At 36.3% G+C, this 60,948-nt stretch overlaps 4 protein-coding genes across 4 annotated transcripts; all 4 read left to right on the top strand.

Annotated features, from left to right (window-relative positions):
- Positions 1–4,055: 4,055 nt before the first annotated feature.
- Positions 4,056–10,702, top strand: LOC110691918 (probable receptor-like protein kinase At2g42960). The gene is made up of 8 exons (XM_021868898.1): positions 4,056–4,708; positions 5,317–6,090; positions 6,184–6,288; positions 6,464–6,586; positions 6,784–6,954; positions 7,056–7,185; positions 7,366–7,575; positions 10,117–10,702. The coding sequence occupies exons 2-8, from the start codon at positions 5,399–5,401 to the stop codon at positions 10,255–10,257; spliced, it is 1,572 nt and encodes a 523-aa protein (XP_021724590.1). The 5' UTR covers positions 4,056–4,708; positions 5,317–5,398; the 3' UTR covers positions 10,258–10,702.
- A 21,486-nt stretch (positions 10,703–32,188) lies between these two features.
- Positions 32,189–38,602, top strand: LOC110691917 (conserved oligomeric Golgi complex subunit 5-like). The gene is made up of 3 exons (XM_021868897.1): positions 32,189–33,570; positions 36,277–36,750; positions 37,274–38,602. The coding sequence occupies exons 1-3, from the start codon at positions 32,443–32,445 to the stop codon at positions 38,210–38,212; spliced, it is 2,541 nt and encodes an 846-aa protein (XP_021724589.1). The 5' UTR covers positions 32,189–32,442; the 3' UTR covers positions 38,213–38,602.
- Positions 38,603–47,679: 9,077 nt separating this feature from the next.
- LOC110691916 (GDSL esterase/lipase At4g10955-like) lies at positions 47,680–51,399 on the top strand. The gene is made up of 2 exons (XM_021868896.1): positions 47,680–48,198; positions 50,162–51,399. The coding sequence occupies exons 1-2, from the start codon at positions 48,032–48,034 to the stop codon at positions 51,159–51,161; spliced, it is 1,167 nt and encodes a 388-aa protein (XP_021724588.1). The 5' UTR covers positions 47,680–48,031; the 3' UTR covers positions 51,162–51,399.
- An 820-nt stretch (positions 51,400–52,219) lies between these two features.
- On the top strand, positions 52,220–55,477 carry LOC110691914 (pentatricopeptide repeat-containing protein At3g16610-like). Its single transcript, XM_021868895.1, has one exon. The coding sequence runs from the start codon at positions 52,331–52,333 to the stop codon at positions 54,755–54,757; it is 2,427 nt and encodes an 808-aa protein (XP_021724587.1). The 5' UTR covers positions 52,220–52,330; the 3' UTR covers positions 54,758–55,477.
- Positions 55,478–60,948: the final 5,471 nt, after the last annotated feature.

Raw genomic sequence — 60,948 nt, 5'->3', positions numbered from 1 at the left:
TAAAGGCTGCCATATTAATACACTGCAAATCTAAAAGCTGAACATTAAACCCTGACTATTCACCAGTAAATAGCTGCGATGGCTTTGAATTTTTCAGTAATTTTAATTTGTTCAACCAAAAATGTTTTGGGAACAAATGATTATGACCGATTATGTGCAATTTCTAGTGCGGACTAAACTTTTACGAGTATTTGGTGATGATAACACCATACTTCTTTTTTTTTTTGACAAAGATAACCCCATACTTATATATCTCGTTTACACATTACAAAGTAAATTGCTATTTTACTTATTTGGGAATTAACAATAGAATATTGGAAATTATTGGTTTTCATATATTTGTCATAAAAATTGAGAGAGAGGCGAAAGGTAGTGATTCCCCCTTCCCAAAATCAATGATCAATCTAAAAATCATTGATCAAACTGTTACACCTTGCTTCAGAGTCAATCCAGACCCAGAATCATCTTTCTTTGAAATGACCTAAACCCAAATCAAGCCGATCGACCCATTTCAGAGGTCGATGTCTCGACGACTATTCATACGCTCGACCCCATCAATATCACTAATAAATAAAGTCAGTCTCACAACCAGACCACGAGACAACGACACTTGACATTCCAGTTTTTTCGCCAAGTGTTGGAACACGTAGGCAACAAATAGGGTTTATTATGATACATATAATGCTAATTAAGCGAATTTTAGATAAGTTTTTTATGATAGAATTGTTGTGTAGAGTTTTATTATCGATATACTTCTAATATTTCATATATACAAAATTAATCACAAACTTTAATAAATATCCTATAACTCAGTTCTATTTCCATCATAAAATTCGTTTTAAAAAATTCTTTAAAATAAGATCCATTTATAATATATTTATTTTATAAAATTAATAGAGAATTAGTAAAAATCAGTTTTAAAATTTTAGTTTGGTAAAAATACTTTCGGTTCAGTAAAATAATTTAATTCAATAAAAATAATTTCAATTCGATAATGACATAGATATCTTATTTTATACTATTTGAATAATCCTTTTTGATAAATTAAATATCATATCATATCACTAATAAATAAAACCGGTCTCGCAGCTAGGCCATGAGGCAGCGACACTTAATTGGCATTACATTTTTTCGCCAAGTGTCGAGCCACGTAGGCGATAAATAGGTTTTTTTGTAACACATATGATGCTAAGTAAACGAATTTTGTATAACTTTTTTAAGATAAAATTGTTGTATAGAGTTTTATTATCGATATACTTCTATTATTTATTATATACAAAATTAATAATAACTTTTAATAAATATCCTATAACTAAGTTTTATTTCCACCAGAAAATGCCTTTTACAAAAATTCTTTTTTAAAATAAGATCCATTTATAATATATTTAATTTATTAAAAATTTATAGAGAATTAGTAAAAATAATTTTAGTTTGATAAAAATATTTTTTGTTCCGTAAAATAATTTAAGTTCAATAAAAATAATTTCAAGTCAATTATAACATAAATATCTTATTTTTATATTATTTGAATAATCCTCTTTGATAAATTAAATATATTTTAAAAAAGTACACTATTATATGGATAAGCAATTTTTAGATAGATTTTTTAAGATAAAATTATTTTATAGAGTTTTATTATAGATAAAATTCTAATATTTCACATATACAAAATTAATCCTAACCTTTTAATAAATATCCTATAACTCAATTCTATTCCTATCATTAAATTCGTTTTAAAAAGTTCTTTAAAATAAGATCCATTTATAATATATTTAATCACAAACTTTTATAAACCGTGTTACCAACTATTACAAGAGTTACTTCGTTAGTGCTTTAGGGGTTACTTGGTCAGTGTTATAGTGGTTACTCAATCAGTGTTATAGATAGGGGTTACTTAGTCAGTGTTAGAGGTTACTCAGTTAGTATTACAGGGGTTACTCAGTCAACTTTATAGGGGTTGCTTTGGTGTGGGCGTGTGGCTAGCCGCATACAAAATGCATTGTTATTTAATTTATTTTAAAAACAATATAGAGAATCAGTAAAAATAATTTTAATCAGTAAAAATAATTTTAATCTGGTAAAAATACTTTCAGTTCATTGAAAATATTTTAAGTTCAATAAAAGTAATTTCAAGTCAATAATAACATATATTTCTATTTACAAACAAAATTACAAAAAGTACACTCCATATGATATTACATGTTTAAATATCCTGTATTAATAGAACAAATTATTTGACTATATTTAACATTCAAGTAAAAATGTTATCATAGCATTTTATCAACCATCTGGGTATCCCCAGGGCACAAAATTGGTAACTAATATATAAAGCTAAACTTTTAGCTAGGCCACAAGACAACGACACTTGGCATTTTAACTTTTCGCCAAATGCCACGCCACGTAGACAATAACTAATTATTAATAGGATGAAAATGTTGGATAGATATAGATATATTTTGTAAGATAAAAAAGTTAGTTTAGAGTTTTATTTTCAATAAAATTTTGATAGATTTAGGATTAAATTATTGGTTTAGAGTTTTATTTTCGATAAAATACCAATATTTATATGAATAAATAAAATTATAATCGATCCTATTAAAAAAAAATTATAATTTTAATAATTATTATCTTAATAATTTATTATTTTTATATCATAATATTTGTGTTAAAGAGTATTTCAAAAAAAAAAAAAAATCCATTTATGATATAATTTAAAAATTATAACCCATAACTTTATGATCGGTAGTAATATATATTTACTTAACAAACTAAGGGTTTCGAATAAAGTTTAGGAGTACTCAAATTATTAAATGTCAATGGAAATGTAAAATTAAATTACTCATCCGATTATGAACATTTAAAGCAACTAATGTTTCAAACGTGGATAGATATAGACATTAGTAATAATGCCTATGAGATAATAATTATTCCTTATAATTATTTTATAAGTAGCCAATTAATGTAAGGATTTTTAAAACATATATATATTATGGAGGGAACCCGGGGCATTGCCTGAGGGTACGTACTAGTACAAGTATAATATTGGGAGAAAATACAAGTTAATATCCTATATTAACAACTTTTGTTTATATAAGGGCGCGTTGGTCTTTTTACGCTATTTAATAGGGGTAGTGGAGTAAACTCAGTTACAAGAAAATTAACTATTGAATGAAACCCGCAGATCAAATTAGTTTCTTCGTTAGCTCCGTAAACCTAACATCCCTATATCAGTTTATCACTCCTTCATCACTTAAAATTGAAACCTTCAATGGTCAGCTACAATGGAGATATCGAAGATGAGAACAAAACCCTACCCTTTGGGATTAACCATACCCTTTGTTTCACCCTTTATTCTTAGGGATTTCGTTAATTTTGGCGGCTTTGCCGCCGGAAATATGGTGGCGGTGGATATGGTTGAGCATCTTCAATGGAGGACGAAAGATTGAGCATCTTTAATGGAGGATGAAAGCTTGAGAAGATGAAAGCTCATATATTCAGTTACCGTTTGCAAAAGAAAGTAAACGGCGTGAATGAATACATTAGTATTTTTTTGGCATTTTTTGTTCTTCCACGTCATATTCTAGATGATATAAACATTAGTTTGTTTATATGCGATATTAACCGGGTCTAGCTCATAATATTGGTCAGCAATACTCAACGGTAACGAGACTTATAATTGCGAAAACAAAACAAAAAAATAAGGGCTTATTTGACATTATTTTTTGTTTTTAGTTTTCTATTTTTTTTTAAAATAAAAAACCAAAACAGGAAATAAGAAAAAACTATTTCCAATAAAATTATCAGAAGTTTAATAAATTTGACAAATTTTTAATTCATTATATAACTTATATCATATGATTTTGCAAAATAAAAACCAAAAAACAGAAAATCACGCTAATCGAACCCTACGCTCCTCCACTTAGAAACATAACATAAGAATATAACACATCTATCCAAATAAGTACGTAACATAAACAGGTGGAATGTATTGTTATTTGTCTTCCAGCTAGGCATCTCTGCTTTTGACTCTCTTTCTTTCTTCTTCTTCTCCTTCTCTTTCCCACCTCTCTCTCACTATCTTCATTCTGACCCTTTTTCCTCCTTTTCTTCTTTTTTCTACTTCTACTTGTACTAATTATACTTCTTTTTACCAGTATTATCATTATTCACATAAATATAAAAAAAATAAAAAAAAATAAAAATTCTCTCTTCTTTTCACAAATTCACCCTCAATTTTGCTTCTTCTTCACTGATTCTGGGTTTTCTTTCCTCCATTGTAAACAAAGCTTCAATCTTTCTTAGATCCCTACATTTTTTTATTTTTTCAATTTTTTTTCACCCTTTAATATTCTTTGGATTTGCCGGCCATTGGAAAAAAATTAAAACTTGGGAATTTTCCCAAAAAAAGAAAAAAAAAACCCTTTTGTCTTCCTTTTCACATTTTGGTTAATCAATTTTTTTGATTATTTAAAAAATTAATTTAGTGGGGTTTTATTTGAATCCTTCAAAATTACTCTACATTTTCAAAGGTGTGACCTTTCTTCTTTATTGTTGTTGGGTACTGCTAGCTTGCTTTAGGTCTACATTGGCCTATCTATGCTTATTGAGTTTGTTTTGGGTGTAAAGCAACCCCTTTTTTTGCTTCTCTGGGTTCTTAAGGAAGAAGATCAAGGTGGTTAGGTTAAGATTTCATCTCCCTGCTAAAAAGGTATAATGCTTTCCTTCACTCTTTCAATTACCGTCTTGTCAATGTCACAATTAGCTTAGTTGGTTAAAGTATAAGAACTCGGGTCGATCCCGTCTAGGCTCGACTCTTTATACACATCTAAAAAATAAAACTACTGTTCAATTATTTTTAAATTTACTGTATATTTTTTTCTGTAGTTGTATTATCCCTCTTTTCCTTCCATCCCCATTGACCTTTTTTTTCATTTGACTTCAAGCACAAGTGATGCTACTTTCTGAATTTGATCTCTGTTAGATTTGGAAAATTTGAATAATTTCAATGATTTCTTTACTATGATTTTAGGGCATTTTATGCTGCAATTTCATCTTAATTTGGAGTTTTCCTACAAGTAATGGGTGAAATTGTTAATTAAAATGTCACTTATTTACAATTCTGTAATTAAAGAATGTGATATTCATTAGGTTTCTTGCAATATTATTAACTTTAATTTCACAACAACTGTACTGATTCCTAGTATATGCTGCCTATTCAGTGAAGTTTGTTGGGGATCATATTGTTATTTTTAGCTGACGAACAATTACACATTATAGAAATGTGAAATTTGAAGCAACATTGTTGTGGTGTAACAGGTGAAGATGTTTAGGTTGTGCAACCTGTAGACTCAAATAAGGGTGAGCTAATTTGGCAATTCGTATTGGCGGAAGATTAACAATGTCATCTGGTAGCTCATTGAGTGCTAAACTTTCACAGACGACAATTCTGGGTCTTAAGCTGTGGGTTTTGATAGGTTTATGTGTTGGTTTGTTTATAATTGTGATTCTTTGTATCTTATCTATATGGTTCACATTCCGGAAGAAATCAAGAAGGGTAGACAGGTTTTCCGTTTCTCAGATTCCAAATGTTACAAAGGATATAAGGGTTGATAGAATTGGGGCTCCGGGTCCTCATGAATATAATAATAACCATACTACTACTACTAATAATAATAATAGTAATCATCATCTATCCATCAATGTACATGATAAATCAAGTGACAGAAATTCAGGAAAGATGTTTGCTTATTTGGGTAGGAGCAAGTCCAGTGATGTTGAAACTATCAGCCAGTGCAGTTCGGTTCATCACCACGATAAGGCATACAGCTCACATTCTGGGGATGATGGAAGTTTTGGGACCATTCCAAAGCATGCTTCATCTTATGGCCTTCCAACAGCTTCTCCTTTGGTTGGTTTGCCAGAGATATCACATCTTGGCTGGGGACACTGGTTTACTCTTAGGGATCTTGAAATGGCGACTCATCATTTCTCTGCAACTAATATTATAGGCGAGGGTGGTTATGGTGTTGTCTTCAAAGGGCTGTTAGTCAATGGAACTGAAGTAGCTGTTAAGAGACTAGTGAATAATATGTAAGTAAATTTCTGATTCAAAAGAATTTGAAGGCCTGCATATTCTGATGCTATTATTTTGATCACAGTCTGCCATTGAATGTTTATTGACAGGGGGCAAGCCGAGAAAGAATTTAGGGTAGAAGTTGAAGCTATAGGTCATGTTCGACACAAGAACTTAGTGCGTCTTTTGGGCTACTGCATTGAAGGAGTTCATAGGTGACTCACCATCAATCTTGATGTAGATAAAATTTTTCTTCCATGATTATGATTATGATTATTTACTGCCTTTTCGTGTGCAATGCTGAAAATTTCTTACAAGCTATCTGCTATTAGTTACTTTCTTTTGGTCCAACTGCCCAATTATTAATTAGATATGAATTTGGTTTTCCAGGATGCTTGTTTATGAATATGTGAACAATGGCAACTTGGAGCAATGGATTCATGGAGCTATGCGTCATCATGGTACCCTTACATGGGAGGCTCGCATAAAGGTTCTTCTTGGGACTGCTAAGGCGTAAGTTTACCTTACCATTCCTTGCAAACATGTATCATGAAGATATAAATCATTAGTTGCTATATTCTGGAGGTAGAATGGAAAATTAAAAAATTAGGAAGAAAGAAGTATTGCGTTAATGAACAAGATTCATATTTGACAAACTGCTTGTGTAAACCAGATTTATACAAGATTCATATTGTGTCTGTTGGTTGCAGGCTTGCATATCTGCACGAATCAATAGAACCAAAAGTTGTTCATCGAGACATAAAATCAAGCAATATTCTGATTGATACTGATTTCAATGCCAAAGTTTCTGATTTTGGATTGGCAAAGCTGTTGGATTCTGGAGAAAGTCACATAACCACCAGAGTAATGGGGACTTTCGGGTTAGTTTTGTCATCATATTTTATCTTTCTGAGTGCAGCACTTCAAATTTTGGCAAAAGTGGAAATATAAACATTGCCACTGACATTATCACTAATTACAGGTATGTGGCACCAGAATATGCAAACAGTGGGTTGCTGAATGAGAAAAGTGACATTTATAGCTTTGGTGTTTTGCTTTTAGAAGCCATAACCGCAAGAGACCCTGTAGATTATAGCCGGCCTGCCAATGAGGTATCAGAAACTATGCTTTCATGAATGCTCATTATTGTAGTTGCAAAATCACCTGTTAGTGAATATTTGTTATTCTCTGCTGATAACCTTATTATTTGTAAATGATAAGAATTAAAGATAATAAATACACAATCGTATTGTGCACAATTGTTCATGTAAATAATCGTCTTCTTGTGATAGGTCAATCTCGTTGAGTGGCTGAAAGTCATGGTGGGGACTAGAAGGGCTGAGGAAGTTGTAGATCCTAACCTTGAAGTTAAACCTACAACTCGTGCTCTGAAACGTGCTCTTCTGGTAGCACTTAGGTGTATTGATCCTGACCCTGAAAAAAGACCGAGAATGAGTCAAGTTGTTAGAATGCTGGACGCTGACGAGGTTCCAAATCGTGAGGTATGCTTCTCTAGCTGTCATTGACTGCATCTTTTGGATTATTATTTACTTATGATCAATGCTCTTTTTTTCATTTATCTTGAGCTGTCTCCTTAGACTGCAATTATAAAAACCAAAAAAATCTAACTAGTTGTCAACTTGTCATGCAAAAGTAATTTTTTTCTCCACATTATATGTTGGAATTTTTTTGTGGATGACTATATGGAATAATCACTTTTGGTTCATTCATGTAGCTGACCCGACTTATGGGATTAAGGCTTTGATTAATTATATGTCGGAATTACTGCCTCATTCCTATAGATATTGTCAAAATCTCCTTTTTTTCCCCCTTTCTCCCATGACATTCTCAAATTACAATGATCAACGCGTACTAATGCTATAATTGACCAATCTCGCCAATGGGCTGATTATTACCTACTAATTACCTTACTTTGCATCTCTAGGACAAGAGGCATTAATTACAGCATTTATAAATGTTCCTACTTCGTTTGGAAGATTGTTCCAGAAATTGTTCATGACCATTTGATGTTAAGACTGCTGGTATATGTTGATTTTAGTGTAATTATTATGCTGGACTATGAAATCCTACAGCCCTATAGACTATTAATTTTTAAACCCTAAGAAAACCAATTTCTTCAATCAACTATGTTATAAATGGAGAGGAGCAAGGTTTTTAATCTTTGGGTGGTTGGGGATTTCCAGCTTTACAGGTCAACATTGTAGAATCAGCTTGATAAAATTAAGATTCTGTTGAGGTTAAAACCATGATGATCTGTAATAAACAGCTTATAATACATATTTACCAAGCTTCATAACCAAAGTACATAGGAGCTAGGACACAACTGAGACTATTTCATGGGTATTCTTGGATGACTTTGGATCAGTTTATGGCATGGGGCTGCTCTGTGTAAAAGATTCTCTACAGCCACTCGATTGTTTTTTTCTTGAGAGCCATTACCAATTCATTGAGAACCGCTAAGCTCATTTTTCTCCTCTTCAACTCCATCCTGTATGGTTTTCGATCCAGCCTATTTTTTTTTTTTATTGTGCTGTTGTGCCTTAACAATTATATGACCCCCATCTTTACACCTTGTGACTCAGCTTATTGAGCCCAACTAGTCAACTACTACTTTCCCTTGTTAGGTGTTTTTTCATCAGTGCGTAAGCTTCATTGAATCTTTCCTTTTAACTTTTTGTACCTGAAATTTTGCATCTACTCAGTCTAGATAGAATATGGGAGGGAATGAATCTACTGATTATTTTGTGAGAAAATAGCACAAAATGCCCCACTTTGGAGTCCAAGATGCCCTTAATTTCAGTGAACTACAAGGAATAAGCTCCAATTGAGGTGGTTGTGTCTTTATCATTGTAACATGCATATGACTATATTAGTAATTTGGTGCTTATAAGAGTCGTCCAAATGCACTATCCAACTTCTCGAGAGGTAGAATTGTTCTCATAACCTTAAAAGCTAGAAGTTGAGTCAAGTACTAGTTTATGAAACAGCAATATGGTTTGGGAGCTTTCAACTTATCAAGTAGAGAAAATGCTGACTTTTGAACCTCCTTATATTGCTTATTGGAGTAAACAGGAATTGAATTGCTTCTGCTAATAGTTAATTTCAATTTGCGAGTTAGAAGCTGCTAGGGTGTGGTTTTATAGCGTGTACATTTATTTTGACACCAATAAACAAACCAACCCGAGCTAAATAGACAATAAAATCTCATAGGCATTGCTTAAAATTTTCAATGAGTAAAGCAGTTGGCTGGGACGGAGTAGAACATGAAGGCTTTTTTACATATAGCGAAACGAATGAGCTATACATTGCATGGGAAAATAAACTGCTTTATGATACTTTGGTTTGTATTCTTTTAGTAGCAAAATGAATTCTGTTTTCCTGGTCTAAAATTCTGAAGACCCCCTATTTACGAAAAAGGAAAAGGGAGTGTGAATGTGTGGAAACCAGGAACCAAGGATCATACACATAGGATGATAACCTTGTAGATAGAATGTATTAAATTTTGTGCAGAAATTAATGCTGTGAGCTACTAAGCTTCTTTCCAAGATTAGTTTTGAAACTTATACCTTTTTTGACAATTGAAAGCAATTTTTGTAACTTTTCCCCCTTGCATATAAACATGTGAACCATTTGATACGATGACCAATGTCTCTAGAAAAGCTCCTACCTTGAGCCGAGTGGATTATGGAGCTTTGCCCGAAAAGTTGATCCGGAAGGAAACCAATTAGCTTACTATTGTCATAGCTAACAAAGTACAGTGTCACTCGGCATTACTTGATTGTTTCCAAAATAGAATGATGCTCATTAGAGACCTGATTATGTTGAAATATGAATCCTAAACTTGTAGCTAATGTTCATGGTTTTAGAGCCAGCAGATTAGGAGCTTGAACACATTACTCTCCTTTTGAAGTCATATATAACCGTGATCAATTTTTCCCCATTTGCACAATCTCTACTATATGAGCAGGTCTCCTAATTGCATCTATTGAGATCATCTGACTTTAAAGCTGTGCTCTTTGCAGGATCGTAGAAGTAGAAAGAGTCGTACAACGAGCATGGAATTTGAGAGTGTGAAGGATACTGGTAGTTCAGTCGGTGATGAAATTAGTATTAGTAGAGTGGAAGACACTGATAGCATTGCACCTAGTTCAAGTCAAGTATAGGCATTGACTGTAACATGGTTTAGCAAATATTGGCCATTTCTTGCAGAATGTATGGTGCAGCCACTCATCTTGACGCTTAACGAATACTTGTGACTGGTTTACCAGCCGCCCTGTTCGATTGCTGATGCCTCCCTAGTAACACCTGTTGGGAATTCCTGTAAGCGTGAAAGTTTTCCTTATTTGCCTGCCTTCCGGGAATCGGGACAGGGGGGACAGGAAGCTGGGGAATGATTGGAAATGCTAAGAAGAGGAGAGCAACCTATGTACAGAAAATCATCAGATATATAAGTTAATTTTCATTCATGGTGGAACCTAGGTGATTCTACCCGTTTTAGCTTTTGCATTTATTTACTTAATTTTTTTTGTTGCTTTTCTTTTTTAAAGTTTAACATCTGTATTTATTCATCTTTATGTATGAAGTATTTTGAAGATTTTTATTTTATAATTTATATTTGAAGATATGTTAAGATGAACCCTCCTCATAATTTGTCTTGCATCGAGGACTGAGAGGAAGGATGAGAGTGGTTAACAAGTATTGTGCGCTAACCTTGTGTTTTTTGAAATAGTTTTAGGAGAAATTTTACTCGGCTTATAAGTGATTAGAATCTATGGCTTGTTTGATTCATTATATGTAAAAGAAAAGAAGAGAAAGGAGGGAGGGGAAAAGAAAGGAAGAGAAGGAAAAAGGAGATTTTATTTTTCACTGTTTTGTTAATGAAAGAAAAAAAAAGGGAAGACAAAGAAAATATGGTTTAATTTTTTTCTTTCTAGTCGAATTCTTTCAATTTGAGAGGAAAGAAAAGCTTAAAATTTGTAAAGAGGCTTTCCTCAATTCCTCCCACTCCTCATTTCCTTTGTATTCTTATGTCATTTATCAAACCAAATATGGAAAGATACTAAAACCTTTTTTTTTTCTTTTCCAGCTAAATTTTTTTAATCAAATTTTTTAATCAAAAAGAGCCTATGAAGACATCAATGATACTTGGGTGTTGGTACTTTGGATGAGCATCCTAAGGGGATCAAGTAAAAATAAAAATATCATGTTTCTCCTTTCTCTAACTCATGTTGCTCAATTTCCAATAACTTGAGTTACTTGACACAACTCATTTTTTATTTCTTTTCTACTCCCATAATTTTGATTCAAGGTTTTTACTCTCTCCTTTTTATCTATAGTTAATCTCGAGAATATACAAGTTTATCACATTGAAAAACATTTGATGTTTATTAAATGACAATTTGATAAATATCTTGCATTGATATTTCTGCATTTACAATAAAAAAACTCTGGTGAAGTACATTATCTTTGGCTGCTTAGCTGGCAAAAAAAATCAGTACTTTCACTTTAATTAGACGCCGCTTATTTCGTTAAAGCAAGACTCCATTGAAGGATAGATTTGAAGTAGGCTCGAAGAAAAGAACTCAGCAATCAAGACTTTGAAGCAGACTCCAAGAAGTAAAAAGCTCAACAAGACTTACCAAATATCTGGTAATGGGGATATCCGAATACCAATGGGTATTTGATTCCGATCAATGGTAAAGATATAGAGCCCATATGCCCGAATTTCAAAAATGTCTATCGCCTCTAGACATACTTGAAAAATTTAATTAGCTTTACTCTGTACAACGATTGAAAGATGTTTCGGAACACTAAAATCTCATTGGAAAATTTTGTCAACGATGTCAAGTGTGTACACCAAACATCAATTGGCTAATATGTTTGTTGCATTCATACTTCATAATTTCATTCAATTACATGAGTTAGATGAGATATGCTAATTGAAATTGGTATAGATATCGAACCAAGAGCGGATTATGATTTGTTTAATGAGAATCGTAAGACTTTAATGAATGAAGTATAACTTAATAAAGCGAAGGAGATTTGAAACTTAATGTAATGAAAATTTACTAGTTATCATTTATTATTTTTAGTGCTATTTTGCATCATGTGGTAGGGATAATTTACGCGCTCAACACCTTATAGATTGCTTGAGTGATTTTGCTGTGTGTGTCTCAGATGAGTTGGTTGACTCTATTATTAGGGTGGTTAATCTCTTTCTAGCTGGAAGATGTCCTTTGAAACTAGGAGAGCATATTGCTAGTGCTCCTCTCACATCACTTGTTAAGCCTGGTGGTAGTATTCGTCCTATAGCTGTGGGTACTATTTGGCGGTGTTTGGTTTCGAAGGTCGGTGATGTTATAGTTGGCCAGTCTTTGGGAAGTTACTTTGATGGTCTTCAATTAGATGTTGGGGTTTCTTCAGGTGGTGAGACAATTCTTTGGGTTGTGAATCGGTTGATTGAGGATTAGGGTTCTGATGTTGGTCTTTCAATGTTGTTGGTAGATTTTCAAAATCCCTTCAATTTAGTTGATCGTGCGGTCATGTTACGTGAAGTTCGTCGTCATTGTCCGGGCATTTCGCGATGGGTGGAATTCTGATACTCTAATCCAGTCAGATTGTATTATGGGGACCACACCTTATGGACGTCTCAAGGGGTGCAGCACGACGATCCCCTTGGTCCAATGCTTTTTGCTTTGGTTTTACAACCCCTAGTTTGTAAAATCAGAAATGCTTTTGAGGAATGTCTTCAAGCATGGTATTTGGATGACCTCACTATTATTTGTGACACTTTGGTGGTGGGGAAGATTGTAACACATTAGGAATTTCCCCTTTTTGAAATACCTGTTTTACCCTTTTAAAATACAAAATAGGAAATAATCAAGGCATTACCACCATTGTGATAACAATTAAGGTATTTATCAAAGATACACAGCGGAAGGCATTTTCAAAACCTTTCAAAACAAAGTCAAAGTCCAACAGTCCACCAAGCAAAAGTAAAGTCAAACCAAAATCAAACGAAGTCAAACCTACAACTTGGAACCATTGTAAGCCCTTTCAAACCAAACGAATATTTAAAAGTAATGTGTTAGTTTCATTAAACAACAATAATAAACCAATAATCAATAGCAAACACATATTCTAGATAAAACTAGAGTAAGATTCGCTCTTCGCTCAAACCCGCAACATGAATATGCTGCAACACTTGAAAAGTTTCTCTTTAACCGTCCCTACTACTCACCATAAGAAATGGGTCATCGTAGGGCCAAGATAAAGACAAGGCCAAATACACACAAAACACAACAATCAACAATGCTGAGTACATAAGCGTAATCGAAACACACTAACATGCAAACAACCTAGCATCAATTAACTTATTTTTAGCCCTGAGTTCAACATTCAACCAATAACACAAATCATAAGTCAAATTTGATTATTTATTTAGTTTTATTACGCATCGAACGTGTTTCCCCCCTAACCTGCCCCAATAAAGGGGTAATAACACGGGAGCTAACCGTGCCAGTATAAAAGAACCACTTGTAAGCGGCGGAATTCCTGCGCATAATAAAAAGGAAAGTTACAGCGTCCTGTACCTCCAGTAGAAGCTATGGTTAAAAATAAAACCCCATAACTCCCCCTATATGTTCATACTTGTGGTATATAAGTTCTAAGAGTTTTGGTGCGTAATCTCTTTCACTTTACGTTGTTTACATATTTTAGACTTGGTGATGACTCTCAATCCACAACACAATCAATCATCATAATCATTCAAGCAATCAAATATACCAATTTAATTCTTGAATAATTAGTGACCACATTTAATTTAATGTTAAACCCTTTTTGAACTACCTCGGCGTTAAATAACACCTTAAGCGCATAATGCACCACAAATCATATCCCCCGGTGTTTAGAACACCTTAAGTGCACGTGGGCACCACAAATTCTATCCCTCGGTGTATAAACACCTCAAGTGCACGTAGGCACCGAAATATAATTTAATCCTCTTGTACTAAGACACTTAAATAGCTTATTTCCCATGCATATAACATCAATAAAAATTATATGAACCATAATAAAATTCCCTTTCATAATCCAAATCAAATCCAACATTTAGTTTAATCAAACATGCTCTTGATCATGCCGATAATAAAACTGTGGTCCATATTCAACATGCCATCATAATTAATTCCAATCACTAATTCACCTCAAATAATTCATGCTTTATAAATCAATCACCAAAATCAATTAAACTAATAATTCTAACCAATACCTATCATGATACTAACTTGAAATTAATTAACAAGTCCTAGCATTCTTCTACACACTTAAATAATTACCGAGTACGCGAACATACCTCGAACTAGCTTTTAAAGTAGCCGATTGCACTATAACACTTCCCAAATCAAGTCTCCTACATAAAGGGACAACAACACTATATTAATTACCCTTGTATACACAATTTCCAGTAACTTAAACTCACTTTAAACAACTATTAATAATCTGAAAATTATTTTAAAACCCCTAATTAAACTCCTCTTTAATGGGTAATTACACGCTTTTTATAAAATCATCAAAACCAACACTTAGGGCCAATTTTCAGCATTATAAACTAATAAAAAACCATTAAAACATACATCTATGCCCAATTATAGTTAGAAACATTAGGCATACTAAAGTTAAAAATTAATTCATACAAAAACCTTAAAAATCACATCTTTGATAGATTAAAACCCTAACTTTGTAATCTTTGAAAATCTGAAAATTAACCCGTACTAAAATTTGAAATTATACTTTTAATTCATTGAATCATGACTTTGATACTAATTAAATATATTTTGAACAATTAAAAATTAAAATCCCATAAATAAATCATTAAACTAATCAAATAAAAAAGAGAGAGAGAAGAGGAAGGTTGCCAGCTAGGGGTGGGTCGGCCGCCGGTGGGAGTCCGGCAGGTGGCAGCAGGGGCATGGTAGCTAGCAGGGGTCGTTTCCCCCATGAAATCCTACGTAAGAAAAAGGAAAATAGGAAGAAGGAAAAGAAAAAGAAAGAAAAGAAAAAGAAAGAAAAGGAAAAAGAAAACGAAGATACTTACTTTGACCTTTTGGGTGGCCAAATTTTGGGAATTGAGAGAGTATTTATAGTGTGAAGTGGATTAGGGTAAATTTTGGGCTTATAAGAATGATGGGCATGAGTAATAAAGTATGAGGCCCAAGTATATAAGTGTGATTATTGGGTAATTAAATGGACATGGGCTATCTTTTTGTGGAATATATAAACGTATTTAACATATGATACTTCGATCAAGTCAAATCGTTTTGTAACCTTTGACCAAAAATAGAACTTAACTTATTTAAATTCCATAATTAAATGATTTGGCGCAAAATATATATTTTTATAAATAACTAAATAAATAAATATTTTATAAAATACATCAAAAATACGGGGTATTACAAAGGTTCTGTAGTTGATTATGGAGGAAGGGCCTCGTTTTGGGTTACATCTCGACGTGGAAAAAACTAAAGTATTTGGGCCTACAGAAGACCCCCGTAGCAGGCTTGTGGGTGCCTTTCCCCCTAAAATTTCTCGACCTTTGCATGGTGTTAAGTTGCTCGGTGGTCTCGCTAGTTCCGCTTTCGGTTTTAGTGGTGAGCTTGTGATGCAGAAGGTGACCAAGACCATTACGGTTATGGATAAGGTTGCTAAGCTTGATGATCCTCAGTGTGAGTTGTTGTTGTTGCTTAGGGCATGTATCGGAATTTCTAAACTTTACTTTGCTTTGCGTACTTGTCCTTCTAGTCCTTTTAAGGCGGATCAACGCACATTCGATGGGGCTTTTCGATCTTCCTTAGAGCGTATTGTTATTGCTTCGGGGTCTAGGTTTGGCGATTGGCAGTGGCGCCTTGCCACCTTAACATTTGCGTTTGGAGGGCTTGGTGTTTATTCCGCAGGTGATGTTCGTCATTATGCTTTTCTTGCTTCTCGATTACAGTATGCTGGGTTGTAGTCAAAACTTCTACGGCATGCTGGCATTGTTGGTCTTGATCGAGCCTTTGAAGATGCATTGGGTCTGTTTAATCGAACGGTGGAGTCTGGCATTTTGAGTAATCCTAGTGAGGTCGCTGCCCCAAAAACTCATGAAGAAATTGGCAATTATATATTTCATAAAGGTTACCGTTTCTGCGGAATCCACCTTTTCTTTATCTCCTCGACAATCAACATTGTAGAAATCGTAGCAGGGAGATCACACCTCTGCTTGGCTTCGGGAGGTCCCTATTTTGGGGTTGGGTTAGAAGATGAATGCAAAGACTTACCGATGTGTGTTGTGCTACCGGTTGGGTGTTCCGTTGTTCTCTGTCTCAACGCTGTGCTCTGCTTGTTCAAGGGTTTTTAGTGGGGATATTTTTTCGGTGATCACGTGGTGTCGAGTCCTGGTATTGTGGGTATTAAATATAGACATAATATTTTTCGGGATACCCTTGTTGATGTTTGCTATCTATCTGGGATTTCAGCTAGAAAAAAGATTGACATTGAGTTGTCTAGAGGGAGCGAGTTGTCTGGAGGGAGCGACGGGGCCCTCAGACTTGCAGATGTGTTACTTTATTCCTGGTGATTAGGGGATTTTTACCTCGCCACGTGGACCAATCAAGACCCTCCACGTGTCATCCATGTGGACCAACCAGAGTCCGCCACGTGTCACTCAGTGAAGAGTCCAAAGTGGATCAATCAGGGCGCGACACGCGGCAGACAGATGGCAAACTAGGAATGGCTGCCTTCAAGGCCCAAATTCCTAGGCAGCAGTCCTAGGGTTCCGTAACCTAGGACTTGGCACGTATTTCGAGACCCTATGTAAGGGAGATGTTCCCACCTAGGGAACGACATTCATTCATTCACAAATATTCAGAGAGCATTAATTGCATAATTGAATACACTTGAGAGTTTACACTTAGATATTGAGGCTGTTCGCTATAGCCGGATGATCACTTCTCTTCCAGGAGGATCCTGATCCTTTTTACATTCCGCACTTTATACATCCGAACACATTCTAACTTGATCGTCGGAGGCGGAGTTCCCACCCACCGGAGTCTCCATTTTTTTGCAGGTATAGGCGCCCGGAATCCAGCCTTGGAATTGTAACGCTCCCGAAGGACACAGAGAAAACCCCAAAACGTTTGGCACCATCTGTGGGGTGAGAAATTCTAAGATGGCTTCACATGAACCTGTACCGCCTCTTAATGAGAAGCGCCCCTCGGCCGAAGTCCAAGTCTACTCAGACCAGGACAATGGTGACGACCTTGACGTCGACACCTACGTAGCTGCTGATGGTTCGCTCAGAACCAGGCGTACCCATCCCTTGGAAATAAAGGAACGGGACATTGATAAAGCCGGTCCAAGTGACCCAACAAAACAGCCGGCTGGACAAAACTAGGCGGCCAAAGGCGCAACCCCATTTATCAAAAGTGAGCTCATGGAATTCATGACCACCTTCAAAGGGGAAATAAATGACTTGATCAACAAGCAGACGACTGTCTCCACCAGGGGACAGTCGGCCAAGAACCCTTCTTCCTCAAAGAAGAAGAAGCCAATCAAGAACAAAGTTCCTACTCCCCATCCTAAATCAAAAGAGGGGAATCAGCCTTTGATTGACTTTTCCAAAATCCACTTCCCTGAAACGGAGAAGAGGAAACCCATCCGGCATACTCAGCCGGATGGTTCAAAAAAGATGTATTCTGATGCCTGGTTGCTAATCGAGCATAAGAAGAATCAACAACTGTCTGAGTCGGCTTCAAAGTCTGCTTACCCAAACAGCTTTCAGAATACCTCAATGAGGTATTCACAATCCAACCGAGAGGGTCAATCAGGCGGCCTATCCGTCCACTCTGGCCCTTAGATAATCCATTCGGCTCCGTATGTGCCTCACCATCCATACATGCCGTATGGACAACCATACATGCAGCCGACCCTCTTCGAAGGATAGGCGACACAACATGTCCAACCTTTTGACTGGCAGATCCATTTGCTAAAACTTGGGGAACAACCTTCAGCGTTCTCCAAGGAAATAACCGAGGCGGCACAACCGACCAAGGTTAAAAATGTTCTGGTAGGTACTTATGATGGTACCACCAACCCAGAAGATCACCTCATGGCCTACACCAACCTCATGTATCTACAAGGGTTGGATGACACCGCCTGGTGCCGACGCTTCTCGGCCACTGACAGGCTTTAGTCGTATCACCTAATCAAAAGTAATTTCTAAGTCCTCTAACTAAAGTAGATAGGGAAGTAGGGTCGAATCCACAAGAAAATAATGTTCTTTTATTCCTAATTAAATATTAAAATCTAAATTATCGAGTAACCAATTTGTATTGTGTGAATTATACTAATAATTAAACTAAACAAATTAAATAAGGGAATAATCAATATTAAAAGGTCTAGGGTATAGGTTCACCAATAAATAATACTCCAGGGTATAAAACATAATAATCAATCATCAATGCATAAATTAATCAGATTATAAAGGGCTTTCGCTACGTATTATAATCACAAAATTAATCTACCGGTATTAAATCGCATCTCTCGAATCTCGACTTAACCATTTATAAATTAACCTGCCTATTGAAACTAAGCCTAAACATCAATTCTCATATCTCGAATCTCGAATCAATATTGCATAACTCATACAATTAAACCAGCGCTAATCTAATTGCATAACAGTAAATCAATCAATAGGAAATTAACTAAAACATTTACAATCAACAATAATAAATTACCCCTTCATATTATTTATGGATCCCCACAAACCCTAGAATTAAACTACTCACACATAATTCAATCTCCACTAATCAAAGCATATAAAGCAAGACATAATTAAAACAAAGCAATTAAATTACTGAAAGTAAAGAGGGAAGAAATCGTTACCAAAATTAAAGGAAATAATGAATTACATAAATCAAGGAGTGTAGAGAGAATAAAAGTATCAAGAACAAGCTTAAACAAAATCTGAAATTAAATCTAGGGAGAAAAGACGTAATCGTCAATGTGTAAAAACGTAAAACAATCTTTGGCAACAAAAAGTATTTATACTAAACTAATAATCCTAATTAAAGAAAAAGATAAAATAATTAAAAATCCTAATAAAAACACGCGCCCAGTCGGGCGAGGGCTCGCCCGCTGGGCGCGCCTTCGGGCAAGCTCCCGGGCAGACTTAGACTTCTTCAATTGGGTCGTTTCTTAGCTTAATTCGCATTTCCTCTTTGGGTTCTAAATACATGGTCCATTGCTCCAGACTCTTCTTTTCGCTGAGCCCTTAATCACCGCTTTGATGACTCCTACCGGTCCTGGGCCTCGGAATGTGGTCATATAAATGCGGCCTTACTCCAATGCTTGTAGTGGCTCTAATAAATCCAGGAAAATGCTTTAAATCTGCAATTTCCTATAAAACAATACCAAATCTACGAAAACACTAGAAACGCATATTAGTAACAAAAGTAGCTTCGTAAAGCTCAAATAAACACAATTATGACCATTGGGACGGGGAATAAATATATATATAAAATAGACTTATCAGCCACATTGAAGGGCGCCGCCCAACGATGGTTCGACAACTTGCCAGCCGGATGCATCAACAGCTTCAAGATGCTTGCGTACTTGTTTGCATCCAACTTCTCTATGAACATCCCTGCTAAGAAAACATGTATTGACTTGGGAGCCATTCAGCAGGGAGATAAAGAAGGGCTTCGGTCATATATCAGGCGGTTCAATCTGATGAGAATTCAGATTCAAGGGCTGTCTGATGAAGTGGCCTATACAGACTTTTTGAAAGGTCTGAAAGACGAGTCAGCCTTTAAGTTCGACCTCGTCAGAAAAAGCGTTGCTACCCTCCAAGAGGCACAGATAGAGGCGGACGCCTATATACAGGCGACCGAACTCTGCAACATCAATAGCAGTCAGACCCAAAGCGGTCAGACAAAAAAGAGAGTCGGCCATCTCAGCCGGCCAAGAAAGAAGAGAATAAAAAGAGAAAGGAAGTCTGGGCGGCCGACAACTCTGAGCAGCCGTCCCATAAGAAAAAGAAAGAATTTAAACCATACACCCCCAAGTATGAGTTTAACAAAGATTGTTACTCCATCCTCATGAAGATCAAAGACCGGGTGACCATTGAGCAGCTGGCTGCAATGAAAGGTTCCGCTAAAAATCGGAACAAAAACAAGTATTGTCATTTCCACGAGGACATTGGTCATGACACCAACGACTGCTATAGTCTCAAGCGGCTGTTGGACCGTCTGGCTGACAAAGGAATGCTCAAGTTTTATATTCTGAGGTCCAAGGTTACTCTGCAAACTAACCATGGGTAGTCGTCCAAAAAGAAGCCTCAATCTGCTAATAGTTCGGACACAGATGAAGAATTGATCTATACAATAGCATGCGACTTTGCTGGAGGCGGCCGAACCATCCGGGGTACCAAGGACTACATCAGGCTGCTGGATGTCAGCGCAGTTGATGAGGGGCAGGCGTCCGAGGGCACTTTCTCTGAAGTTATCATCACTGAGAAAGATAGGGGAAAGGTCAGGAGGCCTCATGATGACCCCATTGTCATCGAATGCAAAGTGGCCAACCAAAAGGTGGGCCGAATCCTCATAAACACTGGTATTTCCTCTGATCTTATCAACCACAAGTGCTTGGAAATGCTCAAGAACAAGCCTGAGAGCATGCACAAGGTATCTCACCCCCTTAGTTGGTTTTGGGGTGGAGTTGTGCATTCGGTAGGCCGGACAGATTTACCCATCCGGCTAGGAGAAAAGGGAGAAGGATGCCACATGGTGGTTTGTTTCTTGGTTGTGGAAGAGCTGACGACATATAACTTGATATTGGGTCGTCCTAGTCTAAATGAATCCAAGGCTTTTATAATCCCTTCTCTTATGCTCCTTAAGTTTGAGAAGGATGACGGTTCAGTCGGCTCCCTAAATGGGGACCATAAGACGGCTAAAGAGTGTTATCTCTCGGACGTCAAACCCACAGTAGCCGCATCCGGCCAGGGTGACGAACCAATAGACCTTGAAGATGTCAAAGAAGCTGCGCCTGCCCCCACAGTAGGCGGCAAGAAGCAGAAGGCAGACCAGTTGGTGGCCGCCAAAAAAGAAAAGCAATAGCAATCATTGACCAGGGAACGGTCGGATGAGCTCCGTCCCCAGCCGGCTGGTGAACATATTGATATCGTACTAGACGACTCTCGGCCAGAACGAACTGTTAAGGTCGGGACAGTTTCTTTTACAAGCTTGGGTGCAGACTTGCACAATTTGTTAAAAGAGTTCAAAGACATTTTTGCCTTTGAAGTGGAAGAGATGCCAGACATAATTTCGGATCTCGCTGTTCATAAACTTGATGTGGATCCCAAAAAGAAGCTGGTTGAGCAAAAGAAGAGGAACCATGGTGAAGACAGAAGTCAGGCGACAGCCGCCGAAGTAAAAAAGCTGCTTGATGCTGGGTTCATTCGGCAATGTTAATTTCCAGATTGGGTTGCTAATGTTGTGCTTGTCAAGAAGCTGAATGGTACCTGGCACATGTGTCTTAATTACATAGATTTAAACAAGGCATGTCCCAAGGACAGTTATCCTCTACCAAAGATTGAAAGTTTGGTCAATTCTACAGCCGGTCATGCCTTATGAGCTTCATGGACGCCTATTCAAGTTTCCATCAGATACCCTTGTGGAAGAAAGATCAAGAGAAGACAACATTTGTCACTGATCAGGGGTTATTTTGCTATACTGTGATGCCGTTTGGTTTGAAGAATGCGCCTGCTACTTTCCAACGAATGATTAATACAATCTTCATTAATCAAATTGGGAGGAATGCAGAGGCGTACATTGATGACATCATAGTCAAATCCAAACTACAGGCGGATCACCTTGCTGACCTCCAAAAAACGTTCGCCACACTCAGGCGGCACCGGGTCATGCTCAATCCCAAGAAGTGTGAATTTGGTATTGAGTCTGGGAAGTTCCTTAGATTTCTAATTGATCAAAGGGGGATATTAGTGGCCAACCCAGAAAAGATACAGGCGGTCATAGACATGCAGTCGCCCCGCACTGTAAAAGAAGTTCAAAAATTAACAGGATGTCTGGCAGCATTGGGGAGATTCCTCAGCCGGTCAGGCGACAAGTGCCTCTATTTCTTCCAAGCAATTAAAAGAAGACCATGTTTGAATGGGGGGGGGGGCGGATGTTGAGGCAACCTTTCAAAAGTTGAAACAACATTTGCACTCTTTGCCAAGGCTGGTTAGCCCTTTGCCAAAGGAAGTGCTATACATGTACCTAGTCGTCTAAGACGCGCTCAGTGTCGTTCTCCTTGCTGAAAGAGGCGTCACCCAGCTCCCGGTCTACTTCATCATTCATGTCCTACGGAATGCAGAACTGAGATATCCAATGGTTGAAAAAATTTGTCCTTGCCCTCTTCATGGCAGTCAAGAAGTTAAAACCTTACTTCTTGGCGCATCTGGTTGTGGTCTATACAGACCAACCTATCAAGCGGCAAATGACAACCATGGAATCATCCGGCCGAATGATCAAATGGACGATTGAAATTCAAAGCCTTGAAATTTCCTTTAAACCAAGGAAGACAGTGAAGGGACAGGCGTTTGCCGACTTCATTGTCGAAATGACAAGGCCAACTTATCTTGAAAACCTTTATCAGGTTTGGAAGGTATATGTGGACGGGAGCTCTACCCTGAATGGTTGTGGTGCAGACGTCATATGTCAATCTGCTGAAGGAGACAAGTATGAATATGCACTACGGTTCAAGTTCTAAGCCTCAAATAATGAGGCATAATACGAAGCCCTACTAGCCGGCATCCGCATGTGTAAGGCGGTTGGGGCAAGGAAAGTGGACGCCTGCTAATTGTAGAATTGACCACGATTATTATTATTATTATTATTATTTTATTATTATTATTATTTTTATTATTTATTATTTATTATTATTATTATTATTATTATTATTATTATTATTATTATAACTTATTTTTCCTGATATAATTTGATCTGAACTTATTTTTTCTACCAATAAGTTAAACAAAACAAGACCTTAGTATAGACTATAGAGTAATAGATTATTTTGTTTTGTATTATAGCTTCGTATATAGTCCTAATTAATTGTTCATATACAATTTACAAACAACCACTAAATAGTGATTAGCGGCCAATGTATGAAGTACAAATAATCTCACTCACTAATAGTGACGGTTTTTCAGCCAGTAATGTTTAAGACAGTGGATCGGTCACTTTTAGTGACCATTTTATAACAAATCACTAATTAGTGAACGATTAGTCGCCACTATTTAGTGAATAGTGACCGATTACCGGTTGGTATTTACTTATTTAGTGATCAACTAGTATAAAACCCATGTAATTGCACGATTATACAAGTTCAAATACTAAATTTTACAAATTTTAAGCTTTAGTAAAATTAATCCATAACAATGACAGACTATACAACAATTGATTATTCATTATTTTGTAACAATTTTAATCACAATAATACTCGTTTATCACAATTTTTTATCATATGTTCAAAAAACAAAGTATATAGTAATAGAGATATGAATACGGATTATGCCTTATATATATTTATATTATATTTAGGGGCCGTTTGGTTGGGGGGTATTAATCAAAGGGAAAGGGAATCAATGGGAATCATTCCCTTTGTTGTTGTTTGTTAGCCAATTTTTTTCATTCGCTTTCCCCTTTTTTTATTTTTGGGTTTACCCAAATTAATTCTACTCTCATTCCCCCATGCACCCCCCAAGCCTTTTCCATTCTCTTTCCCCTCTTCATTACCCACCATTCTCTCTCCTCTCAAACCCTGACATGAAGATTCGAAGAACTAGGCCGGCGTCGACCTCTGACCACCGATAATAAACGTCTCTTCTCCGACCAGGCCGGTAAGCCAAGTCGACTCACCGGAACGACATAAACTCGCCTACCAGAAACGAAGAGTGAGAAAGAGAACCTTGGTTCAGGAATCCTCGCTGAGGAAGATGATGAACCTCGCCGACCAAGGTTCCAGAACATGAGGAAGATGAACCTCGCCGACCATACTCTATTCGTATCTTCTTCAACTTCAATTTGCTGACTAAGGTTCCAAAACAATCGAGATTGTTACCGTCGGAGGTTCTGGAAGCGGCACATTGGTGGCGACGCATCGAGTCGGAAGCGGCGGCGTGAGACCGTTTTCGGCGACATTGAGGCAGTGGTCTTTGATGAGATTTGACCAATAATTTATCTTTTTAATTTTATTTTTTTATTTTTGAGGGATTTAATATTCTAATTTCTGAATTCTGAACAAAACAATAACAAAGTGAATCAATGAGCAGTTCATTTTGTTTCTTGGACACAACCAAACAACTAGGCCAAATTAGGGGAATTCCTTTCCTTTCTCCTTCATTCCCTTTCTGCATTCCATTCTGATTCCCTTGTGCAATTCAAACGACACCTTAACCTTTTAGAACAAAAGGATTTATGCCCTTTCACATAACTCATGTATTACCCGTCTTGTGTATTTTTAATTTTGTTTTGATCATGCTGATAAAACAACAACGTGTTTTCTGTGTGGCCGGATGACACACACCAAAATATTGACTGAGTGACCCTTGACCGACCGAGTAACCCTTGACCGACCGAGTAACCCCTAACCGAATAACCCCTAACCGAATAACCCCTGATCGATTGAGTAACCCTTGACCAAGTAATCCTCGACCGAGTAACCCCTGACTAACCGAGTAACACCTGATTAAGTAACCCCGGTCACATGCTGTGACTAGCCACATATGAATTTTCTAATAAATTAAAACAAACTCCCTTCGTCTCATAATGTTGTCACAGTTTTAAAATTATCGAGTTTACAAATGTCCACATTGTACATCTTTATCCTAAAATGATCAAAAGCTACACCAATATAAATAAAAGTAACCGTAGTATAAATAAAAGTTTTGTTTTTTTTTTTGACGAAAAACACAGCTTAGCACATATTAACTAATTCACCAAGTGTTCAATATCGTTACATAAAGCCCCCTGAATTTCAGGAGGATACTTTTCAAGCCAAACACGATACTCACTAAAATTGAAACTCAAATTAGCTAAGCTATGGGTAACGACATTACCCAACCTCCTAACAAAAGAAAAAGAACTGCTTTGGCAGCTACGAGCAAGCAGCAGAATATCCCTCACCAAGTTACCAAAAACACACGGAGATATAGAGCCCTTCTTCACATGGTGGAACAACTTGATGTTATCGGTTTCGAGAATAAAATTTCGGAAAATTATCAATGATACATTCCGGGTTTTGACTTTTATCAATAATATACTTCATTAAACTTTCATTATCACCGGTACACCTAAACTTTTCCCTAATTAACTACAGTAACCTTAACGTTAACTAAACGTTAATTATGTTTAGTTGACAACGTTTTTGGTCTGACTTGGCTTGACTATAATGTCCCCCCACTCAATAACACTCCCTCCAAGCCCAACCAATAACATTAAAAAAACAAAAACCACCCCACCAGCCACCACTATCCAGCCACCTCATCCCCCTCCCCTGCCGGCAACCCCTTTCCCCCATCTAACCAACCGCCCACCCGTAGCGACCAAGCCCCACCATCGGACGACCCCTTTCCTTTCCCCTTACCCCCGCCGCTAAACACTAACCCCGACGCAAAACCACCCCCTCGACAACCTTCTCCTTCCTTCCCCCACCTGAAACAACAATAGACAAGAAAAGAACTAACTTCTATTTCTTCAAAAAAAAAAAAAACATCATCTTATATATAGTTAGTTCTACCATACTGACTTATGGCACAATTTACATTATCCGTTTTGATCATATTACTTTAACTAATACGAATTTTAATCATATTAATTAATCACCACATTTTGAACTAGTTGGTCAGTAATTTGTTTCAACTTAACCATAAATCACAAACTGACCCATGAAATAGAAAAAATTGGTTGAGCGAATTGAACTTTCTCCTCATTTGAAAGCGAACCTAGCTCAAATACGAAATATGTTGAGTCTAATCTGATATTGGTCTTGGGTTTGGTTGCTGGTCTGGGTGGTTGGAGATGGTGGTAGCGGTTGCAGTGGGGAATTGCAAAGCTATAGGCGCTGCTCTAGGTAGTGACGGTGCTGTAATTAATTGAGGTTGATGCAGGGGGATGCGTGGCTACTGCTGTTGTAGTTGTTGCGGTGGTGATTGGAGGTTTTCTGGGTATGGGAATGTGTGGGAGTTGGAGCTGGTGATGCGGTGAGGTGGCGAGCTGCTGGTTTTGTTTGGTGGATGGTGGTTGAAATGGTAGTGGCGCTATGGGGGCGTGAAGTGGTGCTGCGTGGGTAATTGAGAGTAGCAGGGGAGGTGTATTGGTGTGAATAGTGGAACAGGGGATTAGCAAGGGAGGGGGATGTGAGTTTCGTTGGTGTGAATGGTGGCGATCAAACATAATTAACGTTTAGTTAACGTTAAGGTTACTGTAGTTAATTAGGGAAAATTTTAGGTGTACTGGTGATAACGAAAGTTTAATGAATGGTATCATTGATAAAAGTCAAAACCTGGAGTGTATCATTGATAATTTCCCTAAAATTCCATGGCAATCTTTAGGCTTGATCTCATTGTAAGCGCTTCACTAACATCAACATCTACCTTCCCAAGCTTTGCCGAATAGTAGGCTACCACAGCAGCCCCCTCCCCGTCCCTCAAAATCCCACCAATGCCCAGTAATTGACCCTGGAAAGCTGCGTCTGTATTCAGCTTATACAGACCAACAGCAGGAGCTTTCCACTTGGTTCTGAAATGCTGCACTTGATTCACCTCAACGACCCTCACATTAGCTTCTTCAAACTCACCCACCAAGAACACAACCTTATGTAGAATATCAGCCTCCCTCTTCTTTTTTTTCTTTTTTTTTTTTTCAAACACCCACACATTTCGTTTTAACCATATTCCCCAAGCCAAACACTAGAAGATACCCCACCATTTAGTCTCTTTGATTTTTCCATACATAAAATTGCACCATCCCCGAAAGCCATTAGATTCCGGAGAGCTTGTGTCAAGTCGCAACACTAAATGTCTCCATAGTGAGGTAGCAACTGGGCAAAAGAGGAGCATATGAGCTGTGGTTTCCTCCCCTTCCCCACACATTGGGCAACGGTGATCTACATTCATTCCCCTACCCATCTAACGACTCATGACAGGCAGCCCTTCCCTCACACTTCTTCACGCAAATAATTTGATCTTCGGTGGGATACAAGCATGCCAAATACTCTTCCAATTGAAATCAAGTTGCCCATTTGACGAAGTTGCCTTACCCCTTTCCTCTTCTTCAACAAGAAGATTATAAGCACTCTTCACACTATAAAGTCCATCCTTCGAGTGATGCGTAGACCATCCATCTTCCTCTTCAAACATGGCTATAGGAATGTTGCAAATACCATCAATTTCCTGCTGAGAAAACAACTCAGAGAGAGTAGTCAACTTTAAGCTCTGATCTTCCCATAATTCGTTCATACTCATCGGAACGTCACTTCTATCTCTCTTTGGTGAAAAAATTTGAAAATTTGGGAGATTAGACATCCATGGGTCTTCCCAAATGCGGACACTATTCCCCACACCAATAGTTTTTGTAGCACCCTTCTCAATCACCTCTCTAGCACTTAGAATCGATCTCCAAGTAAAACTCATATTTGGGACATCTTTAGCATCAAAGAAAGTTGAGGTAGGAAAATATTTACCCTTAAGCACCCGAGACATAAGCGATTCCTTGTTACTCAAAATTCTCCACGCTTGCTTTTCTAGCATAACTTTGTTAAAAATCCTCACAATAGAATCACCATCATTTGTAGTTTGTGAGGGGAAAATATTTTCTTTATAAGGGCATGTATGTTTTGTATGATCAGGTTGCTTACAAATGGAATAACTCTTAGTCTTCTTTTTTACAACTTCTTTTTCACCCTTCTCACGCTTCTTTTTGGGACGCCCTTTAGTTTTGGATTGTGGAGGGCACAACACATCACCCATGGATGCATTAATCATCGGAGTAAGTTCCTCTACCGAAAACATTTTATCTTGTACAACTTCTTGAGTACTAGTAGTAGCTTGTAATGCATCACAACACCATCGTAGAGGTAAATAGGAGAAAGGGATCTTGAAACAATCTTTATGGAACAACACCCGTAATATTTTTACAACTACACATTGCTGTATTTTTTCCATCCCAAAAGACTCTATGAGAGATTTTATTGTCACCTTCATAATCTCACCATGAACTCATAACCTTCCACATGAATTATAGAATATAGAGTTTCCCTTGTAAGTTCTTCTTGAAACTTTTTGAAAGCAAATGGCGTAAACACTCCAAATACTTGCTCTTCCAAAGGTGACTTTGTTTTTAAAGAAGTTGGTTTAATTAAGGTAGTCAAGCTCAAATGTGCATGTCCTTGAATAATTTCTTCAACACCAATATCCACCTATATTATTTAGCCATAAACAAAAAAAAAAAAAAAAACACCACCCATAATTTTTTATAAGTAATTTTTTTATGTGCAAAAATATATAGTAAATAGTAGAAAAAAAAAAGACTAACATGATACCAAACAAATATTATCAGAACATAGTTAGTTGTTGAGATAAGAAAAATACAAACATGCTTAACAAATTCAGTCAGACTCATATGAGATGAAACAAACCGCTTGATAAACGCGTTTATACTCTCCGATCTTCCGGTAGTTATCCTCCCTCCAAAAAAATTATCACAGAGATAAGCAGGTGCCCAAAACCTTCTTATTTTGTATAAACCTTGAATGTGTTTATTGTCTTCCATGTTATACTTTGCTACCATTAGAGGCCAATGTTGTTCAAAATCTTCAGGATTAGTCATTTTGTATAACTTGTAAAAGTCACCACACCAAGTTTGGTAGTCATCACGTAGAAGTGCGGCAAACCAACAACTAAATTTTGAAGTGATATGCCAAATACAAAAACTATGCTTTATGCTTGGCATCTCAATTGCAATAGCTTCGGACATTCATGGATCTTGTTCGGTTAAGATAGTTTTTGGTGCTTTCTTCATAATAGTAACAAATTTCTAATTTAAAAAACAAAATAAAAAATGTTAATAAGGAATCACTGTATAATGTGAATACATATACTAGATAATTATTATATTTTGTGTAAAAAAAAATGAAAACAATATTAAAAGATATAGCTTCATTAACCACTTAAAAGTTGATGTTGTCTCGTTACGAAGGAGAGCACACCCAAACAAAATTGTCTTTCCATGATTATCAATACCAACAAATATTCCACAAGGCATGTCATATGAATTAACTTTGTAGGTAGCATCAAAAACCACCACATCACCATACTTTTGGTACCAATCAAACTTTGAGCTTAACACCAAAAAAGATTTTCCAATTTGTTTTCATTATCAATTGTGTAATCATATTGAAATAGTGGACTTTCTTGCTTTGCCGACTCCATATGCTCAAAAAGATTTTTTATATCATCCATGCCTAGCTCCCTCTTAACTCTACTAAAAAGATTACGAACATCTTTTTCAAGAAAAGATAACTCCCTATGCTTAACAATTTTTTGTAGTTCCATCACTCGAATTATTTGTCTTACCGGCAACCCCAGTTCCTTGTATAATAAAATTTGTTTTTCATCCTCTTTTGTGATAACTCGATTTGCCACAAGAAAACGCATTTGTTGTGGTGACATCATACCATGGTTATGCTCCTTAACAAATTTTGTTACATGCCACTCCTCCGGAAATATGTCAAAGCACTTCTTCAAAGTAATCCGCACAAGGGCTTTGCAACTACATCTTGATGATCCCTTATTTTGTTGAGCTATAGAGGGGTTAAATACCTTTAAACGTTGGTTACCTCCGCGATGGCTAAAGGATCTTGTCTAATAGTCCTTCCATGTTTAGTTAGTATCCGAACGAGCTACAAAACCTTGTCTTTTTGCATAATTGTTATAACAAACAAATGCCTCTTCTTGCCTTGAAAAGGTTTGTCCAATAAAAGGTTCACCATAATCCCTCTAATCTTCCTTATTTAAAGGTTTATTCAAATCAAAATCAAGCATCATTAAAATCTGTTTAACAATTCAAGATACCTCTCTTAGAAAATATTAAAAAGAACACCAATAGTAGGATAAAAAATTAGAAACATGAGAAATTAGATTATGATACAACAAAGGAAAATTATCATTTCATTTTAGATTATGAGAAATTAAAAACATGAGAAAAGATAAGAAACATGCTTAACGTTTCATATTAGCAAACAATAAAATAAAAAATTCAAAAATTTTAAGTGAAACAATAGTAATATTCTTAGAGGCAAATTATCGAACATATGGTGGGCATATTAATTTGCAATTTTTAAATGCAACAAAGATTACAAATTCTTCATTTTATGCATGCATAATTAAACAAACAAAAAAAAAAGAAAAAAAAAGAGGAGGGGGTGGGGAGAAAAAGAATTAATTTAGTAAAAAATGATCAATCACATATATACATACCAGTGGGTTCCTGATGCGGCCTTTTGCCCCAAATTAGCAGTACCTTTTGATAGGATTTATTTGTCAGGAGAAATTTTTATGTAATGATGGTTGATATCCATTAATGAATTTTTTTTTACAAGACCATATAAAGGAAATTGATGGGATGTGAAATTTTGATAGAATATGGCGCTAAATTTTCCCCCTTTTTTGCCAAAACTTAATGTGGTTAAATATTTTACTGAACTGTATTTATATTATTGAAAATACAAGGGAATCTTGAATCTAATTAATGCTTATATGCAGCTTAGCCTTAAACATATCCATAACAAATTGAATTTTTTTTAAATATTTACAAAGCTACCATAACAAGATTACTAGAAAGCCCACAATGCTCATCAAAACAATTACAATATGTTATCATTTGAACTGGTAATTAAAAAAAAAAAAAATAACATGATTATCAATGTGCCCCGCAACTCCATTGCCCCTCCCCCCAAAAGGTTGGATTATTATTTTATTATTGTATGTTATAATATCATTCTATGTAGATTATGATTATGCTCTTTATGCTATACTTAATTTTCAATTGTCTAAATAGTGAGAAAATCCAAGTTTAACTCCTTGAATAGCAACTACTCGTATAAAGTATTAAGTTGTAAGTAAATGCTTAATATTTTACACTTTTATAGCAGAATGACTAATGCAATACACGTCAGGGTAAAGCAATAACTATCTCCATTTCATATTGTATGCAACAATTTGACATACAATATGTAAGGAAAAAAAGTCTAATTATTTCAAATAATTATGAAATGGAAAAAAAGTCTAATTATTTCAAATAATTATGAAATGGAGTTAGTATTAAATTTCGCCCGTTATATTACAATTTTAACCTTTGTCGATCACCAAGAATCCGAGATCAACAGGCAATTAGTCATTGGTGATCACTTCAATATACAAGTATCATGATTTCATGAAATGTTACATTTGATCTCGAAAAAATTGCCAAACTAAGCGTTTTTGGGAAACAATTTCCCAAACAAGACGCGTGACAAAACTATTTACCAAACTAAGCTTCCAGAGTAAAACGTCAACCAGGATGGCGTTTTACCCTGGCATTTATTTTTTTTTAATTTTTAGTCAAGGATAAAACGCCATCAAGGGTGGCGTTTTACTGTTGGGCAAATTTTTTAAAAAAAACACATTTACACAAAAACGCTAACGCCGTTGGCGTTTTACCCTGAGTGATTTTTTTGAAAATAATTTACCCCCCTAAAGCGCCACCATGGTTGGCGTTTTATCTCTGTACACAAACACAGCTGCACAACAACAGCAGCAACAACCACAAGAGCTGCAACAACAACAACAACAACCACAGGAGCTGCAACAACAACAGCAGCAACAACCACAACAACTACAACAACAGCAACAGCGACAACCCCAACACTCTAAAACGCCAACGACGTTAGCGCTTTTGTGTTAAAAGTAAAACGCCAACGGCGTTAGCGTTTTTGTGTAAATGTTTTTTTTAAAAAAATTTGCCCAGCATTGATGGCGTTTTACCTTTGACTAAAAATTAAAAAAAAAAATTGCCCAGGGTAAAACGCCACCCTGAAAGCTTAGTTTGGTAAATAGTTTTGTCACGCGTCTTGTTTGGGAAATTGTTTTCCAAAAACGCTCAGTTTGACAATTTTTCCTTTGATCTCCACAATTCCATGAATGTAACCATGAATCATCTCCGACACCACTAAACTCTGCAACCTCCAATTCTCCTTCTCATAAACAACCCTCAACAATGGCGGCTTCCTCTGCTTCACTCCATAGATCCTCTCTCTCTCCTCCTCCTTCTTCCTCCCCTCTTCAACGCCTCTCCACCTTCAAAGACAACAACAACAACAACAACCCATCTTCTTCTTCTTCTTCCCTCGACCCCACAATCACAACCAACCCCCTCTCCTCCTTCTCCTCCGACCCCATTTTCTCTCTCTTCCTCTCCCCTGACTTCTCCTCCACCTCCTTCTCCTCCCAAGCTCTCTCCTCCGGCTCCGCCGCTTCCACCGCCGAACGCCTCCAAGACGGCATTCGTCTCCTCGAAAAACAGCTTCGCTCCGAAGTTCTTTCCCACCATGATCATCTCTTCTCTCAGCTATCTTCCCTTCGAGACGCTGATTCCGCTCTTTCCCTTGTTCGATCCTCCGTTTTCTCTCTCCAATCGTCTGTTCGTCGCGTTCGATCTGAGATCTCTGACCCACATACCCAGATCAAATCTAAGACTACCCAGTTAACCAATCTTCATACTGCTTCACAGCATTTGCAGTTTACTATCAAGGTGTTGCGATTGATTAAGAAGCTTCGAGATCTAATGGAGGGTTCTTCGGAATCGTTGGACCTTTTGAAGGGTGCTCAATTGCACTGTGAGATTCTTGGGTTAGCTAATGATAATGATTTGGGTGGAATTGATGTGGTTGATGAGGAATTGAGGTGGGTTTCTGAAGCCGGGTCGAAACTTCGGGCCGAAGGGATGAAGATGTTGGAGGGAGGATTAGAGGGGTTGAATCAAGCTGAGGTTGGAAGTGGTTTGCAGGTGTTTTATAATCTTGGGGAATTGAGGGGAACAGTTGATGGATTGGTTGCTAAGTATAAGAATTTGGGGGTTAAGAGTATTGCTAATGCATTGGATATGAAGGCAATTTCTGCTGCTTCTGGTGCTGGTGGTGGGTTTGGTGGTCCTGGGGGGATTCAGAGGAGTGGGACGCCGCAAATTGGGGGCGGGGCGAGAGCGAAAGACGCTCTTTGGCAGCGGATGAGTGGGTGTATGGATCAGCTGCATTCGATTATCGGAGCCGTTTGGCTATTGCAGAGGGTTTTGTCTAAGAAGAGGGATCCTTTTACTCATGTTTTGTTGCTGGATGAGGTTATTCAGGTGTGTTTGCTGTTCCTGTTTTTGTATTGAGAGTGAAATGCTTTTGTTATTTGTATTGATAACTGCAGAATGTTTACTGTTTAGCTGTTCTTATGTGAACTTGTATTGTTTGATTGAGTAATGTGCTTACAATCGAAAATGTAGAAGCAAGTTGGTGAGTCTAGATTGTTTGATTTGCATTTTGTGGGAATACTTGCTACTAGTATGCCTAGAAGAGAAGATGAACTCTGTCGCGATCTTCTTGAAGTTTTATATGATTTAATTCGTAACTTGATTAGTTCATTTAGTTGATCCTCACTTGTAGAAGTAGTAAATGTGTGGTAAAGAATGTGGTATTTAAGCTCATAAGGGTAGAAGTTCAGATTTTGATTGTGGTTGATTAGTAGCTTCCTTTTACATTCTGCTTAGATTAATCATAGCTCTTCCTAGTTCTTTTGGTAGTTTGAAGTTTGAACATACATTACATGTTTGTTTAATTTTTGGTTAGTGCCAAATGAGAAGGGTAACATAGGCTTTATATTGTATTCATAAACTACGTGACATCTTTCTGTAAGTCCTAGTGGAAGCACTAAATATATACTCCCTCCGTCCCAATATATAGTTCCTGTTTGTGTTTTTTCACGGTATCTAAGAAATAGGAGGAGAAAGTGGATGAAGTACATTAATAAAAGTAAAAAGTACAATAAATTACAAAGTTAGAGAGAGAAAGTGGAAAAAAGTACAAAGCATGTGCAAAATCCAAGGGTAATTAGGAAGTATAATGAATAAAGTTAAAAAAGTGAGGGTATAATGGTCTTTACATACTATTCAAAAATAGAAACAAGAACAACATTTTGGGACTCCAAAATAGGAAAATATGAACTATATTATGAGACGGAGGGAGTATGAACATATATAAGGTGCAAAAGATAAAGAGCCAGTGGATGATAAAATGAATTTGATGACCATCCCAGCACTTGAATATTACAACCCTTTTTCTCGAGAATTTAAACAAGACTAGCAAGAGTGCTGCCTCCTTTATATTGTGCAAAGTCCTCCCCATCTCTTAGACTCTTTCTCAGATCTAGATTACAAATGAGTTGAGTAAACATAAAATTACAACCTAATCTCACAACATTACTTTGGAAAAATTTACTACTACATCCTTCCCGAAATAAACTTTTCATCTGTCTCAGGCATTAGTTTTTAGGAGAGATTTTGGTGGGGTTTTGTTGATTAAAATGATTAAAAAAATAAATTAATGGGTGTAGTTTAGTGTTTTTAAATATGTGGTGAAAGAAAGTGTTGGTTTTGTTGATTTGTTGAATAAAAGTGATTTAACTATAAAACTAGCGGTATAGTTAATTTTGTAGACCCAAATCTAAATGAGAAATTGAGAACTTTATATGGGAGCAAACATTTTGTGAGGAATGAGAGCTTATATGGGGAAGGAGGGAGTAGAATCCTAATTCAAGCAACACTAGAAGACTTAGTAGCTTGCAAGCAATAGTCTGCACAAGAAAGAAAAAAAAAAAAAAGCATCAAATTACCCAGCCCCACTCCTGCATGGATGTATGGCACTACCATGGCTCACCTCTCCTGTAGTGGACTCTTGTGCTTTCCGTACTAAACACTGTAAGGGGCTATCTTTACAAATTGTCTTTAACTTCTTTATTAATCCTCTCTCCAATTCCAGTTCTAAGCTTACTGAGTCTCATTCTGACTCAGCTGCTCCATTCAAATGGAAATTGAATCATAACCATGAAAATTCAGTTTGAATGCTTAAACCTTTCACTTGATATTACACTATTGAGGAAGATCTTGAAGGCCTATGCACATCATTGAGTAAAATATGGAAGGACAGATGGAATTTTGTCTTGCATCAGATGTTTTGAGATTATCTTTCTCTCATTGGGATATGTCTTCCTTTTGCCTAGCCTGTTTACTAGACAATTGACATGGCGATGACAATGACTTGGAGGCTGTCAATCTATTATTAATTTGAAGAAAATGGTTATGCTTTAGCCCCTGGGCAGGACCCAAAGAATTATCTTTTCAAAGCTGTCCATTAATTAAGTATATAATTTGCATTGCCATAAGTGCCCCTTCCTCTTAGGCTAGGCCATTACATGATTGGCATTCAGTTATTGAAATGATGAAGTATTTTTGAGGATTCCATGTTTTTCACCTATTTAATAACTTGTATGCCTTTTTTATGATTTTTTAAAATCTTTTTTCATCTACAATTTGAAAATTGCTTAGGGAAGATGGTGGATCTTCTCTTAGTGCTACACAAGCTGCATTATTGATTATTGATTTTGGTTGGCTACGTGTCAGAGATTTAGATATGGAAAGTAGGTATGAGGTTGAGTGTTGGAGAAAATCTGGGCAAAAGTAATGGTTAGTGTGCTAGTAAGTTGATTTTGTCAAAATCCGAAATGTTTGTTTGGATATCAGCCCTGTGGAACCTTTATTTTTCTTGCTCTTATGTTTTGGATTGAGTAGACAAACATCATGTGGAACAAATCACTTCTTTACTATATATAAAATTATGGTGTTACTTTCTTCTAGTATTAATGAATCGTGGAGTGGCAAATGTTCTAGATATAAGTACTCTCTTTTGTTTTTTTTTTTTTTTTTGACCAATATCACCATTTCAAGCTAGCTGCTCAAGCTGGATTTCGTCTGACATTTCCTGCTTTCTTAATCTACCTGTTGCTTTTGCAGGAGGGTGATCCAATGTTGACAGATCGAGTTTGGGAAGCATTTGTGAAATCTTTTACAAGTCAGATGAAGTCTGCATTCACTGCTTCAAGTTTTGTGAAGGAAATATTTACGTTGGGCTACCCAAAACTTTATTCCATGATTGAGAATCTGTTAGAACGAGTATCACGTGAAACTGATGTCAAAGGAGTTCTACCAGCTATTAGTTCAGAAAACAAAGAGCAGATGCGTGGGGCGATCGAAATTTTCCGGACAGCATTCTTGACCCTTTGTTTGAGTCGTCTCTCAGACCTTGTCAACAGTGTCTTGCCAGTTTCCAACCGGGGGAGTGTTCCCTCTAAGGAGCACATATCCAAAATCATATCACGGATCCAGGAAGAGATCCAAGCTGTTCAATTTGATGGACATTTGACTCTTTTGGTTCTGCGTGAAATCGGCAAAGTTCTGATTCTCTTGGCTGAGAGAGCTGAATATCAGGTATGTTTTTTTGGTTATTAATCCTTGAAAAACCAAACTTGTTCGTTATTGAAAATGCTACTTCCATGAATTCTTTGATAATAACCATAAGCTTATAAATTCGTTTTTTGTATGTGCGCTTGTTAGCTTTTCTTTTCTTGCCTGTTCCTAGTAGTTGTTATACCCATATCTCAATTGATATTTTATGCTAACAAGTAGGATAATTTCTGATTTCTGCAATATGGTATTCTAGTTTGTCATCTCAAAATCTGCTTCTGTTTGTAAGCTATGGTGGAGTCCTAGTTGTTGAAACTAGAATCAACTTTTTCTTTCTTATAAAAAGTCCCAGCTTGTTGTTGAGAATCCAGCCCTTAATATGGAGAAGGACAACACAAATAGACACCAACCATCTCAGTGAATAAAATATGACTAGGTCTTCCTGTTGGTGTTGATGCTTCTCTGGCGGTTTTCCACTAAATTTGCCTGGACTTTTTTTTCTCCGTTCATTTTTTTGCCCATGAAATTAATGCCTGTTTGATTGCAGATATCTACTGGGCCTGAAGCTAGGCAGATAACAGGTCCCGCAACTCCAGCTCAACTGAAGAACTTCATGTTGTGTCAGCATCTTCAAGAAATCCACACTCGCATATCAGCTTTGTTGTCAAAACTACCCCGTGAAGCCTCTGAAGTATTGTCTCCCTCACTAGGTGCTGTATATGGGGTTGCCTGTGATTCAGTAGAATCCTTATTCCAAGCTATGCTGGACCGTCTTCAGTCATGCATCTTGCAAATCCATGACCACAACTTTGGCGTTGTAGGCATGGATGCTGCTATGGATAACAATGCTTCACCGTACATGGAGGAGTTGCAGAAATGCATTCTCCACTTCCGCAGAGAATTCCTATCCAGGTTGTTGCCTTCCTCTAAAACTGCAGCAGCAACCGGAACTGAATCTATATCCACTAAGCTCGCACGTGGAATGGCTTCACGGGTTCTCATGTTCTTCATTAGGCATGCTTCCCTTGTAAGACCCCTTTCCGAGTCTGGAAAATTGCGGATGGCTCGGGATATGGCTGAGTTGGAATTAGCCGTGGGTCAGAATTTGTTCCCAGTGGAGCAGCTTGGTGCTCCATACAGGGCCCTACGAGCATTCCGTCCTGTCATCTTCTTGGATACATCTCACCTTGAGGCATCGCCACTGCTTCAAGATCTGCGCCCTAGTACTATACTTCACCACCTTTATTCTCGAGGACCTGATGAGTTGCAGTCACCAATGCAGAGGAATAAACTCACGCCTCTTCAGTATTCCTTGTGGTTGGACTCTCAGGGTGAAGATCAAATATGGAGGGGAATCAAAGCAACTCTAGACGACTATGCTACATTAGTGAGGTCTAGAGGAGACAAGGAGTTTGACCCTGTTTATCCCATAATGCTTCGAATAGGGTCATCTATCTCAGAAAATTCTTCTCAGTCGGAGACTTGATTAATTATGTGGGCAACAGGCAACAGCAGCAGACGCCGTGTTATACTTACTAAAGTGCCCTTTACTGGATCAATTGCTTAGTTTAGGAATACTGCAGGTTTTAGATGAAGGGCACAACTGGTTGTTTCTTAACTTTGGGGCTGGAAACAACATGCTATTCAACTCAATGACCAAAGCTTACATTTTTTGGAAGTCATGATTATTGTAGGCTCATTGTTTCAAACGCAAAGGCCGTTGTTTATATACTCAGAGAATTGATACTGTCCATTCAATTTTTTCCATGTGTTTTTATAGGGAGTGATATTTGTATACTACTGATATAGTGATTTTTGTATAAGCGTCACATCGTTTCCTAGCTCTTTATAATGGGATAACTTCGTCTTCCTAGCTCTTTTAATTGTTATCTAACGGACATTTGTTAGCAAAATCCATATAGAAATAGTTATGTGAAATTACCAGATTAATACATATGTCAAATTAGGATTCTTTTCCTTTGAAAACGAGAATTCCTTCGAAATTGACCAGTCAACAGACAATCAAAGCACAGATACTGATGAAAGAACCATGCTCAATCGTTCAGTTATCATCTTATCAATGAGGGATTTTTCTTTTTTGCATCTTATATAAACTCTTTGCATGGTTGGTTTGAACTCTTTGTATAACACTTTTGATAGTTTGATATTCAAGCAATTAGGGATGACATAACTTGTAAATAAGCTCCTTTTCATGTTATTACGTTTTGCACTTTTGCTACTTCATGTAAATTGAAGGGCTAATTTTGTAGTTTTGTACTATTTCTTGGTTGTAAAAAAAAAGTTAACTTGTTTTTGTAGTGCACGTAGCTTTTGGACTAAATTTTCCAACCTAAAAGCCTAAGTACCAATGTATAAATTCCTTCCAACCAAGAAAGAAACCACGCTTTTTAGAAGGCAATACATTACTCCTAGGGGTGGGACTTCGATCTGGCGGTTCGGTTTGATCTCGGTTTGAGTCGGTTTCGGTTTGAAGCGGTTCGGATTGAAACGGTTTAGTTTAGCTGGCGGGTCGGTTTGGTTCGGTTTGGGTTAGTCACGGCTCGGTTTGGTTTCGGTTTATTTCTTTGCGGTTTAAATTCGGTTTGGGTCATAAGCGGGTCGGTTTATAAACGATTCGGATTATGTCGGTTCGGTTTGATACGGGTCGGTTAAGGGGGCGGGTTTACCCGGGTCAATGTCAGTTCGGTTTACAAACGGTTTGGATCAAGCCGGTTTGGTTTGAAATGGGTCGGTTTAGGGGCGGGTTTACCCGGGTCAATATCGGTTCGGTTTATAAACGGTGTGAATCATGTCGGTTCTGTTTGAAATGGGCCGGTTTAGTGGAGGGTTTACACAGTTCAATTGTTTCGGTTTATGAACGGTTTGGATCATGTCGGTTCGGTTTATAAGCGGTTTGGGTCATGAATTCATGATTGTTTTAAAGATCGCGCCATGACCATGATTTAATGAGTTGATACTTATAATACGATAAATCGATAATTAAGAATGTACAAGTATTCAATTAGATTGATCAACAAGTGTTTTAAACTTTTAAGTTTTAATGATCAGATATGTAAATATGTTTATCGATTGTAGTACATACCAATAATTCAATGAGGCAATGATACTTATGATAGTATGATAATGATACCAACCGTACATTCGTACGATATGATATACATAATAATTAATCTATAATTACATATACATTAACAATATCGTATTGAATCAATTTCCATTTCCAAACATTGCATTTCTTATAAATTATAACTTACACGAGATTAAATGGATTCGTTATTTAGTTTGTTACTTTATTTAGATTACTAACTCAAACAACTTAATAAGTTAAATGGACGAAATCACGAAATCACTAATTAAAGTGGTGATGAAATCATTATGCAATACTAATGTACGAATAGTCAAATATACAACGGTTAGATTGAATGCCCATGAAAAACAATGGTTAGATTTTCATTACTTTATTAGTTATTAGTATTACTTATTAAGTTATTATTAGTTTATTATATATATATACTGATATACAGTCACAGACTCACAGATATATATAATATACATATAGAGATGTCAGATATTGATGTGCATTAACTCATTAAGTCATTAACTATGTCGTATTGAATCAATTTCAATTTTGAAACATTTGCGTTTCTTACAATTTATAAATTATAAGTAATAAACTAATAATAATAATAATAGTAATAATAATAATAATAATAATAATAAATAATAATAATAATAATAATTATAATAATATTATAATAATAGTAGTAGTAAACTAGTAATAATAATAATATTAACAAATAATTATACTAACAATAATAATAATAATAATAATAATAATCCCTCAAAATAATAATAATAATAAATAATTAAAAAAACGGTCAAAAAGACCTAGAAAAGCACAAAGAAAAATCTAGACCGTTAGATCTAGATGAATATTCTGGAATCTACAAAAAAATAAAATAAAATAAATGAACGGTTAGATGTTGAGATTGAATATGGACGGTTAGATCAACTGAACAAGTAAAACCTAAACCTAGAAAAAAAAACCCACTCTATCAGCCATTCAGCCGTTTTACTCACTCATAGTTTCTCTCTCTAACTTCTCAGTTTCTCACTCTTTCGTTATGAAATTCTCAAGAATCTCAAGCTCAACTTCTCAACTTTTAAAAATCCTAATAAGGGTTTTTGTTTTCGTTTCATTTGTGTTTTGGATCTACATTTCTGATTTCTCGCTTTACATTCTCGTTTTTTTGTTTTTTCAAATCTTCCTCTCCTTCAATTTGAAGGCTTCAAGCCGTCAAAAGTTCAAAACTCAAGGTAATTTTTTGTTAATTTTTGTTGTTTTCGTTTTGATTTTTTTCGTTTTTGTTTCGGTTTGTTTATTTAGGGTTTTTGTTTTCGTTTCATTTTTGTTTGGATCTAAGTTCTGATTTCTGACTTTTCCATTCTCGTTTTTTTTTTCCAAATCTTCCTCTCCTTCAAGCCGTCAAACCTCAAGGTAATTATTTGTTAATTTTTGTTGTTTTCGTTTGATTTTTTTCGTTTTCGTTTTGATTTTTTACTTTTTTTATTTAGGGTTTTTGTTTTCGTTTCATTTTTGTTTTGGATCCAAAGTTCTGATTTCTAACTTTTCCATTCTCGTTTTTTTTTTCAAATCTTTCTCTCCTTCAAGCCGTCAAACCTCAAGGTAATTTTTTTTTAATTTTTTCGATTTTTTTCGTTTTCGTTTCGGTTTTTTTTTTTTTTAATTTCAAGTTCTGATAATCTACATTCTTGATTTTTTCTTTTGATCTCCAGTTCAGGCAGTTCTCCATCTTCAAATCTCCTTCAAGCCGTCAAAGGTAATTACTTTTTCCTTTTCGTTTTTTTTAAATACAGTTTTTCTGTTTTTGTATTTGATTATTGTTGTTGTTCTTGCTTGAATATAGTCGAAATATGCCTAAAATCTGTTGTTGATTGTATTTTTGTTTTTTACGGGAAAGTGGTAGATTTGTGCTGTTTTGTTGTTTATTATGCTCGATTTAAAAGTAATGATGATGGGTTGTTCAGATTGTGTGGTTATTGGCTTTTTTACCTAACAAAAGACCAAATTGTGTCACTTTCTGCAGTTATGTGCATAAAATAAATGCTAGTTTAGGGCTAGTAAAATAAACATCTCATGTTTATTTATAGGTTCATAATTTCATTGGAAACTTTTGAAAAAGTTTAAGCTTTTCTTATGTATGCTTTTTTCTTTTTGAGGATATAGGGGTAAACTTTTGCCAAAGAATGTTGAGGCATTGGTTACCACCCAAAATTGGTGCCGTGGTTATCAAGCGGATGTTGAGGAAGACGTCCTCCTTATTGGTAAAGAGATTGAAGCCGAAAGTGCTTCATCTGCATAACTGGTATTTGTGTCTCATTGTGGTTTATTTTATCTTGAAAAATCGTTGCCCTTGTCATTTATTTTCAGACTTGCTGGCAGCATTTTTCAAGACTTTTAAAATCGTTGCCCTTATCATTTATTTTCAGACTTGCTGGCAGCATTTTTCAAGACTTTTAAAATCGTTGCCCTTGTCATTTATGTTGAGGCTTAAATAGTTAAATGTATTTTGGTACTTGCTGGCAGCATTTCTTAAGTTTTTGTTAAAACAACCATTGCTCAGTGATGTAAATCTGAGAGCAATTTTAAAAAAACAAAAGCTATAATTTTGAAGTTGCTTGAACTTGTTATGAGCTGCTGCCTGCTGGTAGTGCTTTTGCCTTTTGGTTGTTGTCTCTGTTGAGTTGTTATTTCCTATATTGTTGCCTGCATGAGCTGGTTCCTGCCTCCTGCCAGCTTGAGGTGTTGTGTTGCTGCCTTTTGTGTTATGAATTTATGATAAGTTTTGTTGCTGCTGTTTCTTATGCTTGCTGTTTTAATTTTTCTTGAATCATCGTTGCCCTTGTCATTTATGTTGAGACTTCAATGTATATGTACTTGCTGGCAGCATTTTTCAAGTTTTAAGTTAAAACAGCCATTGCTCAGTGATGATACGATAAACGTAAATCTGAGAGCAATTTTGAAAAACAAAAATAAGTTCCTGCTGAGTCCCTTCTGCTTATATTATTCCTTGCTTCTGATAAGTTGTTGATCTGTTATTCCGTGTGCTGGTTCCTGCTTGTTGCTGCTATTTCCTCTGCTTTTGGGTGATGTGCTGCTGCTTCAAGATTCTTCTCCCAAATCACTCACATTCTCACTCCTCCCTTCATCTTATAATGTATCATTTTTTGCAACCCTAAACTTGATGATGTTTCAGTTGATAAATCTGAAATCTAATCTGGGTAGTAGTGATAGTAGTTTCATTATGTATTGGTATATGTATTGTGAATTTTAATCAATGAAAATGGTGACTTTTTTTTAATTGCTTGTTGATATTACTCTAATTTCAATGCTATTTATCTGCTGGATTTGTGGTAATGTTATGAAATAATTGTGGCTACAGATTTGGGATGCCTCCGTATTTATTAAAATTCTTTTACTTAATATCTGGTTTAATAAAAGAAAAGCTAAAAAAATGTGTTTTATAAACATTTTAGTCCTCCCCTTTACAAAATACTTGTATAAGAAAGTTTTATAAAGTGATAATGTGAATGATTGTACGCCTTATTGACTAGTACAGTAATATTCTAATGCTTATGCCACTTGTGTAACGCAATCTCATACATCTCCAATCTTATGTTACCTTTGAGGCTTTGAGTGTTATTGGATGATCATGAATATCAAGGAACAATGAAGATAATTTGGGTGGACTAGGATTATTACTGGAATGAAAATGATACAAATGATATATCTTGTAATTAAAATAAATAAGTAATCTAAAACGATATTAATAATGCCGTTGGCCTAGATCTAGGTGATATAAACCTTTGTATAAACCTAAGCCGTTTGATTATATCTACATTTATTAACATTAATTGTATTTACTATTTAGCCATTTAGGTTGTAAATAATTCAATTTGAGTTAAGCAGTTTGTAATCGGATCAGTTTAAACAGGTTGCGATTCGAAAACAGTTCGATTTTAACGGTTTAACGGGTTATGGCAGTTCAGTTTAGACGGTTAGCGGATTATAACGGTTCGGTTTATACGTGCGGTTTAAACGGTTTCGGTTCATAAACGGTCGGTTTAAACGGTTAGCGGGTTACAAATGGTTCGGTTTAAACGGTTTTTTTTTCGGTTTAAACGGTTTCGGTTTATAAACGGTTCGGGTCATTAACGGGTTTATAAACCATTCGGTTCGGTTTCGTTTCGGTTCGGATTTGCGCAGTTTGGTTTGTTATCGGTTTACGGTCCGTAACGGGTTGACATTGAGCGGTTCAATTCGGTTTCGGTTTGAACGGTTCAGTTCGATTTTCGGTTTATATTTATCGGTTTATAAACAGATCGGTCCGTGATGGTTCGGTTCGGTAACGGACGGTTTCACGGTTCGGTTTGAAAAGTCCCACCCCTAATTACTCCAATCTAAAGCACTATTACACTGTAGTTGAAAGCAAGACTTGACTCTAGAGGATCATGCTCCATAGAACAAAATTTATTTTTAAGTAAGGTAAAATCGTGTATATGAGGTTGCAAGTGGAGTTGATTAGGACAGAAAGGGAGGAGCAAATGGGATCGCAAGTAGAAAACTTGTCAAATAAATAAATAGAGCAACCTCAATTCCTCAATGGAAAACCTAAAAAGAAACATGGAACAAACAAAAAGAAATGCAAACAGACTAAAATTATAATTATAATAATTTTATAAAATAGTCCGTATTATATTAATGTAGAAGTGAATAAATGTTCGAATGCGTGATGAACTCTAACATTTGATAAAGGAAATAAACGTTTGGCTAAATGATTGAAATTTTTGAGTAGTCAAACTCTCTATTCATTCTAAAAGTTAAAGAAAACAATAGGCACAAAAACTTGAAAGGAACTTGTTTTAGACAATGACTTTTGGGTTGATGCTTAATGTTTGTTTTCAAGTGGTAATACTTTTTAGGCAGACATTTACTAGCTTAGGCGTAATTAAGAAAATTTTGATATCTTTTACTCCCTTTTTCTATGGGTAACATTCTAATTTTATGAAGCTGATTAGGTATAAAAAATAAGAAGTTGAAAATACTACCTCTATTTCTGTAAGTTACAATTAAGGGATATTATTTGTGAAATATAAATTTTTTATTTATTTGTTACAATTAAAAAGTAACGAAGATAGTATTTCTTTTACAAAAACTTATATCTGTTGAAGTGATACTTTAATTGCACTAGAAGTTTGAGCTAGACAATTTCACAAACCATATAACTCTAGAACCAAGGTTATTGTCTAAAGCGTGTAGGGAACTAAGCAGTAAGCACCTCTTGACGTATTTGACTCTCCCTTTCATTGCAATTGCCAGCAACCAATTGAAGAAATTAATTTTTGACGCGGCAATGCCCATACAATTTTTACAGTAATATATATATTTTATTTATTTCTCCATTTATTTTATTTTACCTTTTTAAACCATCTTTATTGGTGAGACTCAACTTTAAGTATTGAAATACAAAATAAGTTATTTTGGTGACACCCAAGTCATTTTCCAATTTAGCAACTCATGTGAAGTCTAATTTCCCAATGGTGAAACTCTCTAAAGTATACTAATGTCACTTTCAATTTATGGCCCACCATATTCATATCGTAAGTTTTTTTAAAAATAAATAAATAAATTAAAACTTATAAATTACAAAATATATTATAATATTGATAAGAGACCCACACTTTTTATCAAATGAGATTCAAAGTTGGGTATCTAAACTTAGCAACTTTCTTTTAAAGTTACTAAGTTTAGATACCAACTTATTGGTATCTTTTGCAAAAAATACTCTCTTTCTCTCATAAAAAAACTTCTCAAGTCTCACCATTGGAGATGGTCTTAGGCTGCTTATCTCAATTCATAGGGTAATCTCTTACAAATACTATTGTTAGTATTTGTACTAAAACTAGAATGTACTCATGTTAATGCACAGAGTAAATTATTATAAGGAATTACAATATGGTATAATTTTGATCACCAAAAAAGTTAATTACGAGTAATCTATTGAAAATAAATAGTTAGTTATTGGAGATTTTTTCAAGGCAAAAGCTAACAAACGCTCTGGGGTGTTGGATAAGATAACTAAAAGAAGAAATATTGTTATGAAATATTGTGTGGATGCCCATTATATACTCTTTGTATCATTCCGAAATATTCTAGATCTATGATTTATATTATTATCCAAGCAAACTCTAATTATATTGTATAAATATATACCCCCATCATATAGAATAGAGATAGACGGATCGATTCACTCTCATTCTCTCTAATGTTTATCTTTATTTCACAACAAATATTAAATTAAAGTGACATTAATTACATCGATTGACGTGTGGTTTTGACATTCATTTCCAAATTAATAATACTACAGGAAATATTTTTTATTTTTTTGAAAGAAGTTTTAAAGGACACTAAATTTCATTAATTAAAGCCCTACGACATCTATGATTGACAATTAACGATAATGAAAACGAATTTATCAAAATCAAACAAGAATTGATTGGGGAAGGGCTAAGAATCCAAATACATAAATATAACAATTCGGCACATTCTCGATTCATTGTCTCATACAACTTTTTGAGTGGATTCGTCGCCGCTTCGTAATTTTGTGAGAAAGAAAATTCTTGTGCTGATTTCGTAACCTGAATTCGAGCAAAGATCAATCATAGCCCCACACAACTGGAGACCAAATTAAACACAAATAAAACCTTCTCTTTCAAAGGAGATCGAAAAAACCTTGTTTATTGAATAAGATAGACCCTTTTTTTCGAGGGAGACATTATTGTAACCTAAGAAATAAAAAACTTAAAAGAAATAAAAATTGGAGCTTTCCACCGGTGAAATCTGATGAAAGCCCTTTCAAAATTAACAAAGGAGGCTAGTGTTTAGAGAGAGAATAGACAGAGAGAGGAGACTAGGGTTCTTTTTGGACAAAAATACTATAGGAAATATTTTAAATGTTTGTTTAATGTCCCAGGGACATTCGATAGCAAGATCCTTTTTCAAATACTAAATTTGTATAAATTAATTTAAAATTATAAAAAATAGTGTAAATTTAGCAAAAATGACATGTTTACATTTTGCAATCTCACTCGGATAAACTCGATTAATTTTCCTCAAAAAAGAAAAAAAATGATGAAATAGTCAAGTCAATTTTACAGGATCTGCCTAAGATAAAATCTAATGCCTAGATAAGTAGAGATGGCAATGGATCGGATTCGGATCGGGTGAAGCTTCACCCGCATCCATCATTACTTTAATCGCTCCATCCATATCCATCCATCATCCGCTTCACCCATCATCCATATCCGTCCGTCCATCATCCGCGGATGAAACGGGTGGAGCGGATGATTAATGGATAAGTATTAAAATGGAAAAAAAAACTCACATAAACTCTAAATTCGGTTAATTGTACAATAATTTTTTTTATTTTATTAATTAAAAATGAAACAATAACAATATATGTTTGAAAAATTAATTTGCAACATAAAAAATAAGTAATTTTCTTGCACATTTCATATTTTATTATTAAAATTCTTAAATTAAAAAATCTAATATAGGTTAAATGGGTGGGTGGATGGTTAGCGGATGAAAAAAGTATCATCCACATCCGATCTGATCCATCACCCGCTTCATCCGTCACCCGCTTTTCATCCATTTAATTCGAGTTTTCGTTCATATATTTATAGCGGGTGGAGCGGGTTTGTGGATATCCACTTAATATTGCCATCCCTATAGATAAGTGGTTTAAACCTTAGTAGCAACGTCAGGAGCACGAGAACAGGGGACAACACGAACGAAATATGACCGTTGGGCAAAAAGGAAAGAAAATCTATAACACCAAATTAAAAATCCCATTAGATTACATTTATTTTCTTCCCTTTTTAATCCAACGACTAATTACAAACAACATTCACACTCCTCCTCCGCTTACTTCTTCAATTCAAATCACAAAACCCAGAATCAATTCTTCTTCCATTTTCTATTTCTCTCTCCTCAAATTCTTCTCTCATTTGTGTTTGGTTGTGGGAATAAGGAATCCAATTCTGGGGTTTATTTTCCTTATCTTCTTCCTCTGCATTTTTCTGCAAATGATGTGACATTATTCAATTTGAATCAAAAAAAGGGACGGTCCAAAACTATAATTATAGCATATTCTTCAAGATCAAAACTTTATTCAAAAGGGGGTTCTATTAAATAAAAAAAATGGCGGTTGAAATTGAAGGAAATCGTCAAGTAGAAGAAGAAATGGTTGCAAACACTATGCAAATGGTGGAAAGTGGCGGTGTTGAAAGTCACCCTTATGCATTTCATGTTTCTGGGCCTCGGAATCTTTCTTCGCCTAATTGGAGAGATATCATCAATTCTAGCTGGTTTGTTTGATTTCCTCTTTTTTCTCTAAATTACTTGTTTTGTTAGAATTGTTTTATTTGGTGTGTAGTAGTATAGAGTCGCAACAGTGATGTAGACGGTATTTGATCTGGCCACGTGTTTACGAAATTATCAACTTTTTGGGGTTTTGATGGGTTTTTGTTATGAAATTTTGTCACCTGATTTTTTTTAGTTATCTAATTGTTTATTATATTTTTATGGGGTTTGAATTTCTAAATTTGATGTTTTTTTTTCCAATTTAATTATTTTGATGGGGTTGATCTGAGAATTTGCTAATAATGGGATATTGTTACGTTTTTTGGCTATTGATTTTGGAATTGGATAAACAGGTAAAGGGGAAAGTTTAAATTAATAAAGGAAAGTACATGATACATGTAAAAAAAATCATGATCTAATAGTTTCCTTTTATGATTCCATGTTTTAGATGGTTGCTTATCTATTGTGTACATCGCTTAGTATTGTTAATGTTGGATTCATGTTTCTAAATCTTCAGCAGTTGATCACTGATCTAGTGATCTGTCTTTGATTAGTGATCTATTGGGAATTTGGATGTAAATATCACTTTTTCCTGGATGCATTTTGTCATTTTGACTTAGGCTTTTTATTGTATAACTGTTCGAACTAAAACGAGCTTTTCGAGTAATACTAATGGCATGAAACTTGTTGGCTATTGTAGGAAGCTGTATCTTCCGTGTTTTAGCCGTTACGACCCGTGTTGTTGATGGTAGAATTTACATGTATAATTTAATTTCATTACTACCTTTTCTTACCAAACACACGATTTTGCAAAAGTATGAAGCGTTTGTAGCAAGGTTTCATAGCAATGCAATAAGCTTAATTGTTTACTCCTCGCTTATTACTGTCCAGTTTCTAATTGAATTGTTTTTCTGGATAATATTGAATTAGAGCATCTCTTTTATTTACTCATAGAGTCATACTATATGAAGTACTATATTTGGTCTTCCAAAAAAAGGGTTGCAGAAGGCTTTTGATGACCAGAATTTATGAAATATATACCTCATTTATGGAAATTCAGTGTTGGGGTAATCCAATTCCCACATGGAAAGAATAAGAAAGTGAAGAGCTTTTATAAGTGAGAGCACACTCCAATTAATGTAATGCTTTTTGGGAAGGTGTTCAAAAACAAATCCGTGTGGGCTAGAAGAAACCTTGTTATTGAAAGTGTTTGAATTTTCTTGGAGTAACACCATTTGGAGCTTGTTATCAAAGATTAATTCAGGTCTTTTTTTTTTTTTTTTTTTTTTTTTTTTTTTTTTTTTGTGTGTGTGTGTGTGTGTGTGTGTGTTTTTAGTTTGTGAAACAATTAAGTGATATCGTAATGAAAGCTTCAATTCTTCTTTGATATAATTTATATACTATTCAGTTACTTTATGCTTTACTATTTTGATATTTCCTCATGGCAGAAGAATCTTTATTGCACACCATGGGTCATTGGCAGTAAATAGCTCCTAAGTTGAATTGAACTCGTCAATTCTTAAGTAAAAATATGCATGTAACCCTTTGAAGTATCCTGTACACACTTCATATACAGTTTATAGATTGAGATTTGTCGTCCTTTGCATCATCATACTTGTTGGAGACTAGACTATTTAATTTGAAAATTTGAGTGGATAAATTTGGATTATTTTGTAGATGCCTCCTTAGTTTTGATGTCATTTCTCCTGGACCAACAATAGCTGCAAGAATGCTGGCGCCAATAAAGTTTGATTTATTGAGCTTACTTTCCCAGAGTGCAGGGGAAAGATACATGTTCCAGTGCATGTACATTATAGATTGCCTGGACATGCAATGCTTCCTCTTATATCTTTTAATAAAGAATGTCATAAAAATTACCTTGTAATTGCTCTTAAGCAATAGGCTTTATGTGCGGGCATTTTTATGTCATGAGAAAAGTATAGTTCATTGCTGTGTGGACATATGCAGGAAAGATGGCAATTATAAAAGAACAGTCATGGCGTGCTTCATACAAGCTGCTTACCTGCTAGAGCTTGACAGGCAAGAAAACAGAACACCCGATAATGCTTTGGCTCCAAAGTGGTGGTTGCCTTTCAAATACAAATTAACTCAGACCTTAATCGATGAGAGAGATGGATCCATATTCGGAGCAGTACTTGAATGGGACCGCTCTGCAGCTTTGGCTGACTTCATTTTCATGCGGCCAAGTGGGGCCCCAAAGGCCGTTTTAGCTCTAAGAGGAACAATCCTCAAGAGCGTGACAATTCGAAGGGATTTAACTGATGACCTCCGTTTCCTTGCTTGGGAAAGTTTAAAAGGTTCAGTAAGATTCAAAGTGGCTTTTGATGCACTCAAATCGATTGCAGACAAGTATGGAAGTGGTAATGTCTCTATTGTCGGTCATTCATTAGGTGCTGGGTTTGCCCTTCAGATCGGGAAGGCATTAGCCAAAGAAGGAATATATGTGGAGGCTCATTTATTCAACCCTCCATCGGTTTCCCTAGCCATGAGCCTTAAGAATCTTGGAGAGAAAGCGGTTTTTGGTTGGAAAAGAATCAGGGCAATGCTTCCTTCAGGAGCCGAAATCCAGAGCATATCAACAGACGATCAGAACAAGGTGGCAAATGAGGTGTTGAGAAAATGGGTCCCGCATTTGTATGTAAATAACAGTGATTATGTATGCTGCTATTATGCTGATCCAACTGGGAGTGTTGAAGTCGGAAACAACAGTGGCAGTAAAGAGAATGTGGCTCCTGTGAACAACAATGCTGCCAGTGTGGCTGCAAAGCTCTTTGTATTGTCCAAGGGAAATCAGAAGTTTCTCGATGCTCATAGGTTGGAGCAGTGGTGGGCTGATGATCTGGAACTCCAAACCGTTATAAACAACAGCAAGCTGATTAGTCGGCAACTCAAATCTTTGTATCAACTCCCAGCATCGCAGCAGGTGGCACCAGGGAAGCAAAGATAGCATCCAGGGAACCCAAATTGATACGCTGATCCGAAGTATTTCATTTTCATCTCATTGTCCTCATAATTGTGATCTAATGTTTTACAATTGAGACTTTTAATCATTTTTTCCTTAGTAATCTTCAGAAACTTTGGGCCTGTTGGTCTTGCAGAGTTAATGTAAATTCCCCTTCAAATAAGTAGCAATATCTTCTGATTACTAGTTTAGCACAGCTTCTTAATATTGAACTATCCTTAAATATCTTCTAATTGGATTTGATTATCTAACCTCTATAGTTTCATAAACTTATCCTTAAATATATAACTGGTTCACATTAATCCATCCGGGTTATACATGTGTTTTTTAGGATATGCACACATATTAAATGAATTGTTAGCTACTATATTGGTATTTTAAGTTGACAAATGATCCTCGTATTAAATTAATATTTTAGATAGATAACAAATAGATTTCGAGTAAAAAATAGAAGAATTTACAATGGAAATATGAAATGAAAAATCTCAACATTTCATCAATTATTTACATAAAAAAAATCTACTGGTTTGTTGGTATAAATATTTCATCCACTAAGATAATTCTCATGCCATTATGCATGTCTCACCAATGGGTAGTACACTCCTTAAATATAGGTGCAACCATTGTACAATGAAACATGACAACAAATATAAGTTTGTACATTTTCATTCCATTATGCATATGTAATTGTAAAATGAAATAAGAGGATTAAAATTTAAAGATAAAAACTTAAAAAGTATTGAATGGGTTGTTTGTCAGCGCGGCAAACTGCTTTCAACGATACTCCAAGGTCTCCAACGGTCATTTTAGCTTTTAATCATAATCTTTATAAAGTGCAAATAAATTTATAACACTACTCAAATGGTCTTATATTTTTGTATTGATTTTGAGAGCTCGTGTGTATAAGTTAGTAATTCATGAATGTCATATTAGCTACTTATATTAAGTAATGTATTAGTATTTGAAATTATTGTTAACGTATAAAACACGGATGAAGTATAATAGCCTCTCATCTTAAAAGTTAAAAGAGGTTAAAATAAAATAAAATCTCATTCTTTCATATCATAAATTGGCGGGCAAAATGAACTGAGCAACAACAAAGAAAGTAGACACTCAGACATCGTTGCACACAATTGCAAGAGAAGCACGGCAAGATGGTGCAATGTCTCGCACGACTCAACCGTGTTGGCCGCCCTTTTTTCACCACTACCACTCGCTTCCTACACGCCATAACAGTAGACAAATACCCAGAATTGCTTGAACACTGCATTCAAACCAAATCACTTAAACATGGCAAAATCATTCATCAACATTTTCTAAAGAATTACAACTACCATGTCAATGGAAGTTCTGTTGTAATCGAAAAGCTCACTCGTTTTTATCTTATTTGTGGGCGGTTAAGTATTGCACGCCACGTGTTTGATGAAATTCCTGAACCAACTGTTGTTTTGTGGAATTTGATGATCCGGGCTTATTCTTGGAATGGACCCTTTGATGCTTCCATTGATTTGTACTCTCAAATGATTGTTTCTGGGATTCTTCCTAACAATTATACCTTCCCTTTTGTTCTTAAGGCATGTTCGGGTTTGAATGCTATAGAACGTGGTGAAGAGATTCATAGTCATGTACTCCGACTTGGGTTTGACTCGGATGTGTATGTTTCCACTGCTTTGGTTGATTTGTATGCCAAGTGTGGAGAGCTGGCTCGAGCGGAGAATGTGTTTTATGGTATGTCGTGTAGGGATATTGTGGCTTGGAATGCCATGATTGCTGGTTTTTCTGTTTATGGGTTTTATGATGATATGATCAGATTGGTTGTTGATATGCAGGAAGCAGGAATTAGCCCCAACTCCTCGACTGTTGTGACTATATTGCCGGCAGTTGCTCAGGCTTGCTCCTCGAGTCATGGGAAGGAGATCCACGGTTATTCTGTGAGGCGGGGTTTTACCAATGCGGTTATGGTGGGCACAGGGCTTGTTGATATGTATGGAAAATGTGGATGCATTTCTTACGCGAGGATAACCTTTGACTTGTTGAGTTTAAGGAATGAAGTCACTTGGAGTGCCATGATTGGTGGATATGTTGCATCTGATCAGATGAGAGAAGCCTTGAAACTGTTCAACCATATGTTGCTCAAGGAGGCAGGAAGTCCATCACTGGTAACTCTTTGTTGTGCTGTTCGAGCTTGCACGAAGCTGATTGATCTTGCTAATGGGAGAAGGATCCATGGATACATTTTGAAGTCAGGGTATCTTTCTGATTTGATGGTTAGCAATACAACTCTTTCTATGTATGCAAAGTGTGGTATATTAGATGATGCTGTCAAGTTTTTTCAAGAGATGAATCCAATAGATAGAGTCTCTTATGGTGCCATGATTTCTGGTTCTGTGCAAAATGGAAGCAGTCTGCAAGGATTGAAGTTCTTCAGGAACATGCAGTCTTCAGGAATTGATCCAGATGAGGCTACTATGCTTGCCTTGCTACCAGCTTGTTCGCATTTGTCTGCTTTAAAATATGGAGCATGTTCTCATGGATATTCTGTAATCCGTGGTTTTGTGTCTGATACTTCAATCTGTAATGCGCTAATTGATATGTATGCAAAGTGTGGAAAGATCAGAACTGCCAGGGAAGTATTTAATAGGATGCATAAACGTGATATTATCTCATGGAATTCTATGATTGCTGGCTATGGTATCCATGGCCTTGGCTCAGATGCACTTGCTCTGTTCAGTGAACTAAGAACTGAAGGTCTGATGCCAGATGATATAACATTCATCAGTCTTTTGATTGCTTGTACTCACGCAGGCCTTGTTACAGAAGGTAAATACTGGTTCGATGCTATGGTCCGAAAATTTCAGATTGCCCCTAAGGTTGATCATTGTATATGCATGGTTGATCTCTTGGGTCGGGCAGGTCTTCTGGAAGAGGCTAAAAATTTCATTGACAAAATGCCATGCACGCCCAATGTTCATGTCTGGAGCGCCTTGCTTGCTGCATGTAAAATCTACAAGGATGTTGAGTTGGCTGAAGAAGCAGCTAAGAGAATCCACAGTTTGGGTTCTGAAAGTTCTGGCAATTTTGTGCTTTTGTCAAATATATATAGTTGTGCAGGGAGATGGGAAGAGGCGGCTTCTGTAAGAATCACGCAGAGCGATCAGGGCTTCAAGAAAAGACCAGGATGTAGCTGGGTAGAGATAAATGGAAAAATTCACGCATTCATCGGTGGGGACAATTCACACCCACAATCGGAACAAATTTATAAAAAATTGGAGGAATTGCTCACAGAGATTAAAAAGTTTGGATATCAGGCTGTCCCAAGTGTTGTATTCCAGGATGTTGAGGAGGAAGAAAAGGAGCATATTCTTCTTTATCATAGTGAAAAGTTAGCTATTGCATATGCTACAATTAGTTTGAGCCCAAGCCAGCCTATTTTTGTTACCAAGAACTTGCGGGTTTGTGGTGATTGTCATGAGGCCATTAAGCATATCACTCTTGTCACTAAGAGGGAGATAACAATTAGGGATACCAGTCGATTTCACCATTTTAGAGATGGTGTATGCAGTTGTGGAGATTATTGGTAGCCCTTTTGAAAAGGTAATGCATAGTAGTGCACCTCCTTCTGACTAGAGATATCTGTTCTTTGTTCTCCTAATGGGCAAAACCAGGGGTATATCTTAGCTGAAGAGTTCGTACTTCATATACAGACGTTAGTAATGAATGGTTCAGTACATCAAAATAAAACAATGTCCTCTAAAAGTCCCTTGGCTGTTGTATTGTAGGATGTTTTGTACAAGGATGTACACGTGGCTATGCTTATGGAAACTATAGGTTTACCGCAGAAATGCTTTTCATTTATGGAGTTATATAGTGGTGCTTATGATGGAATGAAGAAGGAACAAGCTCAAGAACTATTTGAGAAAATGCTCGAGGAGGGTGAAAGGATGGAAGTATAGCTATAAGAACAAAATGGAGGTTGGACTACTCTGCAGTCTGCAGTTAGGTGAATTGAAATGTAGTGTAGATGAACCATGTACACCCTATCTTTTGTATCAGTTGGCGAGTAAAAAATGAATGAAGCGCGATCCTAGCAAATTAGCAATAGATCAGGCAATTAAGGGGTGTGTATCGAGTTTGACTATAAGAATTACAGGCTTTGGTATAAATAGAGAAAATTGGAGCTTCTCTGAGCAGGGATTTTGTTATATTGATTTATTTTGGGATCCATTTCAACCTCGACTACTCCTTGAGATGATAATGGATATAGAGATTTGACAACTACAACTAAAAGATTGTAAATTAATTCGTACGATTATATAATTTTACACAATATTGTACGAGTATAACTTTTTTCCTCCAAAGTTAACTTGAAAATTTTCCGTATTAGTAAAGCTCACAATATTTTAATACAAATCAAGTATTCAAAGATTTTAAAAATATATTAACTTTATGTTAAGGAGCATAAAATATTTAGCCTAAAGAAATAAAGAAAGAGTTTGATTAAAGAATGAGTCTTGTGCAAAGCGCATGTAAATTAATTTTATTATAAGACAGTCGATTTAATGGTAATTTTAACTATTTTTATGGTAACTTTAACCCCTTCAAGGGTAACTTTTAATTTGTTGTTGGTTTGAATTTTATTTTAATGTGTGATTTCTTATAGATCATAATTACATACTATAAATGTGTAAAATAAGCGGAATTGTGTTTTTGGTTTTCAATTTCTGTCCGTTTATTACTCTTGGTTATCATTACATTTATACACAAAGAGCTATGATAAATAAGGAAATACAGCTAAGCAGAATATATTCCTAACATAATTACAACCTAATTAACTCCTTTGATTAAGGAGAATCACTTATTTCCTACACTCCCCCTCAAGTTGGGCATCCAGTACTCCAATGCCTAACTTGCTAAGTGCTTCTTTAAAGGCCTCAGAGTTGACCGCTTTGGTCAAGATATCTGCCAGTTGATCTTTTGATCGAACAAATGGAAGTTCAACAATTCCCCCTTCTAATTTCTCTTTGATGAAGTGTCGATCAATTTCTACATGTTTCGTTCTATCATGTTGCACTGGATTTTCCGAAATCCTTATAGCTGCTTTGTTATCACAAAACAGTTTACATGCTGTCTTCTGAGGAAAGCCAAGTTCATTCATTAGCTTCCGAATCCATAGAATTTCAGTTATCCCTTTTGCAATTCCTCTGAATTCTGCTTCTGCGCTTGATAAGGCTACAACATTCTGCTTCTTACTTCTCCAAGTGACCAGATTTCCTCCTACCAAGGTAAAGTACCCTGAAGTCGATTTTCTACCATCCCGGTCTCCTGCCCAATCTGCATCAGTGTATGCAACTAAATCCAGGTTATCATTCTTGTCAAAGTAGATCCCAGTGGTGCTAGTATTTTTCAGGTATCTCAATATTCTCATTACAGCTGTCATGTGGTGAACTTGAGGCATATGCATAAATCTACTCACAACCCCTACTGCGTAGGCAATATCTGGCCTTGTGTGGGCTAGATAAATGAGTTTCCCTACAATCTTCTGATACTGTTCTCTGTTGGTTGCTTTCTCTCCTTCTAAGATTTGAAGTCCATGATTTGCAACAATCGGTGTTTCTGCTGGTTTACACCCTAACATTCCTGTTTCGGCCAATAGATCAAGTATATATTTCCTTTGATGAATAAAGATCCCTTGTTTAGATCTTAGTACTTCTATTCCTAGGAAATATTTCAGGTTACCCAAATCTTTCATTTCAAATTCCTGGAACAGTTTTTTCTTCAAATTAGTTATTTCTTCCTCATCGTCACCAGTAATGATCATATCATCCACATAGATGATTAAGCATGTGATTTTTCCCTTTGTTTTCTTCAAAAATAGAGTATGATCAGAGTTACTTTGAGAGTACCCAAAAACTTTCATGGCCTTTGTAAATCTCCCAAACCATGCCCTAGGAGATTGTTTTAAGCCATATAGAGCCTTCTTCAATCTGCACCCTTCTCCTACTTCAAATGTTTCAGCATATCCTGGGGGAGCTTCCATGTAGACTTCTTCAGCAAGGTTCCCGTGAAGGAAAGCGTTTTTTACATCGAATTGATAAAGAGGCCAATCTTGGTTTGCTGCAATAGAGAACAGAACCCGAATAGTATCTAATTTTGCTACTGGTGAAAAAGTCTCCGAATAGTCAATTCCATATGTCTGAGTGTAACCTTTTGCTACCAGCCTTGCTTTGTGTCTCTCAATTGTACCATCTGCCCGGTACTTCACAGTAAAAACCCACTTGCACCCCACAGTTCTTTTTCCCTTTGGGAGAACACATTTCTCCCAAGTTTCATTCTTCTCTAGAGCCAAGTATTCATCTTCCATAGCCTTTCTCCAATCCTTACTAGCAAGAGCTTCTTCCACTGTTTTAGGAATCTCAGTAGAGTATAGGGAAGCTGTAAATGCGATAGCATTACTGGCAAGATTCTCGTTGCTGATTTTTCCTATAGGATATCTGGATCGGGAATCCTCATATTCTGGATCATACCTCTTTGGAGGAACTCCTCTAGTTCTCCTAGGAGGTAACTCATATCTGTTCGGACAATTTTCACTAGGAACAACAGGATCAGTTATAGGTAAATCACAAAGGTCAGAATTTTCTGTGTTTACCTCACTTGATATAACTACATCCTCGGTTGGATGCTCAGTAGGTGAATCTGGTGTGGACTGAAGAGGAGATGAGGGAACTGTTACCTCTGGAGAAGCAACATCGGTGGTACTGTCTACTTGGGTTGTTGGATCCTCAAGGTCCATCACTTCTGGATATGTCAACCAGCTAAGGTCATCACTACTAGTCTCCCCCTGAGGACCAGGCTGGGTGTAATAATAGGATTTTTCAAAAAACTCACAGTCAAGGGTAGTGTGTATTTTCCTTGTAGTCGGATCATAGCATCGGTATCCTTTCTGGTGAACCCCATATCCGATAAAGACACATTTAATAGCCCTTGGTTCCAGTTTGTTTCTATAAATCTTTGGTAGGTGGACATATACAACACATCCAAACACTCTTGGTGGTAGGGAGTGAGAGGATGGGATGGTGGTGTGTGAAGAAAGGGTGTCAAGGGGAGTTTCGTAGTCAAGGGTTTTTGTGGGAAGTCTGTTTGTAAGGTATGTGGAGGTAGCTATGGCTTCAGGCCAAAGAAAAACAGGAACTCCCGATTCAATCATAATTGCCCTTGTAATTTCTAATAAAGTCCTGTTTTTCCTTTCTGCTACTCCATTTTGTTGAGGGGTATCACGACAGGATGTTTGGTGAACAAGTCCCTGGTCAGCAATATATTGTTCCATATCTAGGTTTATATATTCCCCCCCATTATCTGATCTAAGAATTTGTGGTTTTGCATTAAATTGGGTACGAATCATATTATAGTATTTAACAAATACATCAAATACTTCAGATTTGTGTTTCAAGAAATATACCCAACTCATACGAGTACAGTCATCCACAAATAAAACAAAGTATGAAAAATTATGGATTGCAAAACTCTGGGGCAGGACCCCAAACATCTGAGTGAATAAGCATAAAAGGTTTGATAGCATGAGTCAAACTAGGAGAATAAGTATGTTTATGACTTTTGGCTAAGGCACACGATTCACAGTCCAAAGTTACATCAATGTTTTTAAAAGAAGGAAATAGTCGTTTAAGATAACCTACAGAAGGGTGACCTAGCCGGCGATGCCACATCCATAGTTGATATTCCGGGGACCCATGAGCAAGCAAAGCATTGCCGTGTTGAGTCGCCTCATCCAAGAAGTACAATCCTCCTCGTTCAGTACCACTCCCAATAATCCGTCCCGTCTGAGCTTCCTGTACCATACAACCAGAGGATGTTAGTAAAACAGTACAATCAAGTTCCTTAGTTAATTGACTAACAGATAAGAGTTTATGAGAAAGACTAGGAATTAAAAGACAGTCGTTTAAATGAATATTGGGTGAAACATCAACTTTTCCGGCTCGATCAATAGGAATTAATTCCCCATTAGCAGTTTGTATTTGGGTACGTTTAGTGGGATGGAAAGATATAAAGTCGGATGGGTCATAAGACATAGTGTCTGTTGCCCCACAATCTAAAATCCAGCCCATTGATTTACATAAGAGGCCCATATTTCCGGATTGGATAAATGAGTTTTCTGAATTTTTATCTGAATAAAAGGAATTTCTTGGTTGGGTTTCAATGTGGGTCGTGTGTTTTTGATGGGAATTAATAGGAGTTGAAATTGTGGGTTGTTTTATTGTGTGGGCCATAGGTTTTTGATGGAAATTCTTTGAGAAACCCTCAAATTCCTTTGCCTCCTCGTAAATAGTTTCTTTTCCAGAAACTTTCCCAAACCTTTCATCCTCTTCCGTCACTTTCCCTTTCTCTTTCATTGCTTCACCATGAAAATTGGCGATGAGGTTGATACCTGTACCTGTTGATTTTCCGGGTGTGTTTTTGGTTGTGGGTGAGCTTCCATCGTCACCGTTGATTTCCCTTTCAGAAGCAACAAAATTTGCCTTGCCACCGGTCCGGTTTCCGGTAGCCTTGGCGGCGGCTTTTCGTTGTCTCAATTCGTCCCACCACTCAGGGTAACCGATGAGTTTAAAACACCCACTCTTGGTGTGTTTGGTTCCCCCGCAGTGGCTGCATTTTAACATCGTCTTGTCTTCTAACCGGGATGACTTTTCCGACCGGTTTTGCGCCACCAAGCCACTCCCAATTTCTGAGGGACTCTGTCCCGATGATGAGTCGCCGGTCATTATGCCGCGACGGGCAATTTCCCGTCGAATTGTAGCATAAGCGGCATCTAGGGTTGGGAGTGGGTCTAAATACAGTAAATCCCTTTTCTCTTTGTCCAAAGAATTATCAATTCCGGCTAGGAATTGATAAAGCCGTTGTCTCTGAATGAAAGAATTGAACAGAGTAATGTCCTCTGAACATTTCATCGGATTTGGCATTCGTCTGTCAATTTCCTTCCATAATATATTCAGTTTACTGAAATACATTTCTATGGTGTCTCTCCCTTGTTTAATTGATGCTGCCTTCAAGTTCAGATCATAGATTTGAAGTTCGTCTCTCCCACTACTCAAGAGAGTCTCTATTCCTTTCCAGAGATCTCTGGAAGTTTTATAATCAAGGAATTGATTAACTAGATCTCCGTCGATATTCTCGATTATCCACGAGAACACTATTGAGTCCCGTTGGGCCCATTGGGCGTATTCTGGGTTGTCTGATGTTAAAGGGTTGCCTGTGATGTGGTCGAGTCTTCCTCGGCCACCAATTGCAATTTGCATCAACTTACACCATTTGGTGTAATTTGTGTAATTGAGTTTTTCTGAAATACGCACACTTTGTGCATTTCCAGATTCTGGGTTGATTGGGTTTTTGTTTAATTTTTGAAACATCTGGAACATTTGTTCCATCTGCTCTATTGAAATCAGTTTTTTGTTGTCGTCCGGTGAGTCCCCCATTTTAAGGTAACCTTCCGGTAGATGATGAGACTAAATAGGTTTCGGTTTCCCGAAGATCGGAACCTTACGGCTCTAATACCATGTGTAAAATAAGCGGAATTGTGTTTTTGGTTTTCAATTTCTGTCCGTTTATTACTCTTGGTTATCATTACATTTATACACAAAGAGCTATGATAAATAAGGAAATACAGCTAAGCAGAATATATTCCTAACATAATTACAACCTAATTAACTCCTTTGATTAAGGAGAATCACTTATTTCCTACAATAAAGATTAATATATAATT

This window comes from Chenopodium quinoa, unplaced genomic scaffold, assembly GCF_001683475.1.
Source record: "Chenopodium quinoa cultivar QQ74 unplaced genomic scaffold, ASM168347v1, whole genome shotgun sequence".
Lineage (NCBI taxonomy): Eukaryota > Viridiplantae > Streptophyta > Magnoliopsida > Caryophyllales > Amaranthaceae > Chenopodium > Chenopodium quinoa.
The sequence above is the reverse complement of the archived record's forward strand: the minus strand, read 5'-3'. Positions and strand labels throughout refer to the sequence as shown.

Coding starts and splice junctions, on each gene's coding strand:
- LOC110691917 (XM_021868897.1), top strand. CDS start 32,443: ATGGCGGCTTCCTCTGCTTCACTCCATAGATCCTCTCTCTCTCCTCCT. Junction 33,571..36,276: donor TGCTGGATGAGGTTATTCAG/GTGTGTTTGCTG, acceptor TTGCTTTTGCAG/GAGGGTGATCCAATGTTGAC. Junction 36,751..37,273: donor CTGAGAGAGCTGAATATCAG/GTATGTTTTTTT, acceptor GTTTGATTGCAG/ATATCTACTGGGCCTGAAGC.
- LOC110691918 (XM_021868898.1), top strand. CDS start 5,399: ATGTCATCTGGTAGCTCATTGAGTGCTAAACTTTCACAGACGACAATT. Junction 6,587..6,783: donor CTTCTTGGGACTGCTAAGGC/GTAAGTTTACCT, acceptor TGTTGGTTGCAG/GCTTGCATATCTGCACGAAT. Junction 7,576..10,116: donor ACGAGGTTCCAAATCGTGAG/GTATGCTTCTCT, acceptor TGCTCTTTGCAG/GATCGTAGAAGTAGAAAGAG.
- LOC110691914 (XM_021868895.1), top strand. CDS start 52,331: ATGGTGCAATGTCTCGCACGACTCAACCGTGTTGGCCGCCCTTTTTTC.
- LOC110691916 (XM_021868896.1), top strand. CDS start 48,032: ATGGCGGTTGAAATTGAAGGAAATCGTCAAGTAGAAGAAGAAATGGTT. Junction 48,199..50,161: donor GATATCATCAATTCTAGCTG/GTTTGTTTGATT, acceptor GGACATATGCAG/GAAAGATGGCAATTATAAAA.